Here is a 72,089-nt window from a genome sequence, read left to right as displayed (position 1 = left end):
CTTTAAAATTCATTTTTTTCAACATTTTTTTTTTTTTAATTTTGCTCCTCCTCTAATACCTTTATGTATACCTTAATTGAGAATCAGTTCTGTATGTACTTCCCCTTCCATGAATCCTTAAACAAATCTCAAACAACAAAGTAATTTGTGTTTGGTAGTATTCACCTAATTCCACACAAGGAGATTCTTCTTTCTATGATGAATGGATGGATCTGTGGTTTGTCCTGGGTAGAGGGCTGAAACTCCAAAAAGGTAAGCTTGAATCAGACAAGAGAACACTTATGAGGATGTAAGATTAGCATATATTTGGATAATGGCTCTTCTCACCATTGGTAGTTGCTGAATATTTGGTGGCAAGTATTGGGGTAGGGGTGGGTGGGGAGAGGCCAGAGTCATTTGGCAACAGGAAGAGTAGGAGAGAGGTTGGTAACTCTGGACTCCAGAATCCAGGATTCTGCTCGCCTGTTTCCTTCATTTCTCACCCTAAAAACCAAGGACTTTAATTTATCCTGACTCTGGCTGACCCTGAGGCCCTCCAGAGAGCTAGCCCATACTCTGTAGTCCTGTTTTCATAAGGAGAAAGTTGGTTAATTATAATTTGAATTCAATAGCATTTTTTCATTTTCATTCATATTGTTAGGTATGTAAATGATGCTTCTCTTGATTCTACTCTCCCTGCTGCAGCAGTTGAAATAATTTTTCTCATTTTTAAAATGAGGAGAGAGATGGAAGGAGAAATAAGGTATAGATTAAAGAGCATTGGAATTTGATTTGGAGTACCTGAATTCAAGGTGAATTTTACAATGTGTGCATTTGGACTAGTCATTTCATCTTAGCTTTAGCACCTGCAAAATTGGGTTCTGGACAGGAAAATATCTTTTCAAGCCTAAATTCTATGAATAAATTAGGCCTAAGGGCCAGCCCAGCTCTGAAACTAAATGAATTTTATATCATCCTTCATTCTTTTGAGCTAGAAATATTCTCAGTCTCAGTCTCTATCTCTCTCTGTCTCTCTTTTTTTCTATGTCTCTCTTCCTCTCTTTTCCATGTAGGTGGACTACATTTTCCTATTAAAAACATTTACTGCCTATATAATCATGCTCAACCAGACCTTAGGAAACCATGAAAAAACTACATTCCTTGTTTCTTCTTGAATAGTTTGTGCTATAGAGAGTGGATTTTGTACCAAAAAGTTGATTAAGGTAGCCAATTTTCCCTATTCCTGGATGTCTGGAGGTGGTAACTTTGAATTAGCCATATTACTACTATATTCATGGCCTTTTTTAGGAAAATAGTCTGGATGTAAGAGATCTTAACTTATAACTTTAAACATCAACTCTTCTCTATTTAGAGTATTGCTGTTTTCCCATTATCACTGTTGAAAACATGACATCATGTGTAGCACACCACTTTTCCCTATCTGTCATTCTCTAGTATAGTTCCCAATTTTCTGTAAAAGCTGTCACATTCTTTTTATCAATCAATAGCAGATGTTCTTACAAAGCATTTAATCTTTTTACTATAATTTCCTATCCAGCTGTTTTCTAAAAGATGTTTTCATAATTTTTTCTGCCAAAGCATCTCAAGCCATAAGTTTTGCCTTTATAAGCACAAGTGGGAAGTTTAAAATTTAAGTCTGACCACTGTATGTTACATCTGTATGATAATTCTAAGAGGTTTTTTGTGAAAATTAGTGCTGTCTAGCACTAATAAAAGACAACACAATATAATTGTTATGACTACCTACTTGAAACATTCTTCAGTACTAAGTACAGTGCTTTTTATTAGAAAAAGATAGAGAATCTCATCAAAAATCTTAATACAATTGAACTTATATTTTTTTTTCCCAATTAAATGACAATTGAATGTAAACCAAGTGAAACTGTTTAATACCTAACATTGCCTCTTGAGATTTTTCCTTGATTTCAGATATGATGTGGAAGCTGTATGACTCATGCATTATGATTCATTGCCCTTGAGGAAGGTTGAACAGAATAGCTTCAATAAGGGAGATAATTCCCCATAGCATCTCAGAATGCAACATTTTCTAGAGGGTAAGAATATTTCCCCCCACACAATTAGCACAAAATCACACTGTCAGGGATTTGCCTTTAGATTGTTAATTTGTTCCCTAACAACTCTCAGGCAAAGGAAAGGAGAGGGAGAAATGAGAAAGAAAGAAAGAGGCAGAGACAGGCAGAGAGAGAGGGGTGGGGGGAGGGAGGGAGGGAGGGAGATTTTTGAATCAAAATGAACTGCAAATGATTAGAAGTTAGAACAATCACAACAAAATTCCATCCATTGACTTCTAATTTTTTAGTAAATTGCTGTTCCAATTATATCCTCAATGACATTGAGAGTTTTTAATTTATTTTTCTGCCTCATCCATCTCTATGATGGCAAAATACTTTTAAAACAAGGATAATAATTTAATATCTCTGTAGCTTGTTCCTTCTACTGCTTCTACCTGGTATATTATATCAAACATCATACAAGTCTGAACATTTTGAAGATTTTTTACTTTAAATCAGTATTGTCATTTTTACTGCCAAATTTGTTAATAACCTATAGATTATAAACTGCTTGAGAATACTGGCTATATATTTTGTGTTTGTGTATATGTGTATGTATGCTTTGGGGAATTAAATTCTGAATATCAAGAATAGTGCATAGCAGCTGTTGACACTTAATATTTCTTATATTGAATTGAATCATCATTTAATTTGAGAATTTTGGTTATTTTAAAGACTTACTCTAATATTTAAATAGTTTTAAATCACTAATAGAGTCAACTAATACTAATAAGAATTTTTGTTGTTCAGTCACTTCCAGGCATAACCAATTCTTTTGACTCCATTGGAGTTTGTCTTGGCAAAGATACTGGAACTTTTCAGGAGCCCCCCAAACATGGTATCCCTCCAGCCATGTAAGGGTTCCTGTCCACCTGGCGACCACCTCTGGCCCTGGTGTCTTTCTATGTTTGCCCTTACTTCTAAACCCCTACAATAAACTTTTTTTTTTTTTTTTTTTTTAATCAATCTAGGTTTTCGGGCCTGTAAATTCCCTTACAGAGGACTCTGTGCCGTCACTGGACTATCCTTGGGCCCACCCAAAAGGTGTTCCCCCTTTCCTAACTCTCATCACCTTCATGATTCACTTCATATACAAACTTCAGCAAGAGGCTTTTCCTAGTTCTTACTGACTCTATAATCTTTCTCAAGAGGATTGATTACTTTTGCTTATTCTGTATGTAGCTTGTATGTACCTAATTATTTCACATCTTCTCCCATACTTGAATGGAAGATCCTTTGGGGCAGAGACAATTTTTATATTTTTGGTTGTTATTGGAGTTTGGCACAGTATACTTATTGATTGAATGATATAATTGCCACTGGAAAAGTATCATTAGAAAAATCATACTCAATTTTTAAAAAGGTAACTTTATTTTATAATCATCTGAGCTACTGAAATCTATTTTAAAATATAAATTGTGAAACTGAAAAAAATTAAATTCAATATTTTATAATATTAAAAATAATTTAAAAAAAATATTAGTTTTGAGACTATCTCACTCAGGACTGCCTTCTTATGCTCTATCCAGATGTTGATCAACATTACCTTCTCCATTGCTAAAACAGACCACTTTACATTTTCCTTAGGCTGCACCTTCCCCTCTCCTTGGAAATCATCAAATTGGTTACCAACTTAGATTAATCATAACTTTCAGTCTCCTTTAAAATGTAAGTAATTTCTTAGCTTCAGTCTCCCCAGTAGCAGAGATTATGGTTTTCTGTTACCAAGCCAAGCAAAATATTAGAATTCTAATAAAGCAAATAAAATAGCTCATATCCCCCAAAATATATTATAAAATATGAACTTAGAAAAATTATTTTGTTGATTATTTCAATTCCTAAGGTTTGTTGTAGAATAGCCTCTTTTAAGAAAAAAAAAAAAAAACTGATAGAGAAATTATCACTGAAACTTATTAAGAAAAAAAATGTGTGCATTTTTGTTTTTATTTTTTTTTTTTGCTTGTCCTATAAAAGCTCACTTATTTTCAAAGTTAAAGGATAGTTTGGCATTCTGGTGACTTGTATAGTCTGCCTAGGTTGACAGACCTAAATGCTTAAGAATCATCAGTAGTTTTGCATAAGAAGGACCTAGTCCAAGTGGGAAGTCTGCTTTGAAAGACTCCATATCTGCCAGGAGTTGGTGAATTGAGCCTCAGCTGAATTATATTTTTGATGATTTTAAGATTTATCTTTTTGTTTGAAGAGGCAGAGACTTCTGAGAAGTTACTCAGAAAGGTTCCCAGCTTGGGTGAGGGTGAGACCAAACTGCAGGTTTTCTGAGGGTGTTAGGATACACTGCTGCTTGTGCAGAAGATGGAAATTTTTTGACCTTGTCTGCAGAGAAGGAAACTTTGTTGAACATCTCCTGCTGTTTGCTGTGCCTGTAATTCATTTTGACTCTGAAGTAGGGGAGATAATACATTAATAGGGAACTCTAAAATCTTTATATCTTAGAAACAAAATGTTTTTCTATATGAGATTTAATGTTAACTCAGGTCTTAATCTGTTCTATTAAAAACTATTTCTCCCTTCTCTTTTTTTCCTTTCCTTTTTCTTTCTTTAGCTAATTATTTTGAAGTGGAAGAAAAAAAAATAATAACTAACATTTACATAGTTCTTACTGGTTTACTATGAGCTAGATACTGTGCTAAGAGCTTTATGGTTATTATCTCATGTGATGGACATAGAACATTTTAGAATCATTTTCAAACTATTATAGAATGTAGACTATTCTTTCAGAATGAGTTTGCTTTTAAGTCATCAACAAACATTTGGCTTAATCTGAATAAATTCTATAAGGAGTTAATATAATTTCATTTAATATAAAGCCTGAATTTTGAAAGATGAGCTATACAATTATAACATAACTCAGATTTGTGAATGTGTTTCTAAATATTCTACATAATATTTTATATTGAATAACTTTATGGATTAGTCAAATATGATTTGTCAGTCTGAAGACACTAAAATAAGCTTGAAGATATTGAAATAGGATCCAAGCATTTTAGCTGTGTTCTCTTCCTGAGTCTTATCTAGAGTAAATGTCATCAATTTAGTCACTTGATCTTATAAAGATCTACATTCCCCCAACTCTCCAACTCTGAAGATTTTACCTTTAAGACTGAATTTGTCTTTTTTTAGCTAATGTATATCATTCTTTACAACTATCTCCTAATAATTTTATCCAGTTATTGAATTAAATAACAAAAGCAAAACTTTCTTTTAACAATTAAGATAATTATTTCATGTTACAGATTTATAGAGCTTGAAGAAGATAGATATCTTAAAGACAATCATTGAGTCCATACCCTCTCCCCTACCTTATTTTACAGAAGAACATAAAATAAAACAGATTATTAAGCATTGCAAATAGTCATGAAGCTAATAAATATCTGAGAAGTTTTAAACTCACATTTTCCTAACTCCAATGCAATGCCCTTTGCACCTACCTGATTCATTTTCTTCCATGTTCTCTATATTTTGTTGGCTTATTTTGTTTTGTTTGAATGTTTAAATCATTCTGTCTGAAATCAAATGTGTGAATTTTTGTATTCTTGCCCATGTGAAGTGTATTTCTCCTTTAACTCATAAAGGGTTCTAACTTTTTTCTGACTCTCTAATTGTAGAATGATACAGTTGTTTGTCTCCTTCTGGCTGAGTTATTCTGCTGCTGGAACAAATAAAAGAAATTAAAAAAAATCTTTCAATACAAAAGCTTTCTTTTGTTCATTCTCCAATTCTAGGTCCCTGACTTGTACTCAAACTAACTGTATTGCCTTTAAGGGCCATGAAAGTCATGGCCAATCACTATGCTATCACCTAACTTTTATCAGAAAGTATTCATCTTTGGTAAAGGGATAACAGGATATTAACACTTATGTTAATGCTTTAAGACCTTTCTTTGGTAATTAATTATATCTTGCTATTATATTAACTGAGTTGGTAAGGGCATATTCCACACCATAAATTAACACATTTTCTTGTCATTCTAGGAAATTTACTTTTTAAAAAAAATGTTACCCTCCCCCATTGTCTTTATTCACAAGAGAATAAAATCAAATGTTTTTGTTTTCTTAATTTTGTAGGAAATAACATACATAAAGTAAAGTAGGTAATTACTAGATACTACTTTTGTCAGTTTGCTAAATTGCTAACCTGATAAATCCTAGGAATCTACACCTCAGTGTTAGGAACTTAATCTTAGAAGCATTTTGTAACTTCTTGTTTACAAACTCCTGCAATTCTAATGCTGTCCTTCAAAAAATACTTTAAAAGTAGCCAAGTGTTTTACATGCTTGTTCTCATTTAAATCTTGCAAAGCCCTATGCGGCAGGCCCTGCAGACCAATTGATCCTAATTTTACAGATGGAGAAATTGTGGTTCAGTGAGATTAATTGATTTGCTTAGGGTCACACAACTTGTTAGATGTTAGGTATGGGATCTGAATCTCCATTTCTCAGACTTGAAGTCCAGGTCCTTTAACACAGTGTAATACTGCCTTATAGATTGTAATTATATCCAATATTCCTTATGTCTTGTTTCGTTGTACCAAATTTTTCGTTTTGTTTTTGATAAAATAGTCATCTACTCTGTTGGCCTTACCATCCACAGTTCTATGAATTCTCTTAGGATCTAACTTTGAGATGTGAAAAAAAGTAATAATGAGTGTTTAGGTTCTAAAAGTTCTCAATTTTTATTGCTTGGTGTGATAGTAGGATTCTTTGTATTTTGGAGCTGATTTAAGATTTATAAATTTTATTTGCAGCAGGTTTCCTTTGGATTCACATACTCCTTCTACCTAAAATTCCCTATTTTGACTTTTTAGCAAGTTCCAAATTTCATGCTGAAAACCTCTCCTTATGCCTGTGTTAAATATACTTCTTTTTGAAAATCATTTCTGATGAAGCACTTGTCCTCATTGGCCAGTGAGAGAGCATAACAAATTCGCACAGTCCACTATATCTATATGGTCTCAGAAAAACTTAGTTTTGCCTGAGGATCCAAACTAGCTATTGGAAAGGGCATGTCAGTCACTTTCTTTGTGACTTCACTCACCATTTCTGTTATTCTTCAGAACAAATGTTCTTCCCCCACTACCATTTATTTATATGATAGTATTGATGCTGTATTAGAAGGTAAGATCTCTAAGATTATAGATTTTATTGATTTTGTATTGAATCCCCAGAAGTATATTATAGATGGACTTCACTGTTCATGCATCATTTTTCCTTTTTGATTTATGAGATTCTTGAATCCCATTTCATCCACACAGGAGTAGCTTAGTACATATCCAAATATTGAGTTTTACTGTAAGGTGCCAGACTATCAACCTGTTTAATTTTCAACCCATCATGGCATAGCCAGGGAGATGATGCTCATTGGCTATCTGAGGCACTAGCTACACAGGCATAAGGAGAGGTTTTCAGCATGAAATTTGGAACTTGCTAAAAAGTCAAAATAGGGAATTTTAGGTAGAAGGAGTATGTGAATCCAAAGGAAACCTGCTGCAAATAAAATTTATAAATCTTAAATCAGCTCCAAAATACAAAGAATCCTACTATCACACCAAGCAATAAAAATTGAGAACTTTTAGAACCTAAACACTCATTATTACTTTTTTTCACATCTCAAAGTCAAGCTGCCAAACCATAGGTAATTTTTTGATGTCCCCCATACATACAAGAGAAAAAAAGTAGACTTGTTTTAAGTAAAAGGAAAAATATACTGAGCTAAGGTATGTTTGGTGTCCCTCTTACCTAGATTTCTCTTCTTCTTCATCTCCATCTCTGACTTTACTAACATCCTTCAGAGGACAGCTCAGATCTCACCTCCAAAAAAAGACTTTACTTAGTTCCATTTAATGCCTGGAGTTTCTACCAGAAAATGTTATATATACATGTTAATCAGTGATAGTACCAGATATTATCACTAATTAACATGTATATATATATAACATTTTTGCACATAGTTATTTAAATCTCTTTCTCTCTCTCTCATTAGGCTATGAGTTCCTAAGGTAAGGGATGAATTTGTTTGTTTTCTACTTTCTTTGTATTTCCAGCATTTAGTAAGGTGACTGATACATAGTAGGGAGGAATTTGGTAAATTTTAATATTTTTGACAACCCTAATTTAAGATCTGCAATGTTACTTTAAGCGCTGTCTTCAAGATTTTTAAAATAATGAACTTTTCTATTAAAAGTATAATTTTCTTATTTTGTCATCAGAGATAACCTGTAAAGCAAACTTGATGGGAAACAGGAAGAAGTTTCTAATGGAAACTGAGTTGAAATAAGAAACTGGACATCTTATAATTTGCAATAAAATTTGTCAGGCTAATGACATTTCCACAACCAAATATTGGCTAAACTCAACATTTGAGTGGTAGAATTGGGAAAGAAGGGTGGTCTTCACATGAAAATATCAAAGTTGTCACTTTCTTCATCTGTAAAAGAAGAGACCAGCTTCTGGCTGGCTGATCCAGCATTCAGAAGAGCAACTTGAAACAATGCCTAAAGACTATAAAACTCTGAAAACCCTTTGATACAGCAGTGTTTCTACTTGTTCTATATCTCAAAGAAGTCATAAAAGAATGAAAAGGACCCCATATGCAAAAATGTTTATAACAGCTCTTTTTGTGTTGGCAAAGAACTTTAAACTGACTAGATACCATCAACTGGAGAATTATTAATAAGTTGTGGTATTTGAATATAATGGAATACTATTGTGCTATTAAAAAAGATTAGCAGGAAGATTTCAAAAAATACCATGAAGACTTACATGAACTTATGAAAACATGCTCTAAATCACTATTGATTAGAGAAATGCAAATGAAAACAACTCTGAGATACCATTTCATATCTCTCAGATTAGCTAAAATGACAGGAAAAGATAATGAGAAATGTTTCCAGTGGGAAAACTGGGAAACTAATACATTGTTAGTGGAGTTGCAAATTGGATATAATGATTCTGCAGAGCAGTTTGGAACTATGCCCAAAGGGCTTTGATCCAGGGTGATTTCAAAAAAATCTGGAGAGGCAAGCTGAATTAATGTTAAGTGAAATGAATAGTAACAAGAGAACATTGTACACAGCAACAAGAAGATTATGTGATAATCACCTATGATGAACTTGGCTCTTTTCAACAATGAGAGGATTCAGGCCAATTCCTAGATTTGTGATGAAGAGAGTCTTGCATGCAGAGAGAAGATTATGGGGACTGAATGTAGATCACAACATAGTATTTTCATCTTTTTTGTTCTTGTTTTCTTGCTTGTTTTTTTTTTTTTTTTTCTTATTTTTTTTCCTTTTTTTGATCTGATTTTCCTTATACAGCATGAAAAATGTGGAAATATGTTTGGAGGAATTGCACATATTGGATTGCTTGCTATCTAGGGAAGAGGAGAAAGGATGAGGGAGGGAGGAAAATTTGGAACACGGGGATCTGCAAGGATGAATGTTGAAACCTATCTTTGCGTGTATTTTGAAAAAAACACCTATTATTATAAAATACAAATATGGGGAAAAAAAAAGAATTACATGTACTTATGCTGAAAGAAGTGAGCAGATCCAGTATTACATTATTCACAGTAACAACAAGATTGTATGATGATAAGCTATGAGAGATTTAGCTATTCTCAGCAAAATTACAATATTACAATTCAAGACCATTCTAATGGACTTGGGATGGAAAGTGCTATATACATCTACAGGAAAAAAAACAAAAAAACAAAGAACAAAAAAAAAAAAAAAAAAAAAAAAAAAAAACACTTCAGACAGTGAATATGGATTGAAATATACTATTTTCTCTTTTTTGTTTATTTTTTCTTTTTCATGGTTTTTCTCTTTTCTTTTTTTTTTCCATAACAGTACAAAATAGAAATATCTAATCTCATATTGCTTGTTACTTTGGGGAGAGGAATGATAAAGGAAGGAAAAAAAAATCATGATTTCATAGTATAATGGGTATCATATTTCTTGATTTCTCAATGACAAGTGGGGGTAGGAAATAAAGGGAGATAATTTAGAAATGAAAATATGTTTTTTAAAATAAAAGAAAAAATTTGAAAATAAAAGATAGCTATAGGGGTTGGAATATATTCTCTTTAAGGTTCTTTCTAGTTCTAGAATCATGATCCTTTCTTCTCCAAAGTCCTGTAAAGCTACTAATCACAAAATCTCTGATTTGTTAGGAAATTCAGACACTACTCAGTTATACCTATACATGTGAGATCCCCTGTACAAGAATATCACTATCTAAATACTTACTGAGTGAAAAGTGTTTCATAGTTCATTGGAAATCATGTACTTCTACTCTCTGCTTCACTTTATTTCATTTTCTTAAGAGGGCATTAGGTCTGTGGTTTATATAAGAAGCAGAGTCTTTCGGTGATGTCTGCTCTTTCTCGTCAGTTTAATTCAGAACAGAAGGAAAAAGGCTTTGTTGGCAGACTGCAAATATGATGTGAGAGACAGATTTGAAACTATTCTTTCTTTGAGAGTGCTTCCATCTTTCCAATATTCCAGTTTCACAACCTCAAAGTCATCATAGGACATTCTTTGCAATGTGAGCAGATAGATATAGTTCAGAAAATTGAGGTTTCAAAGAGAAGGAATAGGACCTAAATCTGGAGAGATGGAGCTTATGAATGATAGAAAATTATTGTAAATATCTCTTATACTTTCCTATGACTCATCCCATCTTTCAAGTTCTAGCTGAAGAAATTTCAGATGAGGAATATGCTACATCAGGTTTGAACTAAAACCATGAAAAAATCAGTATTATGATTTACCCTCTCAGTATCAACAAAGTTTCAAATCAGGGCTTAATTTATTCTTTATGATTGTCTAAGTTCTAAGACAATGATAAATGATAGAAAAATTTTAATTTTAATAATGCAGTTTAAATCTGAAATCTCTCTCTCTCTCTCTCTGTGTATATATATATATATTTCCTCCCCTCTTCTTTGTCCCATACTGCAAATAGATTGTTAAACATTTACTAGAACACTGCTGAATTTCTTCATCCTTTTGAGGAATGCGTTGAAGTTGAGCTTGAGTTTACACATTTTCATAAATAAATATTTTGAGCAAAATATATTTGTATTTATCTAATCGCAATTATTTGATAATTATCTATCTATATACTGCACTCTTGGAATTTCATTAGGTTCAGTTGTTGACCCCATTCTTTTTCAATATTTTTCTTGATAGCTTGGATCACAATATAGACAGCATGCTTATTAACTTCCTAAGGGACAAAGAGTTCATTCCACTGTTCTATAATCTGGTTCGCACCTCCCTGCCTTTTACATTCTAACAATATCATGAGCTATTTGTAAAATGTCCAAATTTATTATGTCTGGTGCACTCTCCTGTTGTACCTATGTAGTAGTTTAGGGATTAGACACGATTTCATTGATAGAACATATCTTGGATAAGAAACTCCCTATAGCTTTACCAATTTATCTTTTTTTGCTTTACAATCTTAATAAGCTCCATTGAGGAATAAAGTGACTTGGTTGTCTAAGATCAAAGAGTTGGTGTCAGTGTTGGGACCTGGATCTAAGTTTTCTTGCCTTCAAGATAAACTCTTTAACTATTTTGCTACCTATGCTCCTAGTAAACATAATATAAAAAAAAGTTATTCTGGCATAATATATTATGAATGAATTCATGCTAGTTCTTAGTGATAATTGTTTTTTCTTAATTTTTAATTTTTTTATTCTAAAATTCATGTGTAGGGCAGCTAGATGGCTCAGTGGATAGAATACCAGCCTTGGACTCTGGAGGACTAAAATTCAAAGCTAGTCTCAGATACTTACCAGCTACATCAACTTAAGCAAGTCATTTAACCTTGATTGTCTGAAATAAAGAAAAAAATCCATGAATTGAAAAAGTCAATTTTTTCAAGCTTCAAATTCATTTACCTGTCTGTAGTTTGTAGAATTATTTTTTTTTCCTTTTTGTCAAATTAAAAAAGGAATTGCTCATATCTGACATTGCAACATTTATTCTCTACTTCTTTATATTTCAAATATTTTAGACATTTTTAATAAACGTTTTTAATAATACTTTAATTACAACTTCAAGATTTTTTTCCCTGAGGCAATCGAGATAAAATTACTTGCCCAGGGCCACACAACCAGGAAGTATTAAGTGTGTGAAGCTAAATTTGAACTCAGGTCCTCCTGATTTCAGGGCTTGTATTGTATCACTACATCAACTAGCTGCCCCTTAGATTTTTCTGATTCCAAATGGTTTAGTCTATTGGTTTTTGAAGTCTATCCAGTCTAAGTAAAACTGAAGTAGGAGAACAAAAAACCCTCATAGCCTGCTGGAAAAAAAAAAAAAAAAGCCTCATAGGTGCTGAAGATGTCTATAGAGGTATGAAAGAAATAAGTTCTAAATTGGCTCATTACTGTGTCCTGGGAATTTAAAGTTTCAAGATTAGGGGAAGAGTTAAATTCAGGATCATAGCAAGTCTTTCTTATTCAGTGTTACTGAAAAAATTGTATACCTCTAGAACAATTATTTCAAGAAGAATCATGAGAAGCAAAATTCTATAGACTTCTCTGTTTCCAGTTAAACATGTTTTTTGATTTAGCAAAACTACTCTTCTCCTTGATTAGTTATCTCAAATATCCTTTGGATTTTTCAATTCTGTGAATTGTGTTAAATTCTCTGCACTCCTCCATAACAAAATCCATAATGTTGGACAGCTCTAATATTTCCTTATCATCCTTAATCATAAAAAGATTTCCCTAGGAAACCTCTAACAGCCATTTTCTCAATTCTGCTGTCCACTGAAATACCTGAACATAAGGTTTAATGTCTAGCACATACAATATGAATTGTGTTACCTTTGTTCTATACCTAGCTTCTCCTTGAAGTTGGGTTTTCTATCAAGTAAACTATCATTTTATGCCTCAGTTTCCTTTACTAAAAATATATATATTTCTGACAAATAGATCTTCTGAAAATTCCTAACAATGTTTTTTTTCTCTTTTTTTTTATTAATTTTATAATTATAACATTTTTTGACAGTATATGCATAGTAATTTTTTTTTACAACATTATCCCTTGTACTCCCTTCTGTTCTAAATTTTCCCCTCCTTCCCTCCCCTCCCCTAGATGGAAAGCATTCCCATACATATTAAATATCTTATAGTACATTCTAGGTACAATATATATGTGCAGAACCAAATTTTGTTGTTGTTGTTGCAAAGGAAGGATTGTATTTGGAAGGTAAACATAATCTGGAAAGAAAAACAAAAAAAAAATAAAATGCTCACAGTTAATATTCATTTCCCAGTGTTTCTTTTCTGGGTGTAGTTGATTCTGTCCATCTTTGATCAATTGGAATTGGATTAGCTCTTCTCTGTGTTGAAGATATCCACTTCCATTGGAATACATCCTCATACAGTATCATTGTTGAAGTGTATAATGATCCCCTAGTTCTGCTCATTTCACTCAGCATCAGTTGATATAAGTCTCTCCAAGCCTCTCTGTATTCCTCCTGTTGGTCATTTCTTATAGAACAATAATATTCCATAGCATTCATATACCATAATTTACTCAACCATTCTCCAACTGATGGACATCCATTCATCTTTCAGTTTCTAGCCACTACAAAAAGGGCTGCCACAAACATTTTGGCACATACAGGTTCCTTTCCCTTCTTTAGTATTTCCTTGGGATATAAGCCCAGTAGTAGTGCTGCTGTATCAAAGGGTATGCACAGTTTGATAACTTTTTGGGCATAATTCCAGATTGCTCTCCAGAATGGTTGGATTCTTTCACAACTCTACCAACAATGCATCAGTGTCCCAGTTTTCCCACAGCCCCTCTAACATTCATTGTTATTTGTTCCTGTCATCTTAGCCAATCTGACAGGTATGTAGTGATATCTCAGAGTTGTCTTAATTTGCATTTCTCTGATCAATAGTGATTTGGAACACTCATTAATTTCATCATCTGAAAATTGTCTGTTCATATCCTTTGACCATTTATCAATTGGAGAATGGCTTGATTTCTTATAAATTAAAGTCAATTCTCTGTATATCTTGGAGATGAGGTCTTTATCAGAACCTTTAACTGTAAAAATATTTTCTCAATTTGTTACTTCCCTTCTAATCTTGTTTGCATTAGTTTTGTTTGTGCAAAACCTTTTTAATTTGATGTAATCAAAATTTTCTATTTTGTGATCAATAATGATCTCTAGTTCTCCTTTGGACACAAATTCTTTCCTCTTCCACAAGTCTGAGGTGTAAATTATCGTATGTTCCTCTAATTTATTTATGATCTTGTTCTTTATGCCTAAATCTTGGACCCATTTTGATCTTATCTTAGTATGTGGTGTTAAATGTGGGTCCATGCCTAGTTTCTGCCATACTAATTTCCAGTATTCCCAGCAGTTTTTGTCAAATAATGAATTCTTATCCCAAAAGTAGGATCTTTGGGTTTGTCAAACACTAGATTGTTATTTTTATTCACTATCGTGCCCTGTGAAGGTAACCTATGCCACTGATCAACTAGTCTATTTCTTAGCCAATACCAAATGGTTTTGGTGACTGTTGCTTTATAATATAGTTCTAGATCAGGTACAACTAGACCACCTTCATTTAATTTTTTTTTCATTACTTCCCTTGAAATTTTTGACTTATTGTTGTTCCATATGAATTCTGTTGTTATTTTTTCTAGGTCATTAAAATAGTTTGTTGGGAGTCTGATTGGTATCCTTACAATGTTTTAAAAGTCCATGGACTTCTTCAAATGAAAGGGATAATAATAAAAATACCGTAAGTTTACAAACAAAACTGTTATTCTAAAATCCTACCACTATTGTTATTTTTTCAGTATTATCAAGGTTATAACTGGAAAAGAAATATGAGAGATATAATGGAAAACATAATTAAATATATCCTTCATGTAATTGAAATGTATTAAATATACACATATAGGTTTGTATGTGTGTATATATATATATGTATATATATATAAACCTATGTATATATGTGTATATATACATATATATGTGGCTTTATGAGAGTGTGTGTGTGTATGTGGTGCTGATGAGTTTCATAGACATCTTGCTGAAGTTCTGTTAATATTCTAAAATTTTCATATGAATAATGAATTGATCCCAATTAAAAATCTATTTGAGGGAAAAGTTTAAACAAGTGTTTTTTTTTTCCTCTCTTTTAATAAATTGTATTTCTGTCACATAGGCAAACATAATCATTCAAATACATAAAGTATAAAAAGGAAACGAAACATAAGAAAAACAAAGTTACATGAAAAACATAATTATAAATTATGGTACTCATTAAATATGTAAAATATATAGTATTTTATTATTTTTAAATATTAAATTTTTTCTGACGGTGTAGTCTTAAAATTTTTTTTGTTTGCTCAGTATTTTTCTATTCATTTTCTTTCTATATAGTATTTTTTCAACTTCCTGCTTTTTTTGGTTTAAATATTATATGATGTCTGTTCATTTGTTTATTAAATGTTTCAGATTTATTGCTCTCTAAACTTATTTTGGGCTCAACAATTTCTTAAGGTCCTAGAATATGACAGATGTTTGTCATTTTACAGGTATCTGAACAAAAATTTACTTTCTTTTCCTTTTCTTTCCCTTTTATTGTCAAATTCATGATTTTTTCCTGCATTAAAATCAAACATGCAGTATTTTTCTTCTTTTGTTACTTTTTCCTTTGATGGCAGGATTTCTCAGATTTCTCTTCTTAGGAAGAACTCTACAAGTCTAGAAAATTTAGGTAGTGGCAAGAAGAACACTGAACAGAAAATTATACTTGACAGTTATGAAAACAACCTGTATAAGTGGGAAATTCTATAACAGAATCCTACACAGGATTCAGAAATATGTAATACATTAAGATACAAAAAAATTATTTGCTATTCAAGCAACACTTGAATTTAAGGTCATTCTATAAATAATTAGTGAGGAATTGTTAGAACCTGATGTTTCTCTTTCCTCTTCTTTTTAAGTAATACATTCAAAATTTTGAGGAAGAACCATGTGTATTCTCTGATGTTTTCTGTAAGTAGCTAACTTTTATCAGTAAAATGTATACTAATATTGCAAAGCTAAATAGAGGCATAATAATAAACTCCCATTTATGAATGAAAAATGCATTTATGTATATGCATAATGGATATATTATGTATTTGCATATGTTAAGAATAAATTTTACTATTATAGCAAAACATTTTACAAACACATTTTGATGAGACACAATTTTGTATAGAAACCCTAAAATCATGGCAGCTTCTGTTCATGCCTAACTTCTGACATATTCTGTGATCCTGCACAAGTATTAATTATCTATTCTTAAGGGAAAAAAAATTCTTAGATTTTATGTTGCCAAGAAAGTGCAAAAAGACTACATTAGTAGATAGAATTTCCTTTTTTGTTATTTCGCTATACTTAGGGAATCAAAGGTCTAATCCTTATCCAGTTCTCTTTCTTTCCATTCTTTGTATAAAAACTTTTCCTTCCCTTATCCATTCTCCATTGCTGATTGCTACTTTCTTTATTTTCCTCTCTAAGTTTATCTGTACATGAATATGCATAATTCTAAATGTATGCATTGTTTAAAATTATTTATTGATGCTGTCTTTTGTTAAATTTCTTATTGCCCATCAACCCACCCTCTCCTTTGTCCACCATTAAAAACATTTGTCAAAGAAAATAGTGAAGAAAAAATAAAAATATTGTTCATACCTGAGATTTTACATTTGCTTCTATATTTGCACTGTAAAATAGTGGATAGAGCACAGCACTTTGAACCCAGAAGATCTGAGTTTGAATCTTGCCTTATACACCTTGCTTCATGTTTCAGGGAAAGAAACCTACCTCCTCTGTGCTCCAATGTTTTTATTTTCAAAATACATATAATAGTAGCACCTACTTCACAGAGTTGTGAGGAGTAAGTGAATTAAAATATTTGAAGAATTTTACAAACCTTAAAGCATTATATAAGTGTTAACTTTCATCATCATCATCATCATCATCATCATCATCATCCCATTTAAGCCTCCCAGCAATTCTCTGAGGTGGATACCAGAGCTGCATTTCTCTTGCTTATATGACCATGGAATCTAATGCTCAGAGAGTTGAAATTATTTGTCCATTAACAAGTGCTAGAGGCAGTATTTAAATTAAACCCAGATCTGCCTACATTAATACTATTCACAATTGAATGTTACCTTTCTGCCAGAAAAATATTGATTTTTTAAAATTTATATCACAACAAGAAGTAACTATCTACTAGAATCATTATTTATGAAAGACAACTCTACTGCAACAGAGTTTTTTCCCAATTCCAAACTCAACCTGTCCTCTATTCATTATTCCATGATCTGATTGCCTATACCCTTTAATTTTTATGATTTATTTATATAAGTTATAGTAATCTTTAATATTTAATCTCTATTAGATAGTTGATAATATTAGTAATAGGTAACATGCTATTAAATTCTGAGGAGAATATGTAAAACTCAAATATTTTCTGCCCACCATCAGTCCTCAAGGAGTTTGCAGCCTAACTGTGGAGACAGGGGAAAGATACAATGATGATGATGATGATAAGTTAATTAAAATATAAAGATAAGGAGGTCACACAAGGCAAAAAATATACTAAAACCCAAAGGACAACATGTAGAATTACTATAGAATGATAGAGAATTTAAGATTAATTAAATACTACATACAATAAAAAACTTTAGAGAAATATTTGAGTCAAAGACAACTTATTCTCTAAGATTTATATATCTTATGCATTTCCCACAAGGCTATTCTTTTTGTTTATCCTGCCAGTATGCACATGATATAACCAGATCATTTTGAAAGTATTCTTCCTAGTAGGGACTCTTTGATTTTAACTTTTGGAATGGTCAGAATTTAATATAATCACAAGTGAAGATTAAGTTCTGGCCACGATGGCTTCTTTTGAATGAAGTTTGGTTTCATGCTATTCCCAAGGACCACAACAATTTCTAAAAGGAAATGATATGAAGACTTCTGCAGTAGGATTACAGCCATTTATCTGGCCTGGAAAAATAAAGTCTAAAGAAGTAGGTGCCAGATAACAATATTTTCACGTGGATGGGAAGAAGATATTTGGAGAGGATGATTTTTAATCCCTATCATAATATATATTATTTATAATGATATATTTTATCTATGATATACTATCTATATAGTTTCTTTTATCTGTAATAATAGCTAGTTAAGTCTAAAAGGCAAAATTACAGTCTCTGGAATTGAGGCAGAAAGGAATGAATAAAAGCCATATATATTATATATGTGTCAGAAACTACACTAAGCACTTAATAAATATTATCTCAGTTGTTCCTAACAATCATGAGAGGGAGGTACTATTATTATCCCCATATTACAATTACGAATACTGAGGGATTAAGGGAACAGTGGGTTCTGTTTTTATGCTTTCTTGAATAGCTTTGTTGCATTCCATCTTTTATTTACTCTATAAATTCTCTATCTCTGACTGTAGCCTTCTTTCTGCCCATCTTAATTCCTCTCTTTTCTTTAAATCTCTATTTCTATCTTGTATTGCCTTCATTAGTCATGTTGCCTGCCACCATGCTAATATACCTAAATATGACTATAGGCAGGTTCTTCAGACCTTGCCCTAGAGCCTTTTTTAACTCAAGAGAGAGTTTTCAATTACCATGTCTTTTTGGTGGTTCACTGATCTTCCTCATTTGTTTCTTTGAAAAGAAAAACTTCCAGTTTATAAGGGATTCTCAGTTTTGAAAAAACAGGAGTCACAAAGAAACAAAAAAATTAAAATATAGAACATGTAAGTAATCCCTCATTGGTTTATAACTGGCCTATTTCCTTTTTCGGGTTATACTTTCTGAATTATTTTATATCACCACTTACATGAAAGCTATTGTTGACAATGCTTACAGGTTAATCATAACAGCAGGGGAATGAATACAGCTATTACAAAGGGAAAGACTTTCTGAACCAGTTTGCAAGAATCATCTCACCCTGAAAGAAATATTCACAGTTCTGAAAGGGATTTACTAATGCTATCTTTTCTAGATCCATTTCACACTAAATCTTTCCTTATAAGAGAATGTCAGCATCCCACCTGAAAAAAAATCCTTGGAGCTCATCCACAAACACATATTCATGTGAAAATCAAACAAATGATGATGAGAAAGTAGAGTCAGAGCATATTAAATTTCTCATTAGGCTCACTACCTAAGTCATATAAAGCTCTCTCTCATTTATTCTAGTCACTATCCACATAGACTATTAAACATTTTTATGGACAAAACAGGGAAGATGAAATTATTAAATTGAGTAACTTATCACTTAGAATCACAGCATGTACAATTAGAAAAGATCTGAAATATTAATTTCCTTCAGCACCCTCATTTTACAGAAAAGGAAACTGAGAGCTAGTATGATAGCGCTTAAAGTCTCATAGTCTCAAAGTCAGTTGGAATTGGAATGTTAACTTAATACTTCTGAGAAAAAAACAATATAGAGAAGACTTTTATCTCCTACATACTGGTCATCTCAGAAGTTCTTTTTCCCCTTCTCTAGTGGTTTTACTATCCAGAACCCAGTTAAATAGTCCTTATTTAAAAGGCTCTTAGAGAAGTCAAAATGATTAACACCAAATTCAGGAACCATAATTGTATACTTTAAAGGGGAACCATTGGGCATTTGAGTAAGTAAAATTTACTAATATTCTCTGTACTAATATACGAAGTAAATTAACTAATATACTAAGTAAATTTAGTAGTTAACATACGCCACTGACACTCATTTTTAGGTTTTCCACTCTCTTATCCCAAGTTGGAAGTAGATTGGTAGAATAAGGCCTAGAGCTGGTAGTAAATTTGGTATTGAGAAGCTTGCACACTAACAGCAGTAATAATTACAAGGTCAAAGAGAGGAGATAATGAAACTATAAAATTGGTATACAAGCACAAGAGCAATGTAAAATCATAGAAGTCTTGTAACATTGGGTTTAGAGTTTTTGTCATTCAGTCATTTTAAATCATGTCTGATTTTCCATGACTCCATCTGAGATTTTCTTGGCAAAGCAGTGGGAGGAGTGATTTTTTTTTTTTTTTAATTTCCCTTTCTAGTTCATTTTGCTGATGAGGAAACTGAGGCAATTGGGATTAAGGAACTTGACCAGGTCACACAATTGGTGTTAAAAGCTGGATTTTACCTCAGATTTTCCTGTCCAGACATCTAGTATTCAAATCAAATCAAATCACTGTGTTACCTATTAAATAGATCCAGAGAGAAACATACCGGTCATCACTTTATTAAAATGATATAACAAAATTGAGGTTTCTAATGAAAATCTGAGTCATGAAAAGACTCAATCTTCCCTATTTTTTTTTTTTTTTGTTTTACCCAGTTACATTTAAAACTATTATATTTGTTTTTAAAACTTTTGAGTTACAGATTCTCTCACTTATCTCCACCCCCTACCCTCCATTAAGAAACCTATATGTGAAATTATGTAAAATATTTCCATAAAATAACAAAGTTTAAAATGCAGTAAGGATGTTCAGCATTATGAAAAAAAAATAATTCATATCCAGTTTGGTTCTCTAGTGCTGCCAGATAAATAAGAAATCTCTATTTTAACGTTAAAGAAACGTAATTCCCTTTACAAAAAAAAGATCTATTCTCATTGAGTATTGAAAGAGTACTCTCAAGGCATTTTTTTAGTTTTGTTGATTCTTCCTCTACATGTGTCTTACTCAGTTCATATCATCCTCTCCATTTGCATGGTCATCACCCTATTTCAGGCTCTCATCATCTCTTGACTGGATTATTGTAATAATCTCCTCCACATTCTTCATTTATCCATCTCCACTTTCATTTCTCTTTAGAACTCTATAGAACTGCCAAGTGATAATTCTAATTCGGGTCTTATAAATCATTTGCTCCCTCAGTAATCTCTAGTAGTTTCCTCTTGCTTCAAGGTAACTAAGCCAGGGGTCTAAATTTTTGTTTCTGTGTCATGTGCTTTTTATGGCAATTGGGTGGATCCTTTGAACTTTTCAGAATGTTTTTAAAGGCATAAAAATAAATTCATAGGACTAGATAAGAATATTTTCCCCCTTCAAGTTCACACATCTCTGAAAATCTAGCCACAATATATATGTGTATGTATGTGTTTATATAGATATATGTATATGCATGGCTGCATGGGTGGGTGGGAATACATATTATATATATATATATACCTATTTGTGTGTGTGTGTGTGTGTGTGTGTGTATGTATGTGTGTGTATAATCTGTGCTTACCTGGAGCCTACTTGGGGATGGTGGGAGAGATAAAAGGGAAAAATAATAAAGTAAAAAAAAAAAAAAAAAAAGAGAGAACAAAAGGGTAAGTTAAAAGCAAAAAAAAAGATTGCCATTCGTGTATATTTCTTCTATTATATATGATTTATTGTAATGGAAATGTATTGTTATATATTTGAATCTTTCTTGATGTTCTGCTGGGCACATGACAATGTTGTACCTTTGATTTTTCCTTTTCTTTCTTTTACTATTTTTTTTTACTTATTTTGTATTCAGTTCAATAAAATAAAATAAAAATTACAGTTTGGCCATAAAATATTTAGGAATCTCTAACTCCCAGGATATGAATTTTTATTTTAGATCATATAAAATTTTCTTTGAGATTTAAAACCTTTAACTTAACAACCTACTTCCCAGCCTACCTTTCCAAAATTTGGATATGTTACCTTCCATTACAAAATCAAGTACAATGAAATTGGTTTTCTTGCTATTCCTCATTCAAAGCATTGCACCTCCTGTTCAGTTTTTTCAATCATGTCCATTTCTTGGACCTCATTTGAGATTATCTTGGCAGAAATACTGCAGTACTTTGTATTTCCTTCTCCAAGTCATTTCACAGATGAGGAAACTGAGGTAACTAGGGTGATTGAGATCATACAGCTGGAAAGTGTCCAAGATCAGATTTGAGATCAAAAAATGAGCTCAGGATCAAAAAACTATCCCCTGTCCTATCTAGTTGTCCCATCTCCTATATAGGTGCCATTGAAAATCTATCCCTCAAGCTCAGGATGCATTTTCTCTTTAACTATGTCTCTTTCTTCTGATAAGAGTACATGCAGAGATAGTTTCACTTTTTGTTTTTACATTAATAGAAGTATGGTATAGTGGGTGCACAACAGGCTTCAGAGTCAGGAATTCTTGGGTTAAAGAACTGCCTCTGACACATATTGATTATATGTGTACAAGTCATGGCTTAATCTCTTAGTATTTTGGGCCATTCTCTAATACTATAGGTTTCAGAGAAAGTATTTTCGTCAAATGGGAGCATCCTATATCAATGAAATCACAGTTCTGACCCCTTACTTCCTAGCACATAATGTTTGTTGATCAAGCAATTCTCTCTGAAAGCTAAAAAAAAGTATTCTTCAAAGTAGAAAAGTCCAACAAACAAGCACTAAACTCAAAAAAGTTATTCTTATAACATTTAATAATGGTACTCTATACTATACCATAAATTATACTTTATTCTGATTTTATCTTTGTTACTGTTTCTAGAGAGGAAAATTTGACATGTTTCAGTTGAGTTTTAGCTGATGAGTCAAAAAATAATTTATTCTACTATTTAAAAACTGTGTAATTTATAGATATCTAATGTGTTTATTACATATATAAAATTATATTCCACTATATATCACACAATATTTATGTATTTATAAATTTTTATATTTCACAAAAATTCTACAAAGCTAGTATACATTCCTCTAGCTCTGTTTCTGTCATCATTGCTAAAGCAAGAAATGATTTAGACATGACAGTTTGCTACAATCTCCTCCTACATCCACTTATTGCCTTGCTATTGGGTAGCACACTAGGAATAAACTATTTTGAGTTGGAAAAGAACTTTTAGCTCTTTTAGTCCAGTCCCTATATTTTGCAAATGAAAAGACATTTTATAAAAGTAAAACTGGAATAGTACAGCCTGTGACAAAACTGAAAATTCTTATCCTTTTTTTCCACCAGGCTGCTTGCCCTCTTGCAGCTGCTTCTCTGTGACCTGTGTATTATTTGATTTCATGCAAATAGTGGCAATATTCTCTTGAGATTATAGAGTTGTGGTCATAACTATCCCATTCAGCAGATAAACTATCAGGAAGAACCACAAGCTGTTAATAACCACAGTAATGAGTGATTCAATTAATTTCAATGTTAAGAAATTAGATTCAGAAAATATGGTTTTAGTATTATATGAAATAGTATATTGTAGTAATTATATACCATCTAAATCCAAATTTACACGATATGCACCCAGAATGGCACCTGATCCCATGACTCTCTAGGAATAGTCATAGTTACGTTGTATTTCAGGTTCTTCCACATGCTGGATACACTCCCAGGCCAAGTTAAAGGTCCACTCAAGCTTATGTTTTGGATTCCTTTGTGATTTATGTATGACTCTTGTAGAAAATTGTTTTAATTTTTAACTTTCCTATACTTAAGAGGGTCTTTGACTTATTCTGTACCAAATGACCTAATACATTTTTTGAAATTTCTAATTTTGAGGTTTGTTCTTATGAATGATACTATCTCAAACTGTATATAGCACTTGCTTTAAGGTTTGCAAAATACTGTGTATTGTTTCTTCCTCATATTTGATCCAGTGAGGTGCCATTATCTTTACATTACAGATGAGTTAATTGACTTGTTCAGATTAAGATAGGATGTGCATTTTCTTTACTTCCAATTCAGCAGTAATTGCCCTTATAAGCCCTTGTATGACATTGTCTCTAATATTTTATTGTTTGGTTCACCTCCCATGTTTTCACCACCTTCCTAAAATATGGCCTTGAGAAATTAACGTTCTACAGGTGTACGATATGGCCAGCACAGCACACAGTGGAACCAAAGTCTAGACATAGAACTTCTGATAGTGTTTTGATCATGTGGTACTGTGTATAAGTTGTCATATTAAAATAGAGACTATATTTTCTATTTTATTCCCTTTGCATGCTTGTACCTTATAAGCTAACACAGTCATGTTCATGAAATGGGTGCTTAATCCTTGTTGAACCTGTCATTTTGCTTTTCCAATTTTAACAGCCATTTTTAAGAGGGAATAAATTACTAATAGAGTTGTAGGAACATATAGGCAAAAACCAAGAAAATGCAAGTTAGAAGTCATAACACAGACACTCTCATTTTAAAAATCAGGGAATTAAGGTCCAGTGTGTCATAATGTAAATGCAGAAATGGTAGGAATCTTTGGGATGGATTCAAAAGTTCACATTTCACAATGATTAAACTGATGCCAAGGTTGGTGCAGAGACTTTACCAATATTTACTGGGACTTAACTGTCAGAGACATTGACAGTTTTTAAACTAAATCCAACAATGAAAACCCACTATTTTAATATATTTTAGTTATCTTGTTCAGTTATGTCTGTTTCTTTATACTCTCATTTGGGTTCTTTGGGGAAAAACTACAATGGTTCACCATTTCTTTTTCCTGTGTATTTTATAGATGAGGAATTGAAGCAACAAGGATTAAATAACTTACCAACTCCTGGATTTGAATTTATGAAGAATTTCTTTTCCTGGCAGTATCACCATTTTATCAATTGTCTCACCTAGTGTAAAGGGCTAGAACTGAGCAATGCACTTGGATGATGAAGCACGTGAGACTAATTGCCAATTGGACGGTTCCCTATTAACTTGTTTGAAGGTTGACCCTCCCCAGCTGTTCTGTGCTGACTTGATTGGTGAGACAAAGAGAGGGAAGTGACTTGTGTGGGAGGAGTAAGAGAAACTTGGGTGGTGGAACTCACTTTCACTTGCACTTGTGACCTGGCGTTGGAGGTGACAGTAAAGATCTAGAATAAAGACATTTAGTGATCCTGACTCCTGCTGATTTCTGGAAAGATAGAGTTCCAGCATTTGGCGCCCAACAGTGGGCGAATTTAATCCCTAATTGTATTGTAATCCCTTTCTCCCATTTTTTTTTTTTTTTTTTTTTTTTTCAGGAGGTTTCTCTGAGACATCATAAGACTATTGTAGGACTTGAAAGTCTCAGGAATCATTGGATTCTCTGAGACATCATAAGACTATTGTAGGACTGAAATCCTCAGGAATCATTGGATTCTCTGAGGCATCATAAGACTATTGTAGGACTTGAAAGTCTCAGGAATCATTGGATTCTCTGAGACATCATAAGACTATTGTAGGACTGAAAGTCCTCAGGAATCATTGGATTCTCTGAGGCATCATAAGACTATTGCTGGACTTCAAAATCTTGTGGGGATCATTGGATTCCCTAACATATAAAAAGACTGATGTGGGACTTCAAAACCTTGTGGGGATCATTGGATTCCCTAACATATAAAAAGACTGATGTGGGATTTCAAAAACTTGTGGGGATCATTGGATTCCCTAACAGTGAAGCAATGGACAATAGATTGGTTTTGGACTATCTCTTGGTTGCTGAAGAAGGGGTATGTGTGTCTGGTGTTTACATACCCTCCTTCTATCTGGAAATCTCTTACAATACCATGTTGATTTATATTGTTAGTTATATCACTATTTGCATGTACAATTCCTGTTTGTTACACCACATCGAGTCTGCACTGACTGTGGGGAGAGTCACCACTAATAGCCTCTGCATTATTGCTATGTGCTTGTGTAATAACTCCCATGCTGATGGGTTTGTGCATACTTGTCTCTAATAAGGCCCTTCAATCCAGAAACCCGCTAGCAAATCCCCACTTCTCTTTGGTGCTTCTCCTCTCCCTTCCTGAGATGTCAGGGAGGGCGTGATTATCTCCTTTTTAGTGCTTCTCATCTCCCTTCCTGAGAAGTCGGGGGGGGCGTGATCACCTCCTTTTTGGGGTTCTCATCTCCCTGAAAAGTCAGGGATGGCGCGACCTCCTGTGGTCTAAAACAAAAGAAAGCGGGAGATGTAAAGGGCTAGAACTGAGCAATGCACTTGGATGATGAAGCACGTGAGACTAATTGCCAATTGGACGGTTCCCTATTAATTTGTTTAAGGTTGACCCTCTCCACCTGTTCTGTGCTGACTTGATTGATGAGACAAAGAGAGGGAAGTGACTTGTGTGGGAGGAGTAAGAGAAACTTGGGTGGTGGAACTCACGCTCACTTGCACTCGTGACCTGGCCTTGGAGGTGACAGTAAAGATCTAGAATAAAAACATTTAGTGATCCTGACTCCTGCTGATTTCTGGAAAGATAGAGTTCCAGCAACCTAGCTTGTACCATCTCTATCTCTACTCTATCCATATATCTATATTAATAAACTACATTATCTCAAAGCTATTTCATAAGAGGGTCACCAAAACTTGAAAATTGACAAAAGGCATTAAAATGCACTTTCTTTACTTCTTTTTCAGTGTTTCCTTCCTTCAAAGACAGTCTAATAGCAGGTCAGGATAAAAGTTTGCTAAATTGAACTTTCATTCCCTTTATATTTACCAAGTGGGTGGCATCATGCTTCCATGATGAGATACTGCATGTGACATTATCTTTGTTCTAAAAAAGCATTAATTTTACTATTAAGTTTTTAACTTCCCCTCTTATCTATTCCCTTCCCTTTCTTTTCTTTTTTCTCTTCAGGGGTTTCTGGTAAAAGCATGAAGTAGTTTGATACTGCTTTCTGGATGAATCTTGAGCCTCATTATCATTATCATTATATTATTTGTAAATCTTATAAAACCTGAGGAGATACTGGAGGCACAACCACTTCTGTAACCTGTGTGGTCTGAAATGTCTGGGCCTACATAACACCAAGGGAATAAAACTAAATGATCCTAAAGTCTTTCAATTCTCTTAATCTATCTTTTAAATAATAAGTAAACTTGGTAAGGGGCATATACCTCCTAAATGAATTTACTAGAATTCATTTTTTTTAACCTTTCTTAATAAAAAGAAAAAAAACAATGAGGGGAGAGATGGGAAGCTAGCAAATCTCAGTATCACCAAAGTTCTGAGCTATTTTGGACTTATGCTGAGCAAATCTCCTGCTCTAAGTCAGGGAAATTTATATGATGAGCACAGACACTATGAATTGCACAAATGGCTGATCAGGAGAAGGGTCAGGTTTGTGAATAGCCCTCCATATTTCCAGACTGAAAAAGATAAGACCTAACCTTATTTTTTAAAAAATAGATTAATATGCAAATAAAGAGAAAACAGGGGAAACCTAGCTAATACTTCTTAGAAGGCTCTAGTTCCTCATCTGTGAAAAAGAGGGGGATTGAGTTTCCTAACTATTGAGGTCCCTTCCAGCTCCAGAACTGTAATCCTTTTCTTATGGAGTAATTTTGGTCAAAGAGCAGAGGAGAGAAATATGTAACCCTAGCAATTTAACACTAAACCAATAAAACTAGGACACCATTACCCTTTTGAATCTTCATCAGCACTGTATTGTTTCCAGGACCTGCTACTGAGTAAATTTACCATGGTAAACTTCAAGGCCTTTGGCGCCAAGCCCAGAATAATCATTTCACTTTAACTGGCTTCACCTGTCCAGGTGATTCTCATTTTTTTTTAACTGTTTTCTCATTATGTTTTCATCTCACGCAGAAAAGCCCACGATCATCCTTTCTCAGTCATATGGGTCACAGTCACAAATCGTATTTCTCTGGTTATGTGCCCCTATTCTACATTTTCACTGTTATCCCGCATTTCCTCTTCATTTCCTTGGAGAATCTTGTTCCATTCCTCCAGTATATTCCCCTCCTCTCGAAGGGCTCTCTCCTCCTCCTGCAGCGCACTATTCTCCTCCCTAAGGGCCTTGTTCTCCTCCCGAAGAGCCTGTTCTTCCTTCCATAGAGCTTGTTCTTCCATCCGTAGGGCTTTACTCTCCTTCCACAGGGCTTGCTCCTCCATATTCGGGGTACTTTCCTGATGCTGGAGGGCCTTGATCTCTTCGTGGAGGGATTTGATCTCTTCTTGAAGAGCCTTTTCTTCATTTTGGAAAGCTTTCTCCTGCTCCTGAAGAGCCTTAATCTGTGCCTGAAGGGCTCTATTTTGTTCCCAAAAAGCTTTTTTTTCCTTATTCAAGGCATTACTTTTTTCACAGAGGGCTTTTTTGTTCTCCCACATAATCCTCTTGTCCTCCCAGAGGATCTGATTTTGCTGTCTAAGGAACTGATTTGCCTCCCGAAGTACCTGGTTTTCTATTCGAAAGGTTTTATTTTCTCCCCGAAGAGCCTTGTTTTCTATCCAAAGGAACTTATTCTCTTTGCGGAGCGCTTTATTCTCATCCCGAAATATTTTGTTATCTCTCCAAAGGTTTTTTTTCACCTCTTGCTCTTGTGGCTGCGGCTGCTGCGGCTGCTGAGGCTGCTGCTGCTGCTGGTCTTGAGGGTGCTGATGTTGCTCATGAGTGAAAGAAGGTAAAGAAGAAAAAAGGCGGGACAGCTGCCCCTTAATAATCCATTTGGAACCCAAGACAACCATTTTTTCACGTTTGTAAGAAGAGTAAAGTAAAATTCAATGAACTTTTTTCACATGCTGAGATTCACCAAAGAAGAAAAGAAAATTTGTTGTTTTTAAAACAAAAAGTGGAAACAAAGTCTTCACTATGAATCAGATTGTAACTGTTTGGTTCCAAACCGGTATCGAGTGTTGGTATCAAACTTTGGCAAGGACTAGTGTGATAGCAATCTAAAAGCAAGGCTCGCTCAGTTCCACTGTCAAAGAAAATGATGAAAAGAGAAACCAAACATATATTAATAATTACGCCAACATTATATAATGCATAACTTTATTAGGATGGGATGAATATAGACAAATTTTATTCTACTTTCTCTTAGCTAGTTCTTTTTCAAATTACTTCCGGGCTTATTTCTTGTATATTAAAACATATTTTATTAGAATTTTCCTGTTTCATCAAGACAAAACGACTGTTACTTAGGAGGAAGATAAGATATCATTCCACCAATTCTAATGAGTGTATTATTAGATATAGCATACATAAGCTGACAATCACTACTTACATTTGTGCTGTCTCTGAATTCCCTAGAAGTCTTAAGCTTTTGAGTTTAGGGAATAGTTAGCATTCAGGTCATCTATAGTGATGTCATTTACAAGTGTTGACATTGCTGTTACAATGAACACCATCTGTAATGACTGCCTATATTTTGTCTCACTCCATGGCCATAGCAAAGGCTAACTTACATTAGGTGAATTATTATTTTTTTTAAAATATTGATATGATTCTTTCCCTCTAAATTTATCTTGCATATATTTATATGTATCTTGTATGTATTATAGATATAGATAATAGGTTTATGTATAATTGTTGTTGGACTTGTGTTTCTATTAGGTATTGTCCTACAATTTCTGTTACAAAATAGGTGTTTAATAAATTCTTGCTTATTGACTAATGGAGAAATGAAGATACATTTATATACTTATGTATATTTCTGTGTATATCAAAAGCTTAAAATCAATTATTTATATTCTGAGACCATTTGCTATTGCAAGGATTCTTGACCTGGGGTATGTGACCTTCAAAAAATTATAATTGTATTTCAAAATAATTTCCTTTGTTATCTTTTACGTTTTATGTTATATACTTAATATATTATTCTTAGATTGGGATCATGTGCTTCACTTGATGGTTAAAGCCCATGATTCACAAAATATTAAGAACTAATCTATTATGTGGAATCTTTCTTATTCAAACTTTAAATTTCAAAGGAGAAAAGGAGAAAAAAATAAAGATGAAGAAAAATGGAAGGAAGGATGGAAGGAAGGAAGGAAGGATATGAATGATTTTGATAAAATTATATGTAGGCATACTATACCTTAAATTAACTATTACATTAACTGTTACATTAGAATAAGGTTTTTTTGTGGTTCTGTTTTCTTCTCTTTTGCTCTTATATCTGTCTAAACAGAATCACAAAATTTCTGTTGAAAAGGACGTCAGAGGCCAATCAATCCAACACACACCTGAATAAAAATAACAATCTAGATGATTTTTTTTTTTTAAGACTTGCAGTGGGGAATCTACTGCCTCCAAAGATAGACATCTCACTGTCGGAAGTTGTGTTAGGAACTTTTTCCTCACACCAATCAAAAAATTTCCTCCCCTCAACTTTCATCAGTTACCACCAGTTTTGTCTTTTGTGTTGAGCAGTACTTCTATTCACATATGTATATGAGTATACATGTATGTTTAAATGTATATACACATATGTAGTAATTTCTCTTTCACAAATATGTTTGAGAATATATATCAAGTATATATATATGTGTATAATCACCTCTTTTCCATGTATTTATGTTCCAATCAAATACTTGAAGACATCAGTCATATACATTGTAAATAAGTGGAAAACAAAAAAGATTACTTAAAGGATTACTTTATGCCTTTTATTTAACTATTCGTTAATTATTGGTTTCATGCATCACCTTTGTCTTTGAAATTTTAATTCAGTAGGCTAACAGGATCCTAGAGTCATAAAGATCAATTTATCCTTACAGAAGGGGGGAGCAGGAATTCATTATAAGGTCACTGACTATACTTGTAAATCTAGTCAATTATTCTTTAGTTTCCAGAATAGGAAAATGGGAATATATTAATATAAACCTATTTTTTTTTTCTGTAGAACCACAACCTAAAGAGCATATTAATTGAAAAGATCATGACTTAAGTATCAACATTTTATACGTAGAATTTTATATACCTTGGATCTAATACCAAAAAACAATAAAAACAAATAATAAAATAATGAAAAAAGCAAAATAGGATGTTGATTGAGAATTAATCAAAACAGTATTCAGTATAATGATACCAGTAAATTTTGTATCCAGGAAATGCCATGTGTGGAACTCTTAAGAGTATTTATAGATGACTATATTATTGGTAAAATTGTGGATCGGTGATATAAAAGTATAATTATATCATCATCCTTCTGTACTGAGTTGTGAATTCACCTAGCAGAGGATGTTACTAGACTTAATGTTCAGAAAATTTGATTTTAAATCTAAGCTCAGAATTGTATTAGCTATATCACCTTAGAGTTCTAGGAAATTCTTTAAAGTAATGGAGAGAATGGAAGGAACTTTAAACCATTTCTAATTTTTTTTTTTTTTTTAAGTATTAAGTATTTGGAACTGTAATGTTATTTGGATAAAATACTTCTCTGCTTTAGCTTCATTCACTATAAAACAAGGACAATAAAAGTGTCATCTTCCCAGAGTTGTTGGGAAAATAGAATGATATAATTGAAAAATACTTTAAAAACATTAAAAAATATACATAAATGTTATATTATTGTTGTGGTTGTTGTTACTATTGTGGCTGTCCTTGTTAATAGGATAAAAGCACACTAGATCTTGACTCAGATCTGGTTCAGATTTGTTCTTTGATAACATTTGACTCTTTGAACTTAGAAAAATAACTCAATCATTTTTAATTTCAGTTTCCTTATGAATGATCCATGACATCCCATCTAGTTGTAGATCTATAATTCCATAATCAAATGTGTTCCCTTTGATGATTCTACAATGTTTTTACTCTCTTGTGACTAATCTTTCTAATTGACTTAAGACATTTCTATGTCCACATTATAATCAAACTAATGAAAAATTAGGTAACCTCAAAATGATACAATATCCAAATAAAGAATTGCTAATTTGAACATGTTGCCAGAATTTCAACTACTCCTTACATAATTACTATTTTAGCAAATTTGAGTAATAAGGATTTTATGATATAGATCTACTATCAATCTGTTTAATAACCTTATAAAAAGTACAAGAAGAAGAAGAAAAAGAATGACATAATGATAATTTTATCAGTAGATCTCCTGGTAGAAAAAAATAGGACTGTGTCTCTAAATTAATTTGAAAAGAGAGAATTTCAATATATTAACTTACTAAGGCGGGAAATGGTCGTAGAATTGCCCACATCTGGAGTTAAAAGAAGCCTGGATTTTATCTAAATACGTGCCATGTTTACTTGACTCTAAGTTACTACTTAAGTGGTGGTTTTTGCTACCACGGTTGCTAAGAATTCAAAAAAAATAAAGAACTCTCTGAGTGTTCCATTCCAGAATGCAGTATTTCAATTGGGTTTAAAGATGACATGGGACAATGCCTTATATTTTTCAAGAATGTAGCGTTATCATTTATATTGAGAAATTTCTGGGCTATCCATGAATTTTAGTTTTTACTCAAATAACATTTTAGCTTCAAATACTTAATATTTTAAAATTCCTTATATCCTCTCCATTACTTTAAAAATTTTCTAGAATTTTGAAAATAAAGTCTCTGTTTTATTTCAAAAGTGTATTTCATATTATTCTGAATAATGTGCACATTTCAAGATGAATGTCTATAATACCTTTGTATTTTATGAAAGAAATAATATTATAGAGTAAACAAAGCTAGTGCTGTCTTTGCTCTTACCAAAATAAATTGGAAGGGGGGACAAGAGACAAAAAATTAATAAAATATGCTTGTAGGTAATAGCTGTTTTCTCTCTTGAATTTATCTCTAATTTAGTTTGTCTATGTCTATATATTGTTACACACACACACACACACACATTTGCTAGTTCATGATTGTATGTTGTTTCTCCCATGACTCCGATTTGATTATGAGCTCCTTGAGAAGAGGGCTTGTTTTTTTTTTTTTTTTTTTTTTTTTTTGTGCCTTTTTTTTTGTGCCTCACAATAGTTAGCTCAGGACCTTACCCATAGTAGGGGCTTAATAAATGTTTATTTTCTGTCAATAAAATATTTATTAAGCACCTACTTTGTTTCAGAATCTGTGCTAAAGCCATTCACTCAAATATCCTGAAGAGTAGGGATATTTTTTTTGTTTGTTTGTTTGTTTTGTTTTGTTTTTGTCTTTGTATTCTTGACCCAGAACCTGATAAAGAACAAGTTTTAATAAGTGCTTGTCAATTGATTAAATATGAAAATTCATACAGTTGATATTTCATGTTTACTTCCTTGAGTGATAAAATAAGATGGAATTTAATGTACCATAGCGAAGAGTCACAATGGCATCCAGAAGAAAAAAAAAAAAAAAAACAAAAAAAAACAACAAACCACCAGACAATCTAAGTCCTATCCAATATAGGGATTGCATTTATCTATATTATATTTTTATTAATTAAAAAAATCACAGACTTTGAAGAGAATTAAAGAGACATGCAGGAAGAAGTAAGGAATGTCTCATTTTGGTCAGTTTTTATAGTGATGAGTTTTGGTTTAGTTTTTCTCAACAATATTTTATTTTTTAAAATATATAAATACAGGTTCAACATTCATTTCTGTAAGAGTTTGAGTTCCAAATTTTTTCTCCATTCCTTTACTCCTATCCCGTACCCAAGAGACAAGTAATCTGATATAGGTTAAACATATACTTTGTCTTTTATTTTCTGATTTCCATCTATTTTTCCTAATTTGGACCTCTGAAGTTGAGTACAAACGGAACATATTTAAGTCACTGAATATGTGTCAGAAACATTGTATCAGAGAAAGTAATTAAATCCTAACTCTGAAAACTATTATAACTTACTATTATCTATTATCTATGTGATTTTTCACAAGTCACTTTACCTTGGTAGACCTCAGTTTCCTTTGCTATAAATGAAACAATTGGGCCTGACTATTTCTAATGTTTTCTCTACCTCTATTTAATAACATTATTCTAGGATTAATATTATAATATTTGAATGGGAAATCTAACCATTGAGATGAGGGTTGGAACACCAAGACCAGAGTCAGGCCAGTGATATTGATTCCTTGTTGAGCCAAAGCACTATTTATATAAAGACTTCTTCCATTTTAGCTGTCCACATTTAGATCTACTATAATGATTAATTTCCCTTTCATTTCATTTCCAAATATTATATCACTTAATATGCAAAGTAACATTTTAAGATGAAGGGAATCTTAATTTTAACATGTTTTTCAATTATAAAAAGAAAATCTAACCATCTAAGTCATCTTTTGTATAAACTGGGTGTTTTTTTTTTTTTTTTGTTTTGTTTTGTTTTTTTTAAGAAAATCACTATTCCTCTTTAACCACAGTGTGAAGCAGCCAAAATCACTCCCCAACCACTGAGTAACTCTACTCAGTCTACTTTTCTATGAGGAGACATCTGTGTTTGTATTGTATCTGCTTGCATATTCTTCAAATTCCTATCACAAGGAGGAGAGAGAAGCTAATTCATGTCAGGGCACCTAGCCAGAGTGGAAATTGCCAAATATCAGCATCAGATTTTGTGAGAATTAAGTTACCCACACTTTTGCTTTAGTACATGAAGACTGAAAGGTCGCTGAAAGGTTAGGAAGTTTGAATCACTATCCCCATCCAGCTGGGAAGATTCAGATAATCTGGCAATGAGAATATGAACCTGTGATGTGATTTGTGCTTCTCACATGGAACTAACCTTTTTAAGTTGTATTCTTGCTGATTTTATGCTTTGTCTTTTGTCCACAGATTTCACAAAGCTGATTAATTGAGCTAATAAAACCGCTAGCACCAGGACAAAACTTCATAACCAAAGGTAAAACTTGGAAATGTAGTTCAAAGAAAAATAATCTGGTTTTTGAAGGGATGTAAAAATGAAGGAAAGACAGGAGACAAACTATTTTGCAATAAATGGGCATCTTTAATGGTTTTCTTTATCCTTTATTGCAATTTCTGTGTTCAATCATAATACTATATACATCAGTAGTAAAAAAAATGTTCTACCTCAAAATCAATTACATATTTGATAAATGTGATACATTACTGTGCTGCATTGATCAAGATGTTTGAATTGATCAAAAGAAGGACATACTAGATTGCTTTCCAGATCCAAATACTGAAAGACGTTAGTATTTTAAAGGGTACTATGAATGTCAGTATATTAACAAATAACAACACTCCAGTAGTGAAAAAAAAAAAGTTGTTCTTCAAAATCAATTACATATTTGAAAAATGTAATGACATTATTGTGCTGCATTGATCAAAATGTTTGAATTGATCAAAAGGAGGATATGTTAAATTTTTTCCAGATCCAAATATTGAAAGTCTCTAGTATTATAAAAGCTGTTGTGAATGTCAGAATGGGGATAAGAAAAAAAATAAGTAAAAAGGACAAAAATCCCTCTTGGTGAAAGGGAAGATGTATGACTTTTTAAATGTATTTGGGTGGACTCTTTGGGATTAATTAGTTTGGGGCAAAGTTATGAAGTCTTATGAGAAGTATTGAAATGATGAAAAGAAAAAAATGAAAAATAGGAATTACAAAGAATAGGAAGAAATGACAAATACAATCCAACCTAAGACACTAAATACTTTTAATTTCTCACATAAGAAGTACAATAGACATCTGGTTCCACTAAACATCACACTTTGGAATAAGATCCACTTATCTTTGTTGGTGACAATCACATAGACTTAGCATATAGTACCATGAATCTCCTGAAAATTCTTCTTTATTTCCTAAAAAGTGAGTTAAAGTAGAAAATAAAATAACAGTGTTGGACATCAGGAACAACCTGATTTTTCACCCAAATACTAAAATATCATTGATTTAGTACTTTCTACGAAGGAGGAAATTGCAACCCATCCATATGTGTTCCTAATATGGGACACACTTGAATATCCACCCATCACTTCACAAAATTAACTCAGCTAACATGCTGTACATGTTCTGCCTTTTCTCCAAATATTTAAAAGGATACTAATACATTAAGGAATGGAATATTTTTAGCTCTGCCTGTCATAACTGTTTCTTACCATATAAATGAGCCCATCTTCTCATCTTTTCACATCTTTCTCATCATTTCAATAGTCTTATTATAAGTAAATAAAATAAACTTTCCCCTTAAAATATTTTTGTGGGAGGAGAAGGGGAGAAATAACAATAGCACAAAAATAATAAAACAACAATAATAAATTATACTATCTCTGCCAAATATTACTTGTCTATAACTCTTATTTTTTAAAAAAAATCATAAAAATGACATTACAAAACAATTTAAATTATAAATTGTTTATATATATGTAGATATATGCATATATTCAAATTAGAGGAACATGTATAAAATGCATGTACATTTTAATGTATAAAATATGTGATTTCTTTAGTTTACCCAGCTACCACAGATGGTAACCTATTAATGATTTAGTAGATACATGTGGGAAGTTTTCTGTGGCAATAAGAAATTAAGTGATTTGAACAGGTTTATATAACTGGTAATCAGAAGTGAATCAGATGTTCCCAACTTTAAAATCAGAACTCTAGCAATTACAACAAATTATATCTGTATGTATTATATTGCATCTTAAAATACCTCCTCTCACATGTTGACCCCAAGAGAACCTCCAGCTTTGAGTTTCTTTCTAACAGAATAGCCACTCAAAACCAAAGATAATAAAAATACCAAGGTTTTTACCTCTCTACCATGGTTCTACATCGTTTCAAAGAATGCAATTCTTAATTTAACAACAGCAACCATGGATTACCAACTACCCAGGCATAAATTGTTAAGATATATTCTTCCATAGGCCAAAGCACTATTATTGGCCAAGGTAAACATTCAGAGAACATGTTCTAGAGTTGAAAAGGGCTGTTGTTTTTAAAAACGGGGAAGTTCAAAAACTCATATACACGCAAAATACTGTGCATAGAAGTAAAGGCTGCAACATTCAATTAATATATCTTCCAGAAGATAAGATGAAAAGATAAATAAATTTTGAGGAAAAATGAAAACCTTGAGACTATCAGTTCTATGTGAGGATGGAAAGATTGAGATAGATCAATAGAGAGAGCGAAGAAAGAGAAGAGTGAACATTATTGGGGAGAAATAGAGATACAGTGAAAGGCACAAAAAAAGAGAGATGGAGACAGAAAAAGAGAGGCAGAAAGTCACAGAGCAGAAACTGATAGAGAAAAGCAGAGATGCAACTAGAAATATACATAGGAAAAAACACAGATAGAAAAATCAAGACAGATATAGAACAGAGAGATAGAGATACCAAAGCCAGAAACAAAGAAAAGAGGGAAAGGTGAGGTGAACATACAATTTTGTTCCATCTCTGGCTTTAAGGAAAGGTGAACATTAACAAGTCATATCATCAAATGATATTAGAGCTGGAAAAGAAACGTAGACATGATTTGATCCAAAATTATCATTTTCTATATTAGAAATACTGAACTCCAGAGAGATTAAGACCTTGCCAAAAGTAATAACAACCGTAACAATGGCCATTTATTGTAGCTTTTTTAAGATTTGCAAATCCCTTTAAAATATGATTCCATTTTGAGCATACCAAAAAGCCCTAAAAGGGGGGTGTTTCTATTATTTATACTCTATAGATGAGTTATATTTGCTCTAAGTTACTTACTCAGGGTCACATAACACAGGAGTATCTGAGATAGGATTTGGATTTACTTTTTCCTGATTCTCAATTTAGTGTTTTTATCAACTATCTGCTTCTAATATAGGGAAAATATTCTGACTCAAAAGTGAAACCATCTTATCAGTGGTTCTCTCTCTCTCTCTCTCTCTCTCTCTCTCTCTCTCTCTCTCTCTCTCTCTCTCTCTCTCTCTCTCTCTCTTTCTCTCTCTCTGTTTGTCTGTCTGCCTGTCTGTCTCTCTCTGTGCACCCTTTCTCTATTCCTATTTCTGATTTTCTGGATTCCTGGCTCTCTCTCTTTCTGTCTCTCTCCTTCCTTGCCTGTCTTTCTTTGCCTGCCTATCTCTCTTTATATGTCTGTGACCCTGGGTGTCTTTGTTTCTATGTCTGTCTCTGCATGTCTGTCTGTTTTCTGTCTTCTCTCTTTGTATTTATCTCTCTCTGTTTCTCTTTGTCTCTCCAAATGTCTTTGTGTGTCTCTGTCTCTTCCTATCTATCTGTCTCTTTCTCAGAATTCTTGACCCCAACCAAGAGGCGGTGATAACCACTGAACAAAAATTGTTGTCTCTAGCCACAATTCAGATTCAGCAAAGGAAATCAGAGGACACAGTAGAGGAAAGAGTTTAAAGAACACATGTGCCATTAGCTTAGCATGAAGAGCTGTTCCAGCCTATAAGTACTCAGTTAGAAGATGGGGAAAGCTTCAGAATCATTGTTTGAAGATGCTGGCTAAAAAAGTAATAATCCTGCCCTTCAGCATATTAATCTCAGTGCTACTTTGCTGAGGGTGAATAAATTACAAAAAGACCTGTCTGAATAGGTGAAGTAAATATAGCTAATCTACCCTGTTATTTTCAGTCATGTCCAATTTGGACACTCCAATTTGGGGTTTTCTTGTCAGATACTGGAATAGTTTGCCATTTTCGTCTTCAGCTCATTTTACATATGAGGCAAACATGGTTAAGGGGCTTGCTCAGGGTTATATAGCTAGTAAATGTTGGAGGCCAGATTTAAACTCAGAAAAATGAGTCATCATGACTTCAAGCTGGCACTCTTAACTACTGTACCATCTAGCTACATTTAGATCTATCTCCCATACCTAATGTTTATGCATCTTCTCATAGAAAGCATTTATATTTGTGTGAGAGTGATCTTCAAGTTTATGGATAAAATTCCCTATTATTACTTCTGTTATTATGCTTTTTCATTATATTTCATTTTCACTGAACTAAGATATCTTTGACTAATTGATGAAAGTAAACACAATGGTGGGAAGTCATATTTTTGGAGAGAACTCTGACCTCCAAAGTACTTAAAATCTAAGGCCTATGGGTAAAAGGCGATTCAAGTTGTTTTGAAGGTATTTGGCAACTCATTAAAAAAAAATCTTGTCCTTTGTCTATCTGAGCTGTTACAGGTATGTTTTTCATTAAATTTTATATTTCAGTATAAATATTATGATGTTGATAGTAAATTTGGGGTACAAAAGATTGCTATTGTTTGAAAATGAAGTATAAAAATATATTTTCTTAGAAATAAGGATGACAAACTTTAACTAATTTTATGAGCTATTTCTTCTTCAGAATGTTCTATTATCATTCATTTGCAAACTTCCAAAATTATGACTATTGATATGATTAGTTATGATCAAATTTGTAAGACATTATATCTAAACTTACTAGAATTGCAGTAAAAGATAGCTATTTTGTTTATTTTTTTTTAAGTTGTGATTAATATTAAGCAACAACTACGGAGTACATATTAGTTCAAAATAGCCCATCTGGCACTTTGGGACAACGTTTTTGTCTCATTGTGTTTTGAAGACTTTTGTGCTGAGGTGGCTTATTTTTAGATTATCTAACCCTAGCAAGTTTCTTTCTCCAGTGGTTATGAAATATATTGGTTCTTTCAAGGGACAGAAAACTAGAATCAAGTTTTATCGTTGTTCTACCTGTCATAGATTAGCACAGTACCACTGAGAGCAAAGTTGATGGTATTGTACATCTGTGCATTCAACATTCCATGGCACTAAGCCACCAGCCTCTTTTCTGCATGACCAACTGACTAATTGCTATACTTGGCCTTTTCCATTCTCTTCAATTAATGCAATGCACAATTGCACATAGCAACAGAGTCACCCATACAGAACAGAATCTGGGCCAGAATTAGGCTCTAAATCCCAGAAGCACCTGTTACAAATACAAAGCGTCCAGATGGTCCAGTCTTTGTGGGGAAGTATCAAGCACTGACTTATCTGTCTTTCTTACTTTTGGTTTAAGGTCACAAACATGATCCTTTGGAAGTAGGAAGCCAAATAAAATTCAGGAAAAAATACCTAGGATTAGTGCAGAAACCCCTCAATTTGTTTATCTAAATCTTTATAGCCCAGTGGAGCTCATTGTTATCACTTCCTAAGCATGCAAATGGGATTAGTCCATGATTACATGGCAGGCTTCAGTATAATTAGATGGATTTATTTAAACACAGCTGTAAATCACAAAAAAGTGAAATATTTAGTGATTGTAAATTTTGCAGTTCATAAATTCAAACTTAAGGTTCCAATCAGCTATATTATTCTGGTTTTGTTTGAGATGCTAGAAAGTACAAAAATATTACCATACCTAAGCTCTGTTTTTTATAGTTTTCAATTATTTCTACTTTATAGCAATGATGCTGCATGTTGGTATGCTTTCCTGTGAACTGCAACAATATATCATGCTTCTGTTCTTTCTTTCCTTCTAGACAACAGCAAATTTAAAATGTCTGTTTTATTCATAGACAGAATTCCCAGGAATACTCATTTTATTTTAAGTGGCCCATGTGGATATATTGTGATTTTAATAAATAATTTTAAATTGATTTCAAGGCTGCTAAAAGCCTATTTTGAGTCTTTTTCTCTTCAAATCCTATTTTTCCTAGGATGAAATACTTTCAGAAATAATCCTGCATGCCATTTACATTCAGCTGCAAATATACAACCTATAAAAAAGAGAAAGCAAAGTTGCTGGAAATAACTAGTTGACCATTTGGGAGAAGATTCATTTAGCCTCACATTTCTGTACCAAAGGAAAAACTAAATCATTTTTGTTTGTTTGCTTAGGTTCCATTCACTCTGAATTCTTGAGGGATTATTATCACTATACATATTTCCCCATGGACCTCTCCCTAAGGGCTGCTAGAACTTTTTTGACACATTAAGATTAGTAGGTGTTCTTATCCCAAATAATGCTTTCCAATCACATAAATCTGTCAAAAATTTTGAAAGTAGATACATATTTAGGATATTAATGATTGCTTTAGAATAAGTCTTTATAATTATTAAAATTGACTGATAATGTTAAGCAGTTGGCACAAAATATTTAGGTAATGGGTATTATGCCATAGTATTATTGCTTTTTATTTACTAATATTACACATAATCCTAAGTGTAGTGTTAACATTTATTATCTGAAATAAAAAAAAATAAAAAGTTACCAAGCATTTATGATTTTAATTTTCAAAACTAGTATTTGCATATCAAATCAGGTCACCTGATTCCTCAGATTTCAGAGACCCCAAATGACTTACAAAGTTGATTTTTATATCAGAAAAGAAGAATAAAAAACTGACATAAACTTGTTTTAGGCATCATTCAGTTGGACAAAGCAGATCATATAACTAGTTAACTTCTCTCAATTTTTCTTAATCCTACCTCAGATGTCCTTGCCTTCAGGGGGTGCCTTTTGTAACCAGAAAACAGACTGGAAAAAAGAAACTTGTGGTCAACAGTTAGTAGTCACCCCTCCCCCTATATTCCTTAGAAGATTCCATTATCAACTTGTATACAGCTCAAGATAAAAAGGAGTTTATCCAGTAGGACTTGGAAGAGGGACTTAGCTTTTAAGCAGCTTTTCTCCACTTGCTAGAAAGAGGAAATTAACTTTTAAAAAGAAAACAAACAAACAAACAAACAAACAACAACTTAGAATGTTATGAATATTTAATTCCTCTAAATTATCTGTTATTAAATGATAAAGTCTTATCAATCTGTCTCTTCTGAGATGGAGACAAGATGGCAGAGGAAAAAAAGAAACTTGGTCATTCTCTCTGCAAAACTGCTCCAAATTTCTTTAAATAAAATGACTTAAAAAAAATTTCCCAGCATCATTTTCCATCTGAAGACAAGTTAGAAGGTCAGCAGAAAAGATCTGTGACATCAGGGTGGGAGTCCAGCACACATTTCCAGGGCAGGCCTGGACCCTACCTCACACCAGTAAAGTAGGAACTGGTTTAGGGACCTCTGAATCAGTGGCAGTGCTGCTGGCTTCCAGACTTCTCAACTCAAAGACAACATTGAGGATTTGAAAGATCAGCACAAAAGGGTCTGTTAAACCACATGGGAGTCCAGCTCACAGTCCTAGGACAGGCTATGCTAGCACAGCCCTGGCCCTGACTCTACCCCAACCCCAACCCCAGTAAAGTAGGACGCTGTTGTTTTATAGCACTAGATCTTATAATTTCAATGGGGCAGGGACACTTACAAATTGCAGAGAAGAAAGGCTTGTGAAGAGGCTTGTGATTTCTGAAAACAGTTGCACAAAGCTATTGAAGTTTGGGATACTGTACCCTCTACCCTGGAAATAGAGCCCTACTTTAACAGAATTAAAAGCTGAGTAATTTAAGGCTAGAAAAATGAGCAGACAACAGAAAAAGTTTGTGACAATAGACAATCATTGTAATGACAAGGAAAATCAAAACACATAGTCAGAAAATAATAAAGTCAAAGCTCTTTCATCCAACATTTCTAAGAAAAATAAGAACTAGTCTCAGGCTATATAAGAGCTTAAAAGGGATTCTGAAAATCAAGTAAGAGAGATAGAGAGGAAAAATTAGAAAATAATTGAGAATTGCACAAAAGGAAAGATAAAAAACCAATGAGAAGAAGAATGCCTTAAAAAGCAAAATTCATCAAATGTGAAAGGTGGTACAAAAGTTCACTGAGGAAAGTAATTCCTTAAAACTTAAAACTAAGCAAATGGAAGTTAATGACTTTATGAAAAATCAAAATACAATAAAGCAAAATCAAAAGAATGAAAAAATAGAAAATCATGTGAAATATCTCATTGGAAAAACAACTGTCTTGGAAAATAGATCTAAATGAGATAATTTAAAAATTAATTGGTCTACCTGAAAGTTATGATAAAAAAAGAGCCCTGAATATCATCTTTCAAAAAAGGGGGGGACAGCTAGGTGACTCAGTGGATAGAGCACTAGCCCTGAAGTCAGGAGGACCTGAGTTCAAAGATGATCTCAGACAAAAATAATAATAATAATAATAATAATAATAATAATAATAATAACCAAGGAAAACTGTCTTGATACTAATAGAAGAGGGTGAAATAGAAATTGAAAGAATCCACCAATCACCTCCTGAAAAGAAAATCACAAAATTAAAACTCCCAGGAATATTGTAGCCAAATTCAGGAACTTCTAAGTCAAGGAGAAAATCATCAGAGGACTTAAAATATGGTATTCAGGAGAACAATGGAGTAAGATTACAACAAAGAATCATCTACCCAGCAAAACTGAGCATAATTCTTCAGGTAAAAAGTGAACATTCAATAAAATGGTGGATTTTCAGCCATTCATGATGAAAAGACCAGAGCTGAACTGAAAATTTGATTTTCAAACATAGAATTCAGGAGAAGCAAAAGGAGGTAATCAGGAAAGTATTGTAATAAGGGACTTAATAACATTTATCTGTTTATATTCCGAGATGAGAGGATGATACTTGTAACTCATTAGAATTTTCTCATTGTTGTGGCAGTTAGAAGGAATATATATGTGTGTATATATATATGTATATATATATACATGGAGATCACAGTTGGACATGAAGAGATAGTATCTAAAAAATAAAATTAAGAAGTAAAAGAGGAATGTATTAATAGTAAGGGAAAGGAAGAAATGGAATGGTGTAAATTATCTGCCATAAAAAGAGGTAAGAAAGCACTTTAACTCTGAAGGGGAGGAGGGAAAGGAAAGGATGAGTAAGTGAACTTTACTTTCATCAGAATTGGCTTAAAGAGGAAATAATATGCTCACTTTCAATATGCATATAGAAATATCTTACCCTGCAGGAAAGAAGGAAGAGAATGGGATATGGGAAAGGCAAGATGATAAAAGAGAAGGCCATATTGGGGGAGGGAAGTGGTCAATAACAAAACAAAAACAATATGATCCTGGGATTCTTCAATCAAAATATTGTTCTAGGAGATAAAAAGAGTAGCAAAGAAACATGACATTGTTTCTCATCTCAAGAACTTTCTAGTCAGAGGAATAAGTCAAAAAAGTTTAAATGAAAATAAAGTTTTAAATAAGAGTAAAGACAACAATTTAAGAGATATTAGAAGATAGTGAATAATTAATTTCTGAATGAGTAGTATGAAACATTAATGCTGAGATTAGAAGATGGAGAGAGTGCCATGAATTAGAATAATTGGATGATAATTTATGGAGGAGGGGAACAATATATAAGGGCAATTGCTGCCTCAGAAACACTACATTTATAGTCCTCTCTTAATATGGCTACTACGTCAGGGACTCACCTCTTTTTCCATGATCATTGGAACTCTTCTTCCTACTCATTATTAAGGAGTTCCATGACCTGCTCATCCAACTGGAATTGCTTGAGATTTTGCTCTATCATCATCTCTTTTCCTGGATGCTACATGAACCTAAGATTCCCTATATTTCAATAGTAGAAGAGACTGTAAGGTCTCCATATATGTACTTCTATAATCCATAATGAGTAAATGTGTTCCTAGTTAGATCCCAGAATGTGCTTTTTCATTTGTAGATAGTAACCAAAATAAATCTAAGTTTTTCTAAGTTATGTTTTGTTCATTTGTCATTTTTTTCATTAGCATAACTAAAATATTTAAATAAGTCTGTAGGCTACACAATGATAAACAGAAATGTGTATTGTACCTATGTCCAGGATGCAACGTATTACTAGGATCACATTTTCAAGAATTATATTCATAAATATATAGCATGAATGATGTTATTGGAGAAATTTGCACAAGAAAAAAGAAGTTGGATTTGTTGTCACAACAAACTGGCTTCTTGAATCAGATTATTAAAAATAGAACCTTGGCTAAATTTATTGCCTAAATGTTAGGTATCATGTAGCTATAGTTTGAAATTTTCTGCATTAAAGAGATTGGAAAATTCTTCTGCACACAAGTTGAGAAAAAGAAATCATATTCATGAATTTCCAGACATATTATTATATCTTATCTTGTAAGATTGCATCTATTTCCAATGGAATTTATTAATGAACAAATACTAAATCATAGAGATGAGAGAAAATTTATATTCTTATCATGTTGAATAACTGTGGTAATAAGGTGCTATTTTGTTTTGAGAAATAGGCCAGACTTTTGAGCCATAATAGCCAAGATACTCGCAAGACTCTCTGAAAGTTTAATAAAAACAGTTTTTGATGAGACTGAGTCAGGTATTGAACTTCATTTAATATGAACTCAATGGCTTTATTAGGGTACTTTGAAAGAACACTGCTTGTAGAAACCTGTACGATTCCCAGACAGATAAAATGAAAGTACTACATTGATGTGAATTTGTGGGAGTTTGAAAGGAAGGCAGAAAAAAGGGAAGTCATCAAAATTGTCTGCTTCAACCTGATTACAAAAGGAAAATAGATAAGTTTATTAAGTACTATCTTGTTACTATCTATGGGCCTTACTCTAGGAATTCCTTTCAGGTATGTGTAGGACTAAAAGACAATTGAGATTTCTATCAACTCTCAAATTCTGTGATTCTATGACAAATATTTCATTGTTAAGGAAGGAGAGAAAGACAAGTGTTCAAACTTCTTAAGAGTTTTAGTTTTGTAAAATAATTCTTTTTTTCCTTGAGTTTATACATCTTTGTCAAGTAGCCCAATCAAATAAGAAGATAAATATTCTTCTTTTAAAATTTTATTTAGAATTTTTTCCACAGTATATATACATGAGTAATTTTTAAAATAATATTATCCCTTGTATTCATTTTTCCAAATTATTCTCCCCTCCCTTTACTCCCTCCCCCTTGATGACAGGCAATCCCATACATTTTACACATGTTACAATATAACCCAGATACAATATATGTGTGTAAATACCATTTTCTTGTTGCACATTAAGTATTAGATTCCGAAGGTATAAGTAACCTGGGTAGATAGACAGTAGTGCTAACAATTTACGTTCACTTCCCAGTGTTCCTTCTCTGGGTGTAGTTATTTCTGTCCATCATTGATCAAGTGGAAGTGAGTTGGATCTTCTTTATGTTGAAGATATCCACTTCCATCAGAATACATCTTCATACAACATTGAAATGTACAGAGATCTTCTGGTTCTATTCATTTCACTCAGCATCAGTTGATGTAAGTCTCTCCAAGCCTCTCTGTATTCCTCTTGCTGGTCATTTCTTACAGAGCAATAATATTCCATAACCTTCATATGCCATAATTTACCCAACCATTCTCCAATTGATGGACATCCATTCAAGAAGATAAATATTCTTATTAGTGGGATCACATTGTTTTGTTTTGTTTTAACACTATGAATTTGATATTTGAAAAAGTAGAAGATGACATTTTATTGGTGGGAGAACGAAAAGAATAATAAAAGAATTACTTTAAGTTGTGAAATTGAAATATGGTTTTCTCAGATTATTGTTTTAATTGCTTTTTTTAAAAAAAATCAAAGCCTAAATAAATGTTAATTTAGGTCACAGAAGGAAATTTGCAAATTGAACACAATTTGAGTAAAAAATGATGATGAAAATCTCATAAAAGAGTGTATTTAAAGAAGTATGTTTTTTTAATTATGTGAAGAGATTTACATTTAAGACTTCTAGTTTTCTTTACCAATTAGGTTAATATAGAGACAATTATGTGATATTTCTCGGTATTAGGCATTTAATTTTATTTAATATAAAATAAATACCATTGTTATGTTGCATCTGAGAATTAGTAATTGTAAAGCTCTCTTAAATCCCCAGAGACAAAATGAAATTATCATAATATTTTATGACTTTGTATGGATTAGAAGTGGGAAGGGGGAGGGAGAAAAAGGGAAAGAGGGAAAGGGGGAGAGAGAAAGAAAAGGAAAAAGTGAGAGAGAAAGAGAGAGAGAAGGAAAAAAAGAAAGAAGGAAAGAGAGGAGAGAAAGAAGGAAAGAGAGATAGAGAAGGAAAGAGAAAGAGAGAAAAGGAAAGAGAAAGAGAGAGAGAGAGAGAAAGAGAGAGAGAGGAGAAAGAGAGAAGGAAGGGAAGATGGAGAAGATATGGGTAGGTTGGTAGTACTATGAAGTTTTATGTGATATTCAGTATTGCCAGATACTGCCACATCAGTTCCCTCATTCTGTCATACACAGTGGTAAATACCATAATTTCTGGACTATATTTTGATTTGAACTGGCTTGATGACAGCACTTTCATAGCTCAGTTGTTCCTCACATGACCTTGGAGACTGACAAGGTAGCTTGATGACAATTTTTCTTCCCTCTTAACTTTGCAATTCTTCCTATCCAGAATAAAGAGATATGATAGAGCAGTGTGCTCTGGTATAAGAAATAAACTAAGAAGACAGTGGTTGAGTGTAGTTAGAAATCCTGTATGTGAATTCTAAGAGCAAAAAATAGTTCTTATCTACCATTTCTCTAGCTCCTGAGAAGTTCAATAAGGTCAAAAAGGTCTTCCTATTGACATCTCATGAAAAATGCATTAAAATGATGATATTTGGTGATCTCCCAAAGTTAAAATTTCCACTCATTCTTTTACTTCATATAATGCCTAAAATTAATGCAATTTCCATAATTTTATTTATAATTTTAAAATCTATAGTTGCAAAAATTCCCATACACTACAAAAATTAATTTAACTAAAGCATTTGAACCACTAATGAATGTGTAGATGCAATCTAAATATCACTGATTTTCTGAATGACTTGTGCATTAGAGCTAGTATTTGAATCAATGTATTGTTACAGAATGTTAACAAGCTTTAGCATCAATTGCGTAATATTGTTGAAAGAGTGTTGGTTTAGGAGTCAAAAGACCTGAGTTTAAATTAATTGCATCTCTGACCTTTTTGCATCACCTTGGGCAAATTACTTAACCTCTCTAGGTCAATATTTACATAATTTTTAAGAGCAGACTGGACTACATAACCTCATAACCTCTAAGGTTCCTTCAAAGTCTTCAATCTATGGAGAGATAAAGGGAAGAGAGAGAAGGACAGATGGAGAGAGAGAGAGAGAGAGAGAGAGAGAGAGAGAGAGAGAGAGAGAGAGAGAGAGAGAGAGAGAGAGAGAGAGAGAGAAAGAAAGAAATAAATTCAGAAACAGAGAAAGAGGAGATAGAGGCAGAAATACAGAGAGAGAAAGACAGAAAAGAACAAGGAGACAGAGACAGAGAGAGGAAGACAGAAACAGAGGTAGACAAAGACACAGATAGAGATCATAGAAAGATAGAGGCAGAGAGAGAGGGAGACAAAGAGATAGAGACAAAGACAGAGACAGAGAAGAGGGAATGAGCATTAAGTACTTTCCCTATATAATGTCATGAGAATTAGAATTAGGATACAGGTACAACAATTCTCATTAGGAGTCAAAAGACCTGAGTTTAAATTAATTGCATCTCTGACCTTTTTGCATCACCTTGGGCAAATTACTTAACCTCTCTAGGTCAATATTTACATAATTTTTAAGAGCAGACTGGACTACATAACCTCATAACCTCTAAGGTTCCTTCAAAGTCTTCAATCTATGGAGAGATAAAGGGAAGAGAGAGAAGGACAGATGGAGACAGAGAGAGAGAGAGAGAGAGAGAGAGAGAGAGAGAGAGAGAGAGAGAGAGAGAGAGAGAAATTCAGAAACAGAGAAAGAGGAGATAGAGACAGAAATACAGAGAGAGAAAGACAGAAAAGAACAAGGAGACAGAGACAGAGAGAGGAAGACAGAAACAGAGGTAGACAAAGACACAGATAGAGATCATAGAAAGATAGAGGCAGAGAGAGAGGGAGACAAAGAGATAGAGACAAAGACAGAGACAGAGAAGAGGGAATGAGCATTAAGTACTTTCCCTATATAATGTCATGAGAATTAGAATTAGGATACAGGTACAACAATTCTCAAGAACTTTACATTCTAATTGGAGAATTAACATATAAAGAGAAAGGACCAGAGTGGTCATTTTGGCCTGGGAATTTGTAAGCATGATATGATGAATTAGGCTATAGGGTAGAAATTAATACAATTTATTTGGGAACAATGGTAAAGTTAATTTGATCATGATTACTGGTTCTAGACCTGAAGCAGGGAGAGAAGGTGAGAGAAAATACTATGCATGACAATAAAGTTGTTGGACATAAATTTATGAAAATGTGAAGAAAGTGGATAGATAGAAAGAATTAAATTGTGTTAACATTATTACTAATAATGATGACATAAAACAACAATCTTTTAAACAGAGAAGCACTTCTGTTGACTTATGTTGTATATATATATATTACCATGTCAGAAGATGCACAATTCGAAATGTTATTTATACTCAGTTATCACAAAGTTGAATGCTTATGGAAACAAATAGAATTAACCACTAATAACTAAAATTATGTTGTGAATTGACTTCTTTCTGCAAGTTGGGATAGCTAGTACTTACAAATATATAAATCCAAAATTAAGTGTCAAATTTCTTTATGAATTTCTGATTCACCATTTAGCTTATAATCATGATTTTTAAGAAAAAAATATAGAAACTGGAACAGAGATCTTGCAATTAATGTAAAAATATTTTTGAAAGTTAAATCATTTACAGCTGAAAATACAAAGATTTATTACTTTTTTAAAAAAATTGAGTAATCATTTGTACATAATACTCTTCTATATATGATCATATAAATATTCATGTGGATGATTTCCATAATTCTTCAATTTGCAGAAATCTCTATGGATATTTGTTGAGATTAAATACTTGCATAATTAACATCTTCATCTCCTTCCTCTTTTTCTTCTCTTTCTTTTCCTTCTCTTACTCTTGTTCCTTCTTCTTTAAAAGAAGGTAAATTAAAATTGGTGTTGTTGTTTTTTGTTGTTGTTGTTGTTATTTTGGTAAACTCAAAGGGAAATGATTGTTTCCTCTTAGCCTATTGATGTGTCGGAGGTTAAAAGAGAACAATATAGGAGTAAATTTTATAAATTTCTTCCATAACTTGTGGTTTGTCAGATCATATGAAAATTTTGAGCAGTCTCTTCACTTTTTAACCTGAATATATTGGTTATATTTTGTCTGTAGAAAGCATAATGCAGTTTGCATCCTAATTTGACTGTAATTCTTAAGGGTAAGGTCAATGTCATATAAGTCTTATTTATCACTCAGAGGGCTTAACAGTATTGCCCATTGAAAAGAGCACTTGTCTTGATTTGAGAAAATTTTGTTTTTAATTCTTAGTTTCTCTATTGCCCCCCTTTTATTTGTAGCCCCAGAACTTTTTGCAGTGCTTGGCATGTATTAGGCACTAAATCAAAGCTAGTTCATTAACTGACTGGGAATATTCCTGTGATCATTTCCTCATCTGTTTGTTCTTGTTCAATTGTTTTACAGTCATGTTTGAGTCTTCATGAACCTATCTGAGGTTACTTGGCAATGATACTAGAATGACTTATTTCCTTCCCCAATTCGTTTTGCAGATGAGGAAACTCATCTATAAATGGGCTTTGTTCTTTCAATATCTCTATCACAGAACTATTGTGAGGAAGAATAAAACGAGGCAGCTAGGTGATGCAGTAGATATGCAGTAGATGCAGTAGATGGCTTGGAGCCAGGAAGAATGTTCTTCCTGAGTTCAAATCTCACCTCTGACCCTTACTAGCTGTGACTCTGGGCAAGTTACTTCATCTGATTTTCTCAGTTTCCTCATCTTTAAAATGGCAAAGGAGAAAACTTTGTTTCAATGACCATGAAGGCAGTTGAAGTGATTGCTTTGGAACACTTAGAGATTGTTCAGATATCAAAAACTTTAAGGTCTTCCACTGCATTTTGAGCCATCATCAGAAGTTGTGATTCTCTCCTGTCACTATACTGTAATGACTCTGGAAGTGAAAGTGAGATAAATGACTTTGTACAACTCTGTCCCACTTAAATGCAAATTATTCACAAATCAAAAGACACCACCTGTATCATTTTATCATTTTTACCTATCTCAAGGTCCTGTGGCAACTGGCAAGAACAGATATGCTGAAACCAGGAGACCCAACCAAAGGTCATCTTCTCACCAGATTTGGCAACCCCCTTAGTGTTGGAGTATTTAAGTTTCATGGATCACCTCATGGTATGGAGAGGGGACTAGAAAAGGTACCTTGAAATTTGTCTGCTTTTCCAATCCTGCCCTGATTACAATGGCAGATGGGGATGCAACCTTGTCCACAAAAAATATACAAAACTTTTTGAAAACATAATTCCACTCACATGGACTGTGTACACACTTACAGACAACACAAAATCCAGTAGACCTGAAAGGTGAATAGCTCTAGTGAGAGAACTCAACAGTTATTGCATCTAAATAGCCGCTATTGAGTGAGCTGGCAAATGAAGGCCAGGTAACTGAAATCAAAGTTTTATACACATTATTCTGGAGTAGCCACAGTGAAGGGAAGTACCATAAAGCTGGTGTGGGTTTTGCAATCAAAACTAAGGTAGTCAACCAGACTGTATACCTATAAAAAATAGTGAAAATGACAAACTCATTACAACAGGATTGCCACTTGCAGGAAAATGCCATACTATTATCATAAATGCCTATGGTTCCACCATGAGAAACCCAATAATGTCAAACAAAAAATTTATGAAGACCTGGAGACACTTATCTTCAAAGTACCAAAAGATTACATGCTTCTAATTGTGGGTGACTTTAATGCTAGAGTAGGCTCAGACCACCAGACCTGGGTTTTTCAATCAAAACTAACCTAATCTACAAGGGATTTATGTCTATCAAAAATAGTGTAATCATAGGGGCAGTCTTCTCTCTCTCACTCATTGCTGGTAAGATTTTCGATAGACTCCTCATTTACTAGGAAAATGACCGGCTCCCTGAGCTCCAGAGTGACTTCAGAAAGAGCTGAAGAATAGTTGATATGGTGTTTGTTTACAGACAACTACAGGAGAAACGCCTGCAGCAGAATATAGGTCTATAAATATTTGCATATCTGACTACTATCTTTGATACTGTCAGTCATGACAGCTGTTGGAAAATTATGTCAAAATGTAGTTGCCCAGAGAAGTCATCAGCATTGTGTGCCAATTTAACCATGGCATGCTTGTTGGTGTTCTGGAAAATGCACAATATTCTTATGCTTTCCAAGTCATCAGTGCAGTGAAACAAGGATGTGTCCTTGCTCCCATGCTAATTTTTTAGCATGATGTTTTCAGCCATATTGTCAAACACCTACAATGAGGAGCAACATGACCATGGTCTTCTATAGTATTAAATTTTTCATATTGTAAAGGCTACAAACCAAGACTAAAGTGAAGGGAGTATTGGTACATGGTTTTAATTTGCAGATAATTATGTACGCAGGGCAGTCTATAAAATGAGATGCAACAAAGCATGGATCAATTCTCTGCTGCTTGTGCTAAATTTTGGTCTAATAATTAACATCAAGAAAACTTAAGTAATCCATTCACCAGCACAACATCATCCATATGTGGAATCATCACTTACAGCAAATGGAAATGTTTTGAATACTGTGGATAAGTTCAGTTACTTTAGCAGTATACTTTCTAGGAAATGTCATAGATGATAAGGTTGATGTAAGCATTGCCAGAAGTATTTCAGTGTTTTGAAGGCTTCAAAGGAAAGTGTGGGAGAAAGTGGGGTATTAGATTGATTAAAACTGAATAATTACAGAAATGTTTTGCTTACGTCATTGCTGTATGCTTGTGAAAGCTGGAAAATATACCAGTTCCATATCAGGAAACTGAATTGCTTCCATTTAATTTGTCTTAGGAAGATTCTGAAGCTCACGTGGACAAGATACCAAAAAAGGAGGTACTTTGTCAGACTATCTTGCCAAGCATTGAAATTCTGCAGCAGAGAGAGAAACTTTATTGGGCCGATCACATTATTCAATACCAAACTCATCCTTGTCCAAAAGACTATTTTATGGACAACTGATACAGTTGCCAAGCAGTCGCATGGCAGTCAGAAAAGTTGACACAAGAATACTATCAAACTCTCTCTTAAGAACTTTGGAATAGATTGAACAAAACCAGAGACTTTGGCATAGAACCATCCAAAACAGCATGCCCTCTTCAGAGCAGCTGTGCTCTAGGAGCAAAGCAGAATTAAAGTAGTTCAAAAGAAGCATATGTGAAAAATTTAGGAACCTATGCCAAGTATTCACATGGACTATGTGTGCCCAAGCAGCAATAGAACATTCTCAGTTTCTGTTGGTCTGAGCAGCCACAGTTGGACACATTGTAATTTGAGTTTTACACAGTGGTGACACTTTGTTCCTCTTGGAGCATGAAGAACAACCAAATAATCAACCAACTGCAATGTATAGTTTTAGGTGCTCAGTTCACACTGTTGAGTGAGCTATAAATTCCAGTACAAATCAAAAGAAAACAGGAAAAATGGAAAGAGGGTAAAGTGGATGAATATGAAATAGTGAAATTTTCATGTTTAGAAATTATTTTATATTTTATAATGCATTTACTAGTGTGGCTGTATGTAAATATTTGGCTGCATTTTTAATTTCTTCAGACATCACGTAGACCTAGGAAGGCAAATTTAATTATATGTTTATGTACTTAAAATTTCTTTCTATAAATGAGAACTGTTTTGTCTATTTCTTTTCTTTCCAAATTATAATATATGTTCATGTTAATGAAACTGTGGGACAAATAGTACATTATTCCAATGTTACACCTGACTTTTACCTGTAAAGAATGATTTTTATAAAGTCTTTCAAAAGTATTTAAATATTAAACAAAATAATAAATATTTTTATTAATGATTAGTATTTGTAAAATTTAAGAAATACAAAATAGTAAGATTATATCTGATTTATTTCTTTCAAAAGCTAGTGACTTATAGCCTGTCTTAAATCATCAATTCACAGACAAATTACACAGGTTACCTTGGACAAACAACTGTTTCAACTAATATTTACTCAACTAGATGGGCCAAAATCTTGATAGATAATCATTTCAAGTGAAATTACAGATGCTAGTGTGGAAGGAGGAAAGAAGGTTGGCTGAGCAGAAAAGAAAGATTGATTTATATTAATTATTCATAAATCATCAATACATATCTGTCTTCATTTAATCTTGAACCTATAAATTAGATTAGCAGATGAACTCATCGAAAGTTTCTAACTGATAAAAGTGTGGCCAGAAATTTCCATATCTATGTGATAGAAAATCACTTGAAGATAATTAATTAGACAATCCCACATTGATTAAGAAGTCAAGAAAAGTCTCATGAAAAAAAATGAAAGATCAATTTGGGTAAAGGAAAACTATTTGACAGAAATACTAATGAAGAAAAGCCAGTTACTCAAAATTTAGGTCAAGACCAATTACCAGAAATAACATGTGTAGATCAATCCAGTAATATATTAGAGAAATTATATATGTTATATGAATATTTTACATAAACATACTTATCCACATATATGCATGTACATTGATGCATGTGTTATTCATTTAATGTAGCATATAAAATATTATTTATGGATTAACTAGTTATCATATATTTATAAGATATTGTTCCAAGACCTAATTCTCTCTGTATATATATGAATGCACATTATTATATGTATGGGTACTAATTGTCATTCACAAACAATATTAAGATTATGTAGTCTTAAAAAGAAAGAATAGGGAGATGGGAGCTTTCCCTCCCTTTTTATTATGTCTAGTTTCAGCAATTTTCCCATTTTTCCCCCTTTTATGTTTTATTGATATGATCTTTGAACCCAACTGGACTTGCTTATCTCCTCTTTTACTTTAGCTCATTCTTCCACGCTTTTTCTATTTCCAGTTCTCAAAACTGCCCACTTTTCTAATACCATGATCAAAATAGAGTAAATCTTCTGAAAGGGAGTTATGAGCAACATAGTACAGGACATAGCAATGTAGTATAGAGGAAATAAATGGTATATGCATGTGGTCAGAAAATCACTCAACAATTATTTATAAAATGAATACTAGGTGCTAGTCCCTGGGCAAAGCACTGGGGGATAAAAAGAAATCTCTATACCCCTAAGAACTTAAATCATCACCATATGTAAATTATTATATACATACAAAATGTACTAGCTTTGTATTGAGTAGTTTTGGTATTCATTACCAGGGTGACCATGGTCAAATCACTTCAATTTTCTGATCTTTAGATTTCTCACCTAGAGAATGATATAAATAGACTAGATAATCTTAGTAGCTCTTCTAGATTTGAATTATCCTATATCAGATTTTGGTTGTTACTCAGAAATATTAAACACTTCTCAGTTCTAAAGGCCTTGAAAGGAGATTCTCTACTCTCTCTCTCTCTCTCTCTCTCTCTCTCTCTCTCTCTCTCTCTCTCTCTCTCTCTCTCACTCTCTCTCTCTCTCTCTCTCACTCTCTTTCTCATTCATTCACTCTTACTTTCTGCATTATCTAAGTCAGTGCTCTCTACTAGGTGTAAATACTTGTCAGAATTTAATTTTCTTCTCATTTTCTTCTCTTGTGGCCTCTTTTTTTTTCCCTTTCAAACATTCCCTTCCATAGAAAGTAAGTAATTTTACACTGACTCCTTGATGCTTCTGTAATGATGTCCTGTTCAGCATGTTTTTTGCCAGTAGCTGCCTGTGATCTGGACTTTGCTAAAAAGGTTAAGTGAACCTATCACTAAAATCATAAGAGTTAAGTAATCAGGCTTATTTTAAATCCAGACAGTTTTCTATGAACACTGATTTTTTGGACTTGACTTTAATGCCAAGAAAATCCTAAATAAGGTCACAAAGAGTTGGACACAATCAAAATGAGTGAACAAGAAGAATGGAACTGATATTGGGTGGTTACCTAATATAACCACTTCCTAGTATATAGGACTCTCTAATTTTTAAAGCTAGTTTATATACATTATTGCAAAATGTGTGACCTTTTCATGAAATATATTAAATCAAATCACCTTATTCTCAATGAATCTATAGCAATTAGAGATGCTGATTTTACATTACTGACATGAGGAAATTATATTTTTTTCTAATACTATCAATTGAATTAGAACACCAAAATATAATTACATGTATTCCCAGTACATTACAACAGAAATGACTGTAGTATAATGGATAGAGAATGAGTTTTGGAGTAATAAAGAAAATGTGGGTTATGGTCCTGCTTTTATTACATCCAGGCTGTGTGACTGGGAGAAGTTGCCTAATACTTTGATGCCCGAGGGTCTAGGATACTCTCTTAAGTATGGGCTTTTTTATCCTATAACAGTGAAATCACAGGTCTAATCCAGACCCTATTCCTAAAAGAGCTTTAGTGGTATTCTAATTTTTAAAAAAGATCCTGTATAATACAGTAGAGTCAAACTCAAAGGATGCTATAATGGGGTCACTGTACTATATGCAATGATGATTAAAAAAAGCTATCTACTATCTGTGTTATTTTTATTTATTTTGTTGCATATTTACCAATTAAATGTTAATTTGATTCAGACTGCACTCAGGACTGTTGAAGCCATGATTTGGCCTTAGCTCATGTTTGTGCTGTCTGGTAATAGAGTTGTGAACTTATAGCCTGAATGATTTTAATTTTTTAACTTTATCTCACAAACTTCTTTAATTTAAAATGCCACTTAACTCCTCTCAGTTAATCATTCATTGGAAAATGACAGAGTTGAAATTGAGAACTTCTGCCTTTCATCTTTAAAATCTGGGATTCCATGTTTATGAATATAAAATACTTCTGTTTCTGGCAATAAACTGTTTCAAAACTGTTTCATTGTGCCTAGTTAAGCTATATTGGACAAAACTTCAAACCAAAATAGACTTAAAATAGAATAAACAAATTATTGATTACCATACATTAATAAAATACTAATTTGTGCTATGAAAGAAGTTAACAATAGGCTACTATAGATTTGTGAATTTTGTATTTATTATTCACATGTTTCTGAATCATGGATTTAATTTTTCATTTTATATGATCTATTTCGCTATTTTCTTCTTTCTTATTTATCCTTTCCCAAATTTTAATCATTGTGTCTATGCTTGTGTGTATTTTTATAGCTTCATAGCTAAAAAGATGAAGAATTAGAAAGACAAGTTTTGTTTTTGTTTTTGTTTTTGTTTTTTTGCAATCTTTCTGTGTTTTTCTGCTGAAGTGAGCTTTTCAATAGCTTTTTTGAAATGGAATACTTCCTACAAGGAAAAAAAAATAGATCATCCTATAGCAATTGAATGGAATGGCCTATGTTGAAAATATCCAACAATTAGCTGAATTGAAAAGGTGAAAAAAAAACCTGTCCAGTCTCTTATTTTTCAAAAAGAACATGGTGGTGATTTTCAGGTTTATAATAGTTTCTTTTCAAAATATTTCAAAAACATTGTGATGAGGAGGAATTGGTGCAACATTTTTGTTTGCTAAAAATTAAGCCATTAATTCCTACTGGGATGCTTAAATAGGTGGATGAAAAAGAAAAGAAGAAACCTATTCACTGTATTCCATAGAGGTTAGGATCACATTAAAAAACTGTAGTCAAACTAAAGAGAGTAAGATGGAAAACGGTATTTCCAGGCAAATGCTGGCTAGCATTTATTTGGTAACTAATCACCTAACTTGCAGGAAAATTTTAGGTATCAGAAAACTATTTTTATATGGGGAATGAAGAGAGTAATAAAGAGCTATTGGAATATTATTCATTCAAATTTAAACATAAAAAGAACCATGTTTATTGGGTATTTCAATGAAATAACAGCCTCTAATTAATGGTTACTTCAAGAAACAGGCAATATTTTCTGAAGCTGTTTTTTTTCTCAGTAATGTTGATGTGTGTGTGTTTATCATTGAAATGATATACAAATCTAGGAAATTTGCACTAATTAATTAATATCATTTATCTGAAACTACAACTAAAAAACTGAAAAGTATTGCTCAATTCTGAATATCCTAATAGTTGTCTGGCTCTTACAGTTGGTAATTTGTGGACTGAGAGGCAAATCAAGGATAATTTAGATTGTAATTATTCATTTCAATAAACTCAGAAAGGATATTGAGAATCTCTTTGATAATGAATATCCAATCTGCATTTATTGTGCTTAATAATAGTGCCACATATGTAACATTTTCAACTGTGATTTGCAGACAAAATTGGTAATGAGTGTCTCATCTAATGAAAATGTGTTAACTTTTCAATGTTTTTCTTCCCCAAATGGTTTCAAAACTAACTTAACAGATGTGAGTTTTTTTCTGTGTTTTTACTTTATTCTTGCCTAGTGAATTGTATGCTCTCTGAGTATCTATAGCGAGATGATTATAATAGTATATGCTATTTCAGACTGTATGATGGAAACTTGTTGGGTTTCTGAATGTCAGAACATTTAGCACAGGTGGCTTCTATTGTTAATACTAAGAGCACCGATTATGATTATTTATAGATTAGCTGCAAAGAATGTCTAAGAATTCAATCTTTATAAGGCCATTTAAAAAGAAAAAACAATGTTAAAGTTTTTGAAGAATGCTATTTTTTATTTAATATAAGAATTCATTTTTAAAAAGTATTTTTATCATTCTTTTATTTTAAGTTGCACACTACAAAACAAAAGATCACATTTCCAGAAAGATGATTATTCAGTCTGTATTTTTAAAAATTAAATATACATAAATCAAATTACATGCATTTAGCTTTTTATATGTCAAATTGATATCATTCAATCTAAAGATATTTGTCTAGGAAGGGTCATACCTATTTTATAAAATAATTGGGAAAGTTTTAATGAATAATATTTTTGTCAATATTTGTTTAAAAACTTCTCCCCCATTTTCAGTTCTATGGTAATCTACTCTCTCCATTTTTCCATTCTCTAGGGTCTGCCACCATGTCACCTATCTCTTGGGGGCACCATTTTGTTCAACCTCTGGGGGACCAGCTTTTCTCTGCACCTATGCCAAGGTTACCATACCTAAAACTTCATCAAATTTTAGAACATCCACCTTGGTCCTAAAGAGTTTTGCCCCCGTTCATAGAATTCATATGTATTTATAGATTTGGCATATTCATATCCCTGAGAGTTCCTGAGAATTTCTGTACCTACATTACATGCCATGCAGAAGCTATTATACCTTCATATCACTCTAAAATGTGTCTAAGAAAATGAGATGTTTTATCCTGAGAATATGAGTATTTCCTGCTCTAAAAACATCCTTATGTATTAAGAGACCCCCACTGGAAATAAACAGAAGACAAAGTACATAGTGTAAAGTTCTCTTGAGACAAAAGATCAATGGGTCTATTGATTGTCAACATAACTGGTCATTTTGCTTAAAAGTTAAAGAAAAAGGTTGGTCACTTTGGACAAAATAGTTGATTTAACAATACATGGATGTGCATATCAATATCCTTGACACTGTCAGTTAGTTGAAATACAAAATTCAAATTAGATCCTGAAGAAAACTATATATGCAAACTTTTTAAAAAATGTCAATGTAGAACTCTGGCTCTATAATTTTAATTGTCAAAGTAAGACTTGAAGCAAAACAAAACATAAAACAAGACACTTGAATAAATGACTCATTCTTTTTCAAAGAATTTTATGTATTTTTATTGTCTTTTTTATAAACTCATATAAAAAGGATTGATAAAAGTGTAAACCCATAAAAACAACCTATTAGGCCATCAAAATATCCCTTTCATGTTCAGGTATTAAAATCTTTTGACATCTGATTCTCAGGGAAATTCTCAGATAATCATTTCTTGTCCAAAAAAAGAATACATGTTTTCAGCTTTTAAATATTGTCCTTTTAGAAACTCTGTGTGAAATAGTTACAAAAATGGAATGGGATAACCTATTATCATTCATTTCAGCACTCAAAAAAGCAAAATGATCACTAATAAAATAACTATAGGGATAGCAAATGTTTCTCACACAGTTTTATATTTATGAATAAAATTATATATGACATTCTACTTTGAACGTCCATACTGCTTAAGACACCAAAGTCTTTTATAATGAACTTACTAAACAATTATTTCCATGAATGAAATGAAAATAGTGTTTATTATATATATATATGCATATATGCATACATATATTATGTTTAAAATTAATTTTGCCCTGAAAATTAATTCTTTTTTTACTGATCAATATTTCAATGAAACAATGATCTCATCACTATTAATATTTCCTCTAACAATTAAATTCACTCCCCATGCACATCTTTTTAGACTGAAGGATTCCTTTTCATGTTCTCCACAGTTATGGTAGTAGCAATATCCAAACACCTTTCCATGCAGATTAAGCTTTTTTGGTCACTTGAAAAATATTGAGACATTATTTGAGATTTGGAAGGGCTTGAGTGACAAGAGCTCAAACTGTTGATATCACTTTCTACATACAAAACAGACATGATTTAACTGAGGAGGGTTTGAAGATGTTTGGTGAATTATGATATCGCCCCAAACAGTTCTCAGTTTCTTCCTGGTAGATTCTTCTCCTGCTGTAGATAAGTAAATTTTCTGTTAACTGTTGTATAGTGGACAAGCAGGTAATTTCATTATAATATCTTCCAGAATTAAAGTATAGAATATCTTCCAGAATTAGCATATCTACCTTAGAGTATTAGAGATTAGATTATCCATTGATTACTTTTCTTTGAAATTTCTTGATATTGTGTAGGTAATTTTGGTACACTTGTAATCACCATCTGTCATCCCTTGTATTTAGAATGAAGAGCATAATTCTTTTTTGAAGTCACCCATTTCTTTGATGATATTTTTTAATGTTTCTGTTCTTGCCCAATTCTTTCTCAACAGTATGTTTCAGTCACTTTATATCCATAGTACATCAATTAGCTTTTGGCAATAGTGATGTTTCATGATTCTTAGTCATATAGATTTACTCAAAGAATATTGGAGTTAAAAAGGTATGTTTTTGTTTTAGGAAGAAGATTGGTATCATTAAATATATTGCACAATTTTCTGAATATAATTCATTCCAGTTCATTATCAAAAAATATGAAATGCCTGTCAAAAATAACATTATTGAAGGAAAAATTCTATAGGTTTATTTGTAATCTGCGATTAGAATCTGGACTCTGAATTTCTGAGGAACTGGCATTTTTCATCCAATAGATTCCTTCTATCACCCCATTAATTCCTATCCCCACAAACACACATACAGTTATGTTAAACACTTTGAGTGATTCGATAATATTTAGGAAGCTTTGAAATGTTTCTGGACTTCATCCAATTATCATAATAGAATTCACAAGCACATAATTATTTCATGGACTTCTCTGGAATAAATCTCCCTTATAGACCTAGATCTAGACCTAGGAGAGACCTCAAAGGTCTTGTCCAGTGAAATAAACATTTATTACATGCTGCTATGTGCCAGACACTCTATTGGGTTATAGAGATATAAATTCAAATAATTTAAATGATTCTCTTTCACACAATATAGATTTTCTAATAGGGAGGACAGCAATTGCATATATACAGGATGTCCCAGAGGTCTTAGTTTGTTTTCAAATACATATAAATACATATATCCATACCATATAGATACAAATATACACTATATAAATTTAGCTCTGTCTTTATATTATCCTATATACATGTACATATATATGCAAATATATAATGAACATTTGTACAGAAACTTATGTGTATGTATGTTTCAACTTCCATATTTGTATATGCATATAGGATAAATTAGAAAATCAATAAATGAGGGATATGTAATTGAACATTTAGCCATTTGTGTTAAAATGTATGCAGGTCTTTTAAATTTTAATTTGAATTATTAATCTTTTTTCTATCATTTTCTTAAGTCTAGATAATCAACAAAACAATAACTCAAGCATTGATTTGTACATTTTGCCAATTATTGAGGTATTTACACTGAACATTTAAAAATAAATTTGATTCCCATTATAAGCTGGTACGTCTGAAATAGATATAAACATATATAAGGTGATTTGGTTAGGGAGGGCACAAATAGTTCAAATTGCTATTTGTGGCTAAGGTGGAATGAAGAAGTAGGTCATGTATTTAAAGTGGCTGCATATTTCGGAGGTTAGAATTGTAGGGAGCAGGACTGTGAATGTTTAATTTCTCTAGTATAAATGTAAGATCAGGAAATGGGGAAGAAAGAAAAATGGTGATAGAAATGTTGAATTCATTAAGAAAGGAGAGAGAATGACTTTTGAGCCAGTTCTTGGTAGCCACTAAGTGTTGAATAAGGTAGAAAAATTTAATTGCATGGACTTCTAATAAGTAGAGCAAGGGCCTGTTGGCTGGTTTTCTTCTGCAACAGGTACACCAAGCTTTGGCAAGCATCTCTCTCCTATTTCTTTGCCTTATTTAGCAATAATCAAAGGAGAAAAGTTATTTCTATCAACCAAGAAATTGTGTGTGAGTTTACATGTATGCAAAATAAACTTCTTGTAGAACAGCCTATCAGCTGGGAATTCAAGAACCAAGTCCTTCATGAGACCCTTCCTGGGTCCCTAGCTGGGATGTCCCTCTCCCATAGAATTTCATTGTACCATCTATATTTGCTTAAGAGCGTGTGTGTGTGTGTGTGTGTGTGTGTGTGTGTGTGTGTGTGTGTATGTGTGTGTATTCACTTCTGAAATATTAACTCCTTGAGGACAGGTATTTTTATGCTTGTCCATGTATTCACAGTTTCTAGAAGGATACCTGACATATAATAGGTACTTTATGAGTTCTTGAAACTTGGTCAATTGATTTGATTAATGAAAACTACATCGTTTGTTTTTGTTTTTGTTTTTGTTTTTAACTAGAAAGGTAGGTTAGAAACTGTTTTAGACTTTAAAAACTAAAGAATTTTGTATTGGATTCTAGAGGTGATAGATGCTGGCATTTATTGAACAAGAGAATCAGATCTGTTCTTAAGTAAAATCACTTTGGCAGCTGTATAGAAAATGCCTGGAAGCAGCCAGATTAATTAGGAGTCTTTCAGTAGCTCAAATGAGATGTTGAGGACCTAAACTATGGTGGTAGTAATGTGAATGGAGACAAAAAGAGAAATGTAAAAGATGTTGGAGAGGCAAAGGGATATCACTATCAGCTTGGGGGGACTAAGAGTGCCTTCTTTGAAAGAAAGTCAGTTTTTTTAGAAGCATAGAAGAGAAAGAAATATCTTAGAGGAATCCTATGCAAAAGCAAGGAATAGTAGATGGGAAATGAAATGTAAGGTAAAAACAGGGCTGATTTCATTAGACAATCAGTGAGGTAGAAGTAATTGGGGTTAGTGATGATGTATGAGTAGCAAAGCTGAAACAATCTCCATGATGAGTTGTCTGGGGATAAGTTTATTTAGTGATGATTTTATCCTAGGTATTCATAATGAAAATGACTGTACTGAAACTAAGTATAATAACTAACAAAAGACAATTAAAAGAACAAGTAACAGAAGAAGGCATAAGGGAGTAATATAAACTAATGCTAGAAAGGTAGGACTGGAGTTGGTAATGGTCGGAAGTGAATTTTTATTTCATACTTTAAAAAAAATTATAGAATGGCACCTAAAAGTTCTTGAATGGAATATTCACATGATCCTTTTTTAAAAACATGGATACATGAGAGAGAGGACTGGAGGGTTATGCAGTTAGGTAGATTCTAAATGAACTAAATCATTACACAAAAAATAGTGGTTAGATAGTGGACCAATGTCAAACAGGAAGGAAAGGTTTAGGAAAATTCACAAAGAATATGTCTTTGACTCAGATATTTCCATTGCCCTAAGGGGAAGAGGAAAAACAAAACACATTTTATAGCAATTATTATATAACAGGAACTGTACTAAGTATCTTTGCAAATATTATTTCATTTTATGCATGCAACCCTGTGAGACAAGTGCTTTATTTTATTTATTTTACAATTGAAAAAATTAAGTCAATCAGATGATAAGTGTCTGAGGCTAAATTTAAACTCAGGTCTTCTTGATTCCAGTCCCAGTTCTCTAATCATTATTCTATCTAGTTATTTTTAACTAAGGTGTTAATTTGATTATTAATTAGTGATAACTAATTATATTGATCAATAATAAATTATTATTACTATTTACATATTTTTTGTTTTAGATTTTGTTTAAACTATTAATTAACTTTAACAAAATAGAAAAAAAAAGTTGTATTTGCATTTATGTTTCCTTGTTTTGCCTGAAGACTACCAATAATATATAAAAACCAACATTTGCATAGTTAGGTCATATGAAGTTAACGGCTATAAACAGATGATTATACTCTACCTTTATATTAAGGAAATTCTTCATTTAGGTCTCCCTACCAGATTAATATTTCCAGGTTGCTAAAGCAATGACTGAGGAAGATGATAGCTAGACATTGTAAGTTGAAGTCTTTGACCTTTGTTTTGACTTGTCTTTCAGTAAAGATGTATGAGACCATTGTTTTAAAGCTAGAGAGGGTGAAAATGACTGTCCTTCTCTGATAGCCACATATTTGTTGATTTAGAATTCATTTGAAGAATGATTAAAAATGAAAAAACAGAAGGCATTAATTACAATATTGACATTTATTCAATATAATTTATGATATGTAAATATATATTATAATATACATATATATATATGCTTAGATACAACTTAATTAAAATATTTGCAGGCTTAAAGCATCTATAAACAAAATATAATTCTGTATTGTATTTCAGATAAAAAATATAAAGTCAGTCAGTTCCAACTTTCATTTGGCAGGGTTTCTTTCAACTTTTTGTTGGCTTAATAAGTGGTACCTATAAGTATCTTTTCTCAGCAGATGAGACATAGAGGGCAAACAACAAACAACAAAAACAATTGGGTAGGAAGATTGTTAACTTTACTATTTTGGGATTTCATACATCATTTGGATGGTGGTATGAGTTATTTATGAACATAGCAGATTTATATCCAACTGTTAGCAGTATTCCGTCTAGATTCACCTTTGGCTAAAAGTGTCCTGGCTATAGGGTAAAATATGTATGTATGTACATACATACATACATACATACATACATATATATACATCAATATATATGCAATATATGTACATATATGTCTGCTGAGTATAGAACAAAATATGTATGTACATGTGTATGTGTATTTGTACAAATATACATATGGTCTCTGTATGTATACACACATACATACACACAATTTCCTGTATGTATTTTGTAAGAACTTAACTTTTTTTTTTTTTTTTTTTTTTTTTAGCATTCACAAAAAGTAACATTTGCTACCAAAGAATCCTAAATTGCTGACAGATATTTTGATGCTTCATAGGATGCATCAAAGCAACCTACGTAGCCAAAATCTTTTTCAAAATTGTCACGTACCATTTGAACTGAACTCCCGCAATGATGGCAAAGAACTAATGTTTTAAATTTCTCTTTGTCCCTTTAACCCCCCAAGGTAACTTGCAGAAGGATTTCCTTTAGATAGGTCTAAAGTTATCAATCTGATTGCAAGAGTCTGAGTGCAAGAGCACTGTTGGAATTTTTAATCCAAATCTTCCTCAAGGTTAGAAAACCTCTTACCATCAGAAAATCACTATTTAGTGCAAAAGATGTCTTTATTGCAGATGGAAAACTTTAAATGAAACTTACAGAAGCACAGGAAGAAGCTGTAACTTCATTATAACAACCTAGTTAATGGTGGAGGTGAGGTCTTCCATAAGCTGTTGCTGGGTGTGAGTTGGGAAGATAAGGGGAAGTTCGGTGAGAAAGATTGAAGGGAAAACCAAAGCAAAACAATTTTAAAAAATAAAATAGTTCCAAGATGGAGTAGATCAATTATTCAGTTAATTCATAAATATGTATAACATAATCAAGCAACTAAAGAGTGCTGAAAATGTAATAGTCATTCAAAGATACAAAGAATAAAATGAAATAAACCTTCCCCTCAATACCAACCAGGAGAGGAATAAATGATCAAAACTTCTTTCTCCCAATTTCTGCTTTTATGACAAATTAGTAATGGGCACTGTGGGTAGAATGAAATCTAAAATGGGAAGAAAGAAAAGGAGAAGAGAGAGAAATAGATACTTTTACAAATAAAAGTAGTATCACAGGCTTCATGTTTTAATAGATAAGAGTGCTAGATTTAGAGTGATTTTTAATAATGCTTTAGATATTTTTTATCTGTGGGATCATATACAAGTCATCAGTTATCTAACTTCTCTATACTTGAGTTTCTTTATCTATAAAATGAGATGATTGCACATTAGGGTGTAATCCAACTCCATAATTGTCTAAGTGTTCCATTTATTTTTATATTTTATATTTCAGTGCTAAATATTTTCTATTGGTTTATATTGGTGTGTATATGCCTCTGTGGGCCTGTGCTGAGGGACATTTATATGTGTCTTCAGAAATGTCATCCATGTTAGTTTTATTTGGAGTTTCTCCAAACTAGGCAAACAAAAATAACTTGGAAAGTAGAGATCATGTATTAATCTTTCATTAGATGTATACAACACATACACACACTCTCACACACAATTTTCATTTGTGATTATTTATAAAGTGGTAACTATATTCCCTGCTGAGAGAGTTTTATAGGCCATGTGCTAAGTGCAATGAAGATTTGAATTGTAATCATAATTTAAATATTTCCAAATTGAGAGATATTAAATTTCAAACCTATTAGGCTTTATGATGAAACTTTTGGCATAAAGATATAATAAATACCCAAATGGATCCATGATAATATAAATTTTAGTGTTAAAGATCACAGCCTAGCCAATATGATTCTTGTTGATTATTCAATGATCTTGCATAAGTTTGCTTCAAGCAGTCCTATCTCATTATCCCCTAGAACCATGAGGAAGTCCATTAAGAATTTTGGTTGTCCACTTATTATCTCTCAGTCTTGCCCTGCAGCTTCCCTTTTGCTTTTTTTTTTTTTTTTCAAATATTTCTCTGAAGATACTCTTTCCTAATGTTCTCATTTGTTACATGTTGTGACCTGCCCATCCACATAAATCTCTACTCTGCTCTCTGCAGAATTATTTTTAATTCCTCAAAGCATCTTATATTCCATATATTCCTTTGTTTTAAGTGTTACAAGTGTTGTAAAATCACTAGTTTAAACAATAGTTTAAACTATTAAGTTAAACAATAGTTTAAAAGTTGCACTAGTGATTCAGGGAAAAGTTTTAATTCATTAAAAGTTCTTTTTTTTTTTCTTTTGAAATTTTGTTGATGTGTTTGATTTTTTTGCAATACAAACACTTCCATATTATTTCCACTCTATGAGAGTCTCTTACAACAAAGTAAAATAATTAAACAAAACTAAAAATACAGTGACTTTGTCTAAAAATATATGCAACATTCCACATCTGTAATACCACCCATTTATGTTTTCAAAGTATTTTTTAACTGAAATCTACTTTCCTTCCCTCCAACCCCCACCTTATTGAAAAAAAGAAAAAAGATGGTTGAAAGCTCTTTATGCTGCATCAAGTTGTCTTCCTTCTTTCCCAGCTGTTCACTTTGAAAATTGACCTTTTTCTTAGAAAACATCCAGCTTCAAAAAACAAAAATGATTCAGATTTCCCTCGTCTCAAATCTCTTATTTTGTTTTAATTTGTCAGGAAATTTTCTAGATATATTTTTGGGCAACATTTATCATTTTATGATAAGTGGATCATAAGAAGCTTCTTCCTCTAGGAATCAAGGCCCAGCTTACTTACTTACTTAATTATTATTATATCTGCTGAGGCCTATGGTTCCATTTTCAGAATACAGAAAATAAAATATATAATATTAGAAGTGAAGTAAAATTATATTAAATACTGATTTCACAGATGCCTGAGAAGCCTAATATGACTATTTCACCTTCTCACCAGTTTCTTTGCCCCTCACCTCATCTTCTAACTTATCTGTTTTTTTAGTGAGTACTTTATGCTTTGCCTTCTATTAAAAATACATACTTTGGAAGGATCACCTTATTTGTTTGTTTGTTTATTTGAGATTTTTTTTTATATTTTTATTCCCAGTACTTGCAATATAATAAAATCTTAACAAATACTAACTAGCTAACCAAAAGTCAGTAGTTTTCTTTCCTTCCTTTTTGTCATATTCTTCATTATCTAGATTCCTGAAACAGGTTAGGTTTTCCTATGAACCCTCCTCTATCTGTCTGTCTGTATCTATGTATTTGTCTCTATTTCTCTCTAAAACACAGTGATACTTTGGCATTCTTCTGTTTCAGAACTTGCCAATTTCTGCATTAGATGCATTTAGAAGAGAAAAAAATACTTCAGCACTCGAAGCTTCCTCATCACTTATCTTTCTTTGTTGTCTTGCTTGATCAGGAGGGATAGAATTGGAGAGAGGCAGATTGCCCAGGTTCTACAGCTTCCCTGGGCACCAAAGCCATCACTTGTTTCTGCTACTACACTTATTGCCCTTGGCCATTGGCAGCTCCATCCCAAGGAAGGACCTGATGCACAAGACTCTCAAGCTGAAGCCCATGCGCCCATTGGCTGGTAGGGCACAGGACAATGTTGTGGCCATGTATAGTCTTCTGGATCCCAAAACAGTGGTACTGGTAGGGGCACAGACAGCCCAATAGAAGAGGAGAAGCAGCAGGAGTAACAGCATGGAGTTCAGGGGTCGTGGTGGAAGAGGCAGCTCTGGTATGGATCAGAACCAGAACTTCTGGCAACCCCAAGCACCAGACTGCAAGAGATAGGGACCAGATGCTCCTTCTGCCTTCACATACAGACTTCCCCAAAGGCATCCCTCCATCTCCCCCAACTAAGCTGGCATGGAATGAGATGGGGTGGGGGAAGAAAATAAAAGTTCTGGTTCCTCTCAGGAAGTGAATTGGGTCAATAAAACAAGCTGCCTTGTTTTTCTCCAGCTGGAAGCTTCACTTGCCCCTTTGGGGAATTAAGATAGGAACATAGGGTTAGGCTTATGGGAAAAAATAATTTATCATGTCTTCTGGAACCCACTGAGAAGTATCAAAGTTCCATTATTTATGGGAATCCTTTATTATACTTGAAAAAATAAAGAGCTGAGAAGTCCCTTTCTCACTTTTCCAAATAAGGATCCTAATATGTATTTTGTGGTTGGTGTAAGCATAAAACTGATAAGAATGTAAGCATAGGACACTTTTCCTGCATGATCACTGAAAATATTTTTCCCTGTTTGTTGGAAATAAGATTTTCTCTTCTCTGTCAGTCTTGTGGCTATTTATTTAGTTTCCATCTGCATGCCATGAATTAATATCTTGAGGGAGGCAGTACTTATAATGGCCTTTCCTGCCTTTTTTTTTTCCACCATATGACTAATATGTTTGACTAGAGATTTTCAGATTCCTTTCAAAAGGAAAGAGGAACTCTTGCTTATAATTGTATCTTGGATGTAAAATTTCAGAAAAAAAAATATATATACATACATACATATGTGTGTGTGTTTGTGTGTATCCACATGGATACTTCTAAGCAAATTTAACTTGTTTATAAGTGAGTCTCTGCGTGGCATTGATAAATCAAGCAATTAGGGCAAGAATGGAGGGAACAGAAATAATACAGCAATTATACAGCAAATTCAAATTTCTTAAATATACTTGTACTTGCTGCTCTCCATGACTCAGTTTCCTCTATTCTGGTTTAAGTAAAGCATGAGGATATATGCAGAAAAGTGTTGGATGATATCATTGGAGAAAAGATTGCATTCAAGTCATGTACAGTTTTCAAGGCCTGCTGAAAGAGCAGGAAGTTTATTTATTAGGAATATTAAAAATAGACATCTTTAAAAGTTTTTGAACAAGCAATAATTTTTTTTTTGCCTAAAGGCAGGGGATTGTCTTAAATGATCTCCTGAGGGGTCTTTTCTAGCTGTGTTATTTACAATTTTAAGTTTTTCTATTCAATCTTTCCTATAGTTTCTTAGGGAAAATTGATTATATTTAAATAAATCATTTTTGAGCTTGGTGTTTTATATCCCACTGCCTCTATTTCTTTCACTTACAATGACAAACATTATTTCATCTTCTCTGACCCAAATTGTAACTAACAGCCTCTTATGGCAGACCCAATAGCCTAAGCGAATGTTTTCATGATCTTTTAAGTTATTTTTCACATTTTGCATTTCTGTCATGACAGTTCATTTAAACCTCATACAATCTTTGGAAAATGGAACAAGTTATCTTCCTTTATTTTTAAATGTCATGACAGGATTTAAAACATAAATATGTTTCTTGCCTGGAGAACCATATTTCCAATGATATTATACTAGAGAAAATAAGATATATATTAAAAATTCTAAGCTTTAATAAATGAAAAAAAATAAGCACAAGCTTTTCCCTAATTGTCTTCCTTTTAGAATTTCAAGTTTTGGGGGGCATCTAGGTGATATAATGGATAGAGCACTGGCCCAAATCAAAAGAATCCAAGTACAAATCAAACAATTACTAGCGTTGTGACCCTGGGCAAGTAACTTAATGTCAATTGGTTCCCCACCACTAACCTTCTAAAAAAGTCGCACCACTAACCTTCCAAAAAAGTCATTTGACGTTTTTCTCATTACTTCCCTAGGATATCCAATGTTCTACTCTCCAATGAAGAACATATTATAGTTATTACAAATGGAATGAGACAGGGGTGAAGGCAGAAATAGTAGCAAAAAGCATCTGAATGATGTGAGATGAAGAGTAAGAGGTAACTGATGTTTTCATTTTCTTCCTATTTTAGTCTCCTCTTAATTCCCTGGAATATGACCTCTGATTTCATCACTCAACTGTAACTATTCTCTCCAAAGTTACCTCTGATCTCTCTCTTTTTTTAAAAATCTTTTTGACCTCTTTATGGCCTCTCATAATAAAGCAATCCTCTCCTTGTTAAAGCAAATCTTCCTATATGCAAATATGATCCCATTCCATCTTGTCTTTCCCAGTATCATTTCTACTCTCAACTATTTTTTTTTTAATTTCTTCTTGTCAAATGGATGTTTTTCTTGAGAAGTCAAAAAGGATTTTAGCCATCAAAGGTGGAGGAGATAATAGGATATTAGACAGTAGGTATGGACACATTAAGTGATGTTTTTTATTAAATGGGGAAGACCTGGTTATTCTATCAAATATGTATAGAAAGGGGGCAGCGAGGTGCCACAGTGGATAGAGTACTAGCCCTGAAGTCAGGAGGATTTGAGTTCAAATCATGTTTCAGACACTTAACACTTCCTAGTTGTGTGACTCTGGGCAAGTCACTTAACACCAGTTGCCTCAGAAAAGGGAAAAAAATTATGTATGGAAAACTTTGAAATGATTTTATTTATTTACTACATCTAATCATCTACTCCCAAATCTATCTTTCAATATAATGAATTTACTATAAGGTTACATATTTTTTTTCAACTCATGCCCTAGCAGATTAGTATATGGTGCTTCTCAAAAATTAATCCATTAAATGTTATGTATTTTTTCATTGAACAGAGTTATAAAATATCTATCTCAGTAGAGATGTACATCTCTATGCATTAGAGAAAATGAATTTTAAAAAAGTTACTGTAGACAGGAATAACAGCAGTAAATGATAAGGCTAGACCATCTGCAGGGAGAGAAAAGTTGGAAGACAGGGGAAAAGACATGAAAATTATAACCTATAATGCTTTGGAAATTAAAAGTAGAAATTCTACTACACAAACCAAACTGGTACTGGAAGCATCAACATGTTATTTACAGAATACAATAATTCAGATTTCATTTTCATAATGATGATTACATCCATAAAAGTTAAATTGTATTTGTTGTACTTTAAGAATATTTAATTCTAAAATGAAATTCATTCAACATTGGTTAAAATTAAGATATTTTGGCACCCAAAAGAATAAAGCTTCTGTTGTTAGGAAAATTTACTTATATAGAAGTTCTCCTTCCCTGGCAATATGTGCAAAATCTCTAGGTAATCTGTCCATGATAGTTTACTTGTAAAATTTTTAGTATGTTCTTAATTGACAAAGTGCCTGTAAGTTAGTTGGAGTGTTCTCCCATGTCACAGATGGAAGAAAACAGAAAGATTATAATAGGAAGCTGAAATATCTATTATAACTAAGTTGCAAGATTCAACTCTTTGGTTTAATTTTCAAAAACAGCTTTGCACACTGAGACCAATTAGAGATGTGAAATTGTGTACCAGTCTATACGTCACATTGTGAGAGCAATGTTTCCTAAAAAGTGTGCTAATTAATTTTTTAAAAATTGTATTTTTTTATTTGCACCAGGTGGCTTACATCTAAATGAAACCTGAACTGAATCCCAGATGCTTTTGCATTACAAAAGCTAC

The 72,089-nt window shown here is 32.7% G+C and overlaps 1 protein-coding gene and 1 long non-coding RNA gene across 2 annotated transcripts; one reads left to right on the top strand and one right to left on the bottom strand.

Moving 5' to 3' along the window:
• Window positions 1–27,537: 27,537 nt before the first annotated feature.
• LOC141560670 (uncharacterized) lies at window positions 27,538–32,219 on the bottom strand. The gene is made up of 2 exons (XM_074299229.1): window positions 32,032–32,219; window positions 27,538–28,832 (listed from the first exon to the last, which is right to left on the bottom strand). The coding sequence occupies exon 2, from the start codon at window positions 28,597–28,599 to the stop codon at window positions 27,793–27,795; it is 807 nt and encodes a 268-aa protein (XP_074155330.1). The 5' UTR covers window positions 28,600–28,832; window positions 32,032–32,219; the 3' UTR covers window positions 27,538–27,792.
• LOC141560671 (uncharacterized) lies at window positions 29,240–68,616 on the top strand. The gene is made up of 4 exons (XR_012487775.1): window positions 29,240–29,324; window positions 34,609–34,675; window positions 50,769–50,915; window positions 68,112–68,616. It is a non-coding gene; the product is annotated as an uncharacterized LOC141560671 (long non-coding RNA).
• Window positions 68,617–72,089: the final 3,473 nt, after the last annotated feature.

This window comes from Sminthopsis crassicaudata, chromosome 3 (genome assembly GCF_048593235.1).
Source record: "Sminthopsis crassicaudata isolate SCR6 chromosome 3, ASM4859323v1, whole genome shotgun sequence".
Classification (NCBI taxonomy): Eukaryota; Metazoa; Chordata; class Mammalia; order Dasyuromorphia; family Dasyuridae; genus Sminthopsis; species Sminthopsis crassicaudata.
Note: the sequence above shows the minus strand (reverse complement) of the source record. Positions and strands in the feature narration are given on the sequence as shown.

What these genes read in the sequence shown, in the direction of transcription:
- LOC141560670 (XM_074299229.1), bottom strand. Translation starts at nt 28,599, where the DNA reads ATGGTTGTCTTGGGTTCCAAATGGATTATTAAGGGGCAGCTGTCCCGC.